At 43.6% G+C, this 70,806-nt stretch overlaps 2 protein-coding genes across 9 annotated transcripts; both read right to left on the bottom strand.

Moving 5' to 3' along the window:
• Positions 1-10,271: 10,271 nt before the first annotated feature.
• LOC122912245 (caspase-12-like) lies at positions 10,272-27,297 on the bottom strand. 3 transcript variants are annotated; one of them, XM_044257750.1, is made up of 13 exons: positions 27,133-27,297; positions 25,711-25,959; positions 24,420-24,479; positions 24,117-24,251; positions 22,340-22,588; positions 20,956-21,015; positions 17,165-17,256; positions 16,569-16,742; positions 15,269-15,503; positions 14,527-14,673; positions 11,442-11,551; positions 10,995-11,114; positions 10,272-10,441 (listed from the first exon to the last, which is right to left on the bottom strand). In XM_044257750.1, exons 1-12 carry the CDS (start codon positions 27,137-27,139, stop codon positions 11,016-11,018), a joined length of 1,617 nt encoding a protein of 538 aa, XP_044113685.1. In that variant the 5' UTR covers positions 27,140-27,297; the 3' UTR covers positions 10,272-10,441; positions 10,995-11,015. The 3 variants fall into 3 exon arrangements, with proteins under 3 accessions (XP_044113685.1, XP_044113687.1, XP_044113688.1); XM_044257752.1 differs by lacking the exon at positions 24,117-24,251; XM_044257753.1 differs by lacking the exons at positions 20,956-21,015; positions 22,340-22,588; positions 24,117-24,251.
• Positions 25,938-52,844, bottom strand: LOC122912246 (caspase-1-like). Of its 6 annotated transcripts, none has more exons than XM_044257756.1 (10): positions 52,765-52,844; positions 51,726-51,989; positions 49,394-49,453; positions 43,956-44,065; positions 42,938-43,111; positions 41,583-41,817; positions 40,629-40,772; positions 39,161-39,270; positions 37,570-37,673; positions 25,938-25,959 (listed from the first exon to the last, which is right to left on the bottom strand). In XM_044257756.1, exons 1-9 carry the CDS (start codon positions 52,769-52,771, stop codon positions 37,575-37,577), a joined length of 1,203 nt encoding a protein of 400 aa, XP_044113691.1. In that variant the 5' UTR covers positions 52,772-52,844; the 3' UTR covers positions 25,938-25,959; positions 37,570-37,574. The 6 variants fall into 6 exon arrangements, with proteins under 6 accessions (XP_044113691.1, XP_044113692.1, XP_044113690.1 ...); XM_044257757.1 differs by lacking the exon at positions 25,938-25,959 and adding an exon at positions 27,283-27,307; XM_044257755.1 differs by lacking the exon at positions 25,938-25,959 and adding an exon at positions 31,842-32,216.
• Between the last annotated feature and the right edge of the window lie 17,962 nt (positions 52,845-70,806).

Genomic DNA, 70,806 nt, shown 5'->3' with positions numbered 1-70,806 from the left:
ACTGAGGCCTTGTTTTTGTTGGGGGCTACCTTAGCCACAGTCATCAGGGACACTAACCATGAGGCTATCCCAGAGGTCACACAACAAAAAGGCTTTCAGACCAAATTAAAATGACCAAATAACATAGCTCATGGGATTAATAAAAATACTGAGCAAGAAGTGAGAATGAAAAGAGGTAAGTTAATACAGTAGATAGCACAAGAGAGGCAAAAGGGCCCCAGCCCCGAGTCCTGATGAGGACATCGTTCATAAGTCCTGCTCCGCTCTTGCTGCATCAGCCTTCACAAGGGATGTCTTGCTGATGAGGCCCCGACTCATGGTCAGAACAAGGGAGGGCTACAGAGGAGAATCTCTTCATCTAAGGACACACACCTACCCTCCCGAGAGTTGCAAGGAAGTGTACTTGATGCAGGAGAAGGTGCCAGTCGTCTTGTTGAACACCTTTGGGTCTTATTTTTGTTTTTCGAGTAGAGCGTGTGTAGGATCCCAATGGAGCCAAAGTGGGTATCAACCAACGGTGGCCAGTGTCAGTGTGAGAAAGTTCTTCTCTAAAGGTAGTGAGATCATGAAGGGGGTCTTCCCATCCCTTGGTATCTTTAAGCAGCCTATTTTTGTTCTGCCGTGTCTTCTATTTTTTTTTTCTATCTTTGGTGTATCTCACATAGTACTAATTTACTGTCTGTACTTACCTGATCCTATGAATTCTGTCCATGTCTCACCAGCTATGTCTTACTCATTATCTATAGTAAACCTCTCCTATGGTTTTCCCTATAACTTATATGGTTACTTTCTAGTCTATTACTGCCTGTGCTTAATACTTCTTATGAATTCCATCCATCCAGTTTGTTTTCCCGTCTTCTGTAGTAGAACTGAATATTCTCAACGGTACAGAAAATGCCATTACAGAATACCATTAGCTGAGCTGTCCAATTTGATTAGTGTCATAATCACAAAATCCATTCTTTCTATCCCCCACTCTTTCCTCTAACAGGAAAAAAAAAAGGAGAATTTCCATATTTTAGTAACATCAAGAGATGCTTGTGGTAGTTCAGGTGAAGGATGATGGCGTCTCGGCTTGGGCTGAAAGTACGGGGTGGTAAGAAATGGATGAGATTGAGAGGGACTCAACAGATCGAAGTGACCAAATTTGAGTGATGTTTGCAGCAGAGAAAGATATGAAGGGTAACTTCCCAGTTTCTGGATCTACACATGTATCATTTACTGAAAGTGTGGGAGAAGACTAGAAGAGGAGTAACTGAGAAGTGGGGTCAGGGGGATACCTTTTTAACAAATCAAAGTCTTGTGGCCTCCCTGCATCAAGAAAATCTTTGGCACCATTTTTCCAATGGCATTTGCTCACTTCCTGTCTCTGTGTCACATTTTGGCAATTCTTGTAATATTTCAAACTTTTCCATTATTTTTTTAAAGATTTTATTTATTTATTTGATAGAGAGAGAGAGAGAGCACAAGTAGGCAGAGAGGCAGGCAGAAAGGAAAGGAAGCAGGCTCCCTGCTGAGAAAGATAGGTCAAGATCTTGCTTTCATGGAGTTGACAGTGTAATGAAGGTGCAGACTTAGTACATATGAAAAATAAATAGTACAATTCAGGGAATGGACAAGAGAAAAGAGGTGAGGCAGGTGGGCCCCAGTGAATAATTACGAGAACTCATTTGGGGTGATATTTCAGTACATGCTTGAACAACAGAGAGGGGGAGGGTTGTGCCACACTCTAAAGCAAAAGCATCCCCTGGAAGGGCAGCAAGCCCATGGGGGCTGAGCAGAGATGGACGTGCCATGCCATAAAGCCAATCTGATGGGGGAGTAACAAACTGGGAGGACATGGTAGGAGGAGCTGTTCCGGACTCCTGCTGAAGCTGCCATATCACTCTGGGCCTTCGTGGAAGTGAGAATGAACTGGATATTATTTGCAATAGGAAGTCTTTAGGAGTTTTTAAATGGAGGAATGATAATCAAGCATAGCATCAGAAAAGCTCGATCCTAGAACCCTGGGATCATGACCTGAGCCAAAGGCAGAGGCTTTAACCCACTGAGCCACCCAGGCGCCCCTTCCATTATTATTTTTGTTACTGTGATTCATCATCAGTGACTATGACCCACTGAGGCCTCAGGCAGTGGTTAGCATTTTGTGGTAATAAAGTATTTTTTAATGAAACTATGCACATTTTTTTAGACATGATGTGACTGCACACTCGATAGACTGCAGTACGTAACTTCTGCCTGCACTAGGACAACAAAAAATTCATTTGATGTGCTTTTTTGCGATATTTGCTTTATTGCCAATGGTCTGGAACTGAACACACAATGTCTCTGAGGTCTGCCTGTAATGTGTGCAAATTCCGTATTGAAATTATGCTCCAAGGGAGAGGTTGATTTGGTAATTAGTTAAATATTACTGTGAAGCTTAGAAGACAAATCTGTCAAGTATATACAGTGAGAATATTTCTACATATAGATGATACTAAATACCATGAAATGGAATGATTTCATCTAGAAAAAGAATGTAGAAGGGAAGAGAAACTCAGTGAATCAATATTATAAGCCTATGTACATACATATTTATCATGTTCTCTATGCAGGTCAAATTTTTAATTTTATAATACATCCGTTTAGCTAAGCTAAAACTAGGTTTCTCAGAATTTTCTTCCATAAAAATTTTCAGGTTAGCTTCATGCACATGAGATATTTTTCATGAAATCTGGAAGATTTGGAAGCAGCAGTCACATGCTTTTTAAACACGGGAGGTCCGTGAAGGACATAAGCTGCCACTCACGTGCGTGGCTTGGGAAAATAGCCAGGCCCCACCTCCTCCAGGCCCAGCCGGAGTTTCTCCTTCAGCTTTTACAATTCTTGGGTCAGATGAATGTTTAGCTTTAGGTGTGAGTATCACGTGAGCTTCTGCAGTAGGACATGTCCATTTCTAAGTTGGAGGCTTGGACAGAGTCAGAGGCTGACAACTGTTGTCTTGGTTTCTCTCTGATCCTTGCAGGTTTCAGCTTGCCTTGTTCCCTTTACTCATGTCCATCTTCAGTGCCCAGTGGACTTCTGTCTCCAGCCATAAACAGAGACACGTCAACCTCGTATTGACGATTTTACCAACTTCCAGATGCTTCTTTGATTGATTGAGCCATGAGTGATACAGGTGAACAACCTTTCTCTATTATTTTGTTGTTGGGCTGCTGCGGATGGTGGTAATAGTACTGTAGCATCAAGAACAGAGGAGCAGAATGAACTTGACAAGCACAGAGGACAAAGCCAGACGTGGTACTGTTCTCTATGATGGCGGGGATGGAATTCTACAAACTCCAAATTACTCTGGTCAGCCTACTTCCTGTCAGGTTCTGCCATTAAGGAGCAAAGAAGGAGATCAGAAAACATGAGAAATAAAGGATGAGAGACTAACTTACTTGTGTCTCAATTCCTGTCAGCAGTGACCCTTCCCTTTAGAAGTGGTGGTTAGTTTCCAATCCAGGCTGATCCCATCACTTCTAGAGCCCTGCCTTGTCCCGCCTGCTGAGGAACTGGCACTCCCATGTCTAGGCTCTAAAACACCAATAGCTACTCCACCAAGCCCCTTCCATGGAGGGCTGCATCCTAATTTTGCAGCATTTAGGTTTTGATAACTCCAGCTCCTTCTTTTATTACCCCTCAGCTTTAGAACTGGCTGGTAGATGCTTCCTGCAGGTATCACCTTAGTGTTTCCTCTGTATTCCATCTTTTCCTTTTCAGTTGTTGAACACCAGATTATAAAATCTCTGTATTAAGTTTAATCTCTTCGTCTATATGGAGTGGTGTCCTTTGTCTTGTGTGGACTCTGTCCAATACATATTGCCTATCAACCCGTGTGAAAACATGTTGGAGGAGTACCCAATAGTTGGGAGAAAATTATCAAATACAATTTCTTTAAGGAGCGGGCATCTGAGCTGAATTTCCAATGAGGAAATATTTATAGAATGTTTTACCAAGTTCCTAGTACAAATAAAATTATTCAAGATGCATATTTTTTCTCCTGTTTGCACACATTGCCACTGTGACTGCTATTTTTGATTATTAATACTACTATTATGAGGGGTAATAAGGGATTGGACAGCTAAAAGGGTTCTGGAAATGGGGGATGTGGTCGTTCTGGGGCATGAGATGAGGACACAGAAGGGCACCTAGAACAAGTAGATGCACGGAGAGCGTGACATAGGGAAGGGCAAGTCGTTCAGTGCAGATGGGCTTCCAGATGGAAGAGGAAAAGTTGAAGGGAGTGAGGGCAGAACAGAGTGTGTGAATTGTGAGAACAGATTGGCATTTGGTTCTGAGAAGGACAGAGAGCTGGTAGACCGACGGCTGACATTCCATACAGAGCATTCTCTCCAGTTGAAGTCCAGTCATGTTTCTGAAGGAGACACACGTGGGTTTGGTTGACCAGGGAGGAGTCTGTGCATGATTTCTGATGCAGGTTAAGGTTGTTGGACGTGAACTGGTGAGAATGGGTTTGAAGAGAACAGAAGGGATTTGGAAATCAGGAAGTAGGATCGGCAGTGTTGGTGACTGATTTGGTATAAAAGGAGAACAATAAGAAGAAATTAACTTGTGGAGCAAGGTTTCTGGCAATGACAAGTGTGTGCGTGGAAGAGCCAGCCGTCAGAAAAATGCTTCTAGAAAGAGGAATAGAGCTGGACTAAGATTCTTAGTTCAGTTTAAAACCTGATGCATGTTTTGGTCCATTTGGGCTGCAAATTATCTTAGACTGGGTGGCTTGTCAAAGGCGGAAATGTACTGCTCACAGTTCCAGAGGCTGGAAGTCTGAGACCAGGGTGGCAGCACGGTCAGGTGAAGGCCCTCTCAGACATGTCCTTGAATTTTCATGTGGGGGCAGGGCCAGGGATCTCTCTGGAGCCTCTTTTATAGGCACTAATCCCATTCCTGATGGCCCAGCCCATCACCTTAAGTACCTCCCAGAGACCTTCTAATGCCATCTCCCAGGCAGTAAGATTTGAACATATGAATTGTGGAGACACAAGCATTCAGACACTACCTATGTGTTTTAGCTATCTGTATGAGCTAAGTTCTGTAGATGTAGCAGACATGCCTGTTGTGTTATATTCCTGAGAGTGACTATTACGTCAGGCAGAGAACAATCATACCAACACTGTTCAGGGAAGGAATGACGTTTGATTGTAAAGGAAAGAGTGTGTTATGAGTTTTTTGTACATAAATAAAAACGTTCCTAAATAAGAATCTAGAAAAAAAGAAATAAGTGGGTTTGATTGGAGGGGGGCCACAAAAAACAACTAATCACAGACTTAAAAAACACACACACACAAAAAACCCCTTAAGTTTTATATTGCCAAGAAAATAGTTTGTATTGCAAAGCCATTTGCAAAAAGGTGTATTTTTATCTCCAGAGCTCCAACATCATGTTTTATAGATGGATTTATTCATTCATCTAGTCAAAAAGTGAGTGCCTGCTCTGTCCAGGCCCTGCTCTCAAATTCTGTGAATCCCATAACGAAGAGAACAAAGTCGATGCCTTTGTGGTGCTCACATTCTCATGGGATGAGATGAACATACAAGTAGCAAATTATGTTGTGTGTCGTAAGCAATCAGTCCTGTGGAAAAATAATCAAGAAGGGTAAGGATGTAGGGAGTATCAAAAGCAGGTCAAGGCCGGCTGTTTGTTTAGAGCAGTGAGGTTGCTGATAAGGTGTTCATTTAGTGGGTGCCCCGAGAAGGGTAATAGCAAGTCAGGTCACCGTGGGGATGAGAAGGTTGGTTGGTTCAGACAAAGGGGTCAGCAAATTCTCAAGTACGGTCATGCCTTTCAGGTAAGAGAAACGGCCCTGATAGGATCTGAAGCCACAGCAGTGGCCCAGAGAGCAGCTCCTGTAAGTTTGTGACTACCCAACTCATAGCTGGTGGATGGAGATGAAGCTAACGGCTAACATTTAACTTGAATACAGTAGCCTATAAGCATGGGGAAGGATGCATAACCAAGTTAGAAAGCAAACAAACATTAGAGTAATTTGGATTTTGGCCTGATAAACGAACAAAACAGATGATGTATCATGATGGTGAAAATACAGGAAAAGGGCCCATATTACATTCAGCTCAAGGGGAGTGCACGTTGGGACAATTTTCCGAGCACTGGCCTACTTAGAAAATTTCAATTTTAATGCTTTGGGCCCCATCATTATAGTTCTGAGAGTTTATCCCAACAACATTATCAGGGAGAAACTTAAAGATATATTTATGAGGAAATTTTTATTATAAAACTGTGTAAGATAATGACAAGTATGGAAATCCCCTAACTTAGTAAAGTGCACTCTGGTACCTCAATTCAATAGGCTATTAGGCAGCCATCAAATATGGAAGCTGTCTCTGGTAGAGACCGTGGTGAGTCTCAATATCTGTTTTTTCTTCTTTTATGATCGAAACTCCATGTTCTTAGTTAGCCATCCTTTGGCCATGTGGAACAAACACTTAACTTCTCCGTTTCTGTGCCGCCCCGAGTTACTCTGTGGCTCCGTGATGGTTCTTGATTTTCAGAAAAGGAAGGGGCCTGAGTCTTCTGTGCCTTCCTCTTTCTTGCTAGCCGGAGGGCTGCACTCGGGGTGCCAGTAAGAGCTCCTGTAAGGTCTGTAAGACCTGTAAGGTCTCTGACCAAGACGGGATCTCTGAGATACAAGGTGCTCAATGAGGAGGACAGAGGGACAGACTGAGGACTCTCCCTGCCCTCCAGTCAGTCCTGGATGGCTTCCCCCTGCCCACACCCTACTGCCCCTCACTCCGCAACGGCTCTCGTTGTTTGCCTTACTCATCGGAATCCTCAGCAGTTATTTTGAAAAAAAGAAAAGTGCAGGTCATAGAGTATCATACATGGTTATGTTTCTAAACACATCTGTAAGATTGTGTATGTGGGGAGAGAGAGAGAGGCACCAGGATGGAGGAAAGAGAACATAAATCATTTCACAGAACACATGGTTTTTCACTTCCCTCTTTATAACTCTCAATTCTAAAGGGATATTGTTACATCATCGTATTGTTCTCAAGATTAAAACAAAGTAAAGCTTTTTTTTTTAGTGCTTGTATAAATCGGCCTTCATTTGCAGTTTGAATGTTAAAATAATGAATACACAGATGCAGATATATATTGGTAGTTTTTTAAAAAGATATTCAATTTCAATGTTGAATATTGATATATTCAACATGGTGAAATGTTGAATATATCAATATTCTGAGAGTTTTTTAAATATTACCTCGTAGGAATAAATTCACATGTGTCCTTTATATAAGTTTTTAGGTGAACTTAAAAGTGGCATAGATATTTAAAATTGTTAGATCTTCTTGTCGCACAGATCCTTTGAGTATGATATAATGTCCTTCCTCATCTCTTCTTATAGTCTTTGGCTTAAAATCTAATTGATCTGATGTAAGGATTGCCACCCCTGCTTTCTTCCGATGTCCATTAGTATGGTAAATTCTTTTCCACCCCCTCACTTTAAATCTGGAGGTGTCTTCGGGTCTGAAATGAGTTTCTTGGAGGCAACATATAGATGGTTTTTGTTTTTTTATCCATTCTGATACCCTGTGTCTTTTGATTGGGGCATTTAGCCCATTAACATTCAGGGTAACTATTGAGAGATATGAATTTAGTGCCATTGTATTGCCTGTAAGGTGACTGTTACTGTATATTGTCTCTGTTCCTTACTGATCTACCACATGTAGGCTCTCTCTTTGCTTAGAGGACCCCTTTCAATATTTCCTGTAGAGCTGGTTTGGTGTTTGCAAATTCTTTCAGTTTTTGTTTTTCCTTGAAGCTTTTTATCTCTCCTTCTATTTTCAGTGATAGCCTAGCTGGATATAGTATTCTTGGCTGCATGTTTTTCTTGTTTAGTGCTCTGAAAATATCATGCCAGCTCTTTCTGTCCTGCCAGGTCTCTGTGGATAAGTCTGCTGCAAATCTAATATTTTTACCATTGTATGTTACAGACTTCTTTTCCCGGGCTGCTTTCAGGATTTTCTCTTTGTCACTAAGACTTGTAAATTTTACTATAGGTGACGGGGTGTGGACCTATTCTTGTTGATTTTGAGGGGGGTTCTCTGCGCCTCCTGGATTTTGATGTTTGTTCCCTTTGCCATATTAGGGAAATTCTCTCCAATAATTCTCTCCAATATACCTTCTTCTCCCCTCTCTCTTTCTTCTTCTTCTGGAATCCCAATTATTCTAATGTTGTTTCGTCTTAGGGTGTCTCTTATCTCTCGAATTCTCCCCTTGTGGTCCAGTAGCTTTTTGTCTCTCTTTTGCTCAACTTCTTTATTCTCTGTCATTTGTTCTTCTATATCACTAATTCTTTCTTCTGCCTCATTTATCCTAGCAGTGAGAGCCTCCATTTTTGATTGCACCTCATTAATAGCTTTTTTGATTTCAACTTGGTTAGATTTTAGTTCTTTTATTTCTCCAGAAAGGGCTTTTATATCTCTGGAGAGGGTTTCTCTAATATCTTCCATGCCTTTCTCGAGCCTCACTAGAACCTTGAGAATCATCATTCTGAACTCTAGATCTGACATATTACCAATGTCTGTATTGATTAGGTCCCTAGCCTTCGGTACTGCCTCTTCTTCTTTTTTTTTTGTGGTGAATTTTTCCGCTTTGTCATTTTGTCCAGATAAGAGTATATGAAGGAGCAAGTAAAATACTAAAAGGGTGGCAAAGACCCCAGGAAAATTCTCTTTAACCAAATCAGAAGAGACCCCAAATCATGGCAGGGAGAAAGGGGATAAAAAGAGGTTCAGGGAAAAAAAAAAAAAGAAACAATTAGAAAAATAAAACGAATAAAGAAAAAATTTAAAAAAGAAATATATATATATATACACATTAGATAAGCTAGTTTAAAAACATTAAAAAAGAAAAGGGTAAAAGTTAAAAAAAATTTAGCAGAAGAAAAAAAATTTGAAAAAAAAATTAAATTAACTGCAAGACTAATGAATCATGGGGAGAAAGCCATGAGTTCAGTGCTTTGCTTTCTCCTCCTCTGGAATTCTGCTGCTCTCATTCATATTGAACCTGTACTCCTTGGTAGGTGAACTTGGTCCTGGCTGGATTTCTTCTTGATCTTCTGGGGAAGAGCCTGTTGTAGTGATTCTCAAGTGTCTTTGCCCCAGGCGGAATTTCACCACCCCTACCAGGGGCCAGGCTGAGTAATCCCCTCAGGTTCGCTTTCAGGAGCTTTTGTTCCCTGCACGCTTTCCGTAGAGTTCCGGAGGACCGGAATGAAAATGGCGGCCGCCCAGTCTCCCACCTGGAGGAGCCGAGAGCTGGGACCCCACTCCTCAGTGCACCCTCAGAGAACAGCGCCCAGTAACTCTCGTCTCCCTGGCCTGCAGCCGTGCTCCAACCTCACCCAGGCTGCGACTTCACTCCTCGGCTGTCTCTGCAGCCGTCTTTCCCTTTCTAATACCCGCAAGCTCTGCGACACTCAGACACCCCTGATCCTTCTGTGACCCTGCGGGATCTGGGGCCACGCTGACCCCGCATGGGCTTCACCCCGGTTTAGCCTCTGGAGCGATGTCCCTCAGCGGAACAGACTTTTAAAAGTCCTGATTTTGTGCTCCGTTGCTCCGCCGCTTGCCGGGAGCCGGCCCCTCCCCCCGGGGTCTATCTTCCCGTCGCTTTGGATTCACTTCTCCGCCGGTCCTACCTTTCTGAAAGTGGTTGATTTTCTGTTTCTAGAATTGCTGTTCTTCTTCTCTTCGATCTCCCGTTGGATTTGTAGGTATTTGCGATCTTTAGATAAGCTATCTAGCTGATCTCCTGTTACCTGATGTAGCCTCAGCCTGCTACTTCTCCGCCATCTTGACTCCTCCCCTCAGGTGAACTTATAAGATAACTTGAAAATAATAGATTTTTGACATTCTAGAGTTCACAAACTACAATGAACTACTTGTAGCTCATTACAAAATATTATTAAAAATATCCTATGGCCAAGTTAGACATAAGTCAAAATTAATGAGAACCCCGTCCGTAAATATAAATGTGGAGTTCCAGGTCAAATATCAGTAACATGACCTCAAATGGAGAATAAATGAATGATCCTCTATGACAAAGATGCCATCCCAAGAACATAATCATTGCTTAATATCAGGATACCTATTAATGTGATCATATTATTTATCCATTAACTATTCTTTTCTGTTTTTCTATACTTGAACTTTGTTGTGCAGTGAAAATGATTTACTTCTACAATAGAATGAGAAAATAAATATTATTTTCAAAAAATTTTATTAAGCACTAATTCAGCAACACTATGACCATGGTTTTCACATGGCATTGTTTCAGGGTGGGCAAGTGGGAATTTTGGTAGAAAAATATTCACATTCAAACATTAACCTTTTAAAGTAGTAGATTCACAGAAAACAGAATGGCTCGATTTTCCTGGAAAAATTATAAAGAAGAAAACATAAGTAAAGATGTTATTGGAGGTAAGACATAAATAGCACTAATCTCTACTATGAGGTGTGCCTTACAGAAGGGCCATCCCCCACCCCCTTAGGGAAGGATCTGCCAGGAGCCTCACGGTCTCAGAATGGACCCAGCAGCCATCAGCTGGCCCCGTGGACCAGGCGGGCCTTGTCAGAAACAGAGGAATGAGACTCAGCCCACCTGACTTCTTGGGGAGGAAGCCACAGGTCACCTGCCCACACGAGGCCAGCTGTTTTACGCATGCGTCGGAACTAAATATTTTCCACTCACTAGGTAGGTCCTTGAGAGACATGAAGACTGAAGGATTTTCTAGCTGGTTACCATTAGACTTACAATTTCTGGTAATTTCAAAAGAAATCAGAGTTTTACCAGGGCCATTAAGAAAATGCAGAGGTGACTGTGGCTAGTGGGTGGCTGCCCTCTGTCCCTGCTCTCTGCTCTCTCTAGATTATACTCACAGACTCTGAGCAGGGAGCACCCAAGTCCGCTTCTTGGAGATGTTTACCTGAGACACTTCAGATGGATTTTAATTCCCAGGAAAGAGGTAGAAATATCGCGTCATGGATAACCTCTCAATCGTGGGCATCTGGATCATTGCGTTGGGTTTCTCGAATGCATTTTGAACCTGAGGTAGTAAAGAAAATCTTCGGAGATCAAGGCTGTGGCCAGGTAATACACAGAAGAAATTCTGAGCTTTTCCTTGGCTATAGTACATACATGAACAAAATAGTATCATCAAAAGCATTTTCTGAATAAGCAAGACTCAGAGCCCATGAAACTCATGCTGGTTCCAAGCAACACTTCAAAAAAAACCTCCTCTTTAAGCGAACCTGGGGTACCAGAAGGCATGGGATGACAGCTTAAGAGTTTTCAGGATTCCCCCCAAAAAAGGTTTGAAAATGGTTGCACAGTTTTCCGGGACATAACAGTGAAAAGACAAGAAGACCCCTACCTTTCGGAAAATCTCCTCCAAATGGTGACAACAAGAGTACTCTCCCAAGTAGTGGATAAGTTGGGAAATGAAGACAGACCCCTTTGTGTTCAATCTCCAGGAAACGTTATCTGCAAAGGAAAAGCATTAAAATATTGGGAGATGGGGCCTTTGTGTAAGTGTGGAGGAGTCTTAGAGTCATAGCTATTGGACACAGTTTGATGCCGGTGCTTTGAAGGAGAGACAAGTCTGGATAGAGCTGGTCAGAGGAGACCCTCGAGAGGCCTCAGTCATGAACGCCCTGCACATTCCTAAGCACAGAGCTATCCCCCGCCACTGCAGGGAGAGGGGAAGAATGGAATTCCTTCCAGCACTTACTGTATAATCAGAAAAAGGAACCTAGATCTCGCTGTTCCTTGAGTCTGAACCCCTCATCCACACTGTTGGCTACTATAGTGCTCGCTTTAGCAGCACATGTTCTAAAATTGGAACAACAGGTTGTTGGGTACTGTAATAGTTTACCGGTACTTTTTCATCAGGAACATCTTTTGAGCACCTGCTTTTCGTTACCATTGCAGTGTGATCCAGCCTCTCCCATCATCAAAATGCCAGTCGTCTCCTGTTTGTCCCTTTACCTGCGGCTGTCTCCCTTCCCAGGCTTGCCCTCCTAGCCCACGCACTGTAAGCTGCTGTCTCCCTACCGCCTGCCCTAACTTCACGTGGGGCTCTCCTACGGCCAGCTGTGACCTCCAAGTCATTAAACCTCATGGTCACTTACTGCACCTCACCTTTACCTGATGCCTCATTCAAATCAGAAAGGCCCTAGCCCCCACAGATTCTTTCCGGGTAACTGACAACACATACTCTTCTCACTTCGCTTTCTTATCCTCCAGCCATACTTCCTGAGTCCACTCGGATACCTGGGCCTTCGTTCTCTGCAGTTCAGCCTCCGCTTTGGGATGTCTTAGTCTGTTCTCTGTTTCTGGGTCATTTTTCCCATTGTTAGAACATTGAAGATAATGCTTAGGCAAGCATCTCCCCAAATCCTGATGCCGATCTCTGTTCTGCAGAGTAGCTCTTGTAACTCTCTTCCTTTCCTCCTGAAGTATGCTGAAGGTATCTCACACTCTCTCGCAGGATTCCCCTTCCGTTGAAGGCACAGGATCATCTCTGGTGACCTCGGGTGGCCTGTGTCACCCCGTCTTATTCAGCTGCCATATCTACTAAACAGCAGGTCATACAAATTTTCCATCCTAATTATTTCTGGATCTAACAGCTATGTCTTCCCAAGCCTGGTGTAGTCATCTGTGGCTTGTGAGACCCTGGTCACATTCTAACCTGTCTCCCCATGTCGCCTCTCGCTATGCCATAACCCATTCCCCACAGAATCCCCAGAGTGGACATCTAAAGATGTCGGTCTCATCTTTTCATGAGGTATGTTTCACCAAAATTTCTGATTACTATTAGTATAAGGCAATATTAGTAATAAAGCATGTCAATGTTAAAGATCAAATTCTTCCCTAACATATGAGGCCTCAAATTATACGGCCCCTGCCTATCCCTCCAATCTCCCTCTTGGTACCGGCCCCTGGCTCAGGGCTTCAGACACTCTGGCCCTGTTTTCCAGACCCTCTCTTTCCCAGGATCCTGTGTCCACTGTCCTCTGACCACTGACACAATTCACTCCTTCATTTTTCAACACATTTTTCCTGAATGCACGCAGCACAGTTGTCAAGCATTATTTATTTGTAAGAGGCTGTGCATGGGTTTTCCACTCAGTTCATCTCGGCCCCTCTGCTCTGACTACACTCCGTAAGGCTCTTCAAGCCCGGCGGCTTCAGCTATGCACCATGTGCCCAGAGCCGGTCTGTCTCAGTGCATCGCTATGTGTACAGAAAGGAATGGAGGACTTACACGTAGGACACTCTCTGCCCTTAACTAAAATAGTCTCTTAGAGCGTGCATCAGGCTGCATATGCCTTTTTAACTTCCTTTAGTAACTACAAGTGGAGAGCTCCTCTTTCCAATAAAACTTTATTCAAACTCCAACAGGTAAGACAAAGTAGAACTGCTCTTGGTATGGAATGGGTGTTCCTGGCACAGCCTGTGTCCTGTTTCCCCAGACGAGACTCAGGGCATCCTCTTGGGCTAGCAGAATCTCAGGCCCTCCCTGGACCCACAAATCAGAACTCTATTGTAGTGATATTCTGGGCACATCCAGGTTTGTATTAGAACTGTGACTTGTGCGGGGCACCTGGGTGGCTTAGTCAATTAAATGTCTGCCTTCAGCTCAGGTCATGATCTCAGGCTCCTGGGATCGAGCCCCACATCGGGCTCCCTGCTCAGTGGCAAGTCTGCTTCTCCCTCTCCCTCTGCCTGCTGCCGCCCCTGCTTGTGTTCTCTCTATATATATCAAATAAAATAAAATACAAAATCCTTAAAAAGAATTGTGACTTATGTAAACTAGATTCTGGAAGTTGCTCATGTTCTGTAAATCACTCATAAAACAAAATCATAGATGACCATTAAATAGATTTCCCACAGGTTTGACCATGATTGACTCTGCGTATCTTCTCTTTCTATCTTCTGTTATGTCTTTCCTGCCAAAGGAGGATTTCCAGTCATTGGCTACATTATATGGAAGTCAGGCATTTGAATGTTAACTAATTTTTTAAGACTAGATTCAGATAACCAGCCAAGAGGTTCTAGAATATGTGAAGCAAGTGTTAAAATTGTTACTGATTGCCTTGTTTAATTGCTAGTAGATGATCAGCTGACCAAACCATGGGACTAACATACACTTCTGGGCCAGTGCTATATTCAGCAACAAGCAAACAAACAAAAACCAACTCTTCATTTATTTAAACTTCACTGGCTTAAGTTCAGATCCTCACCAAAGTCCAGTTTACTTTAAAAGTTTCCTCCAAATTCAAGACTTACAGCTTTCAAGTTATAAAAGTAATCTCAATGTTCTAAACTTCTTCTGTACATCAAACCTCTCGTTAGAGAAGAAACGCTCTGCTGTTAGTGATCAGGTTGGATCCTAGCCAAGCCTGGGACCTGGAAACTGCTAGGAGATGGAGAGACTGCCCTCTGAAGTCACTTACGTGGAGTTGAAGATTTGAAAGCGATGAAGTCCTTCTCTATGTGGGTCTTTTTTATGGCATCACTGGAGATGTAGCGCTCCAAGGGCTGGTAACATGTCCACGCAAGTGCTTCTCCCATGTCAGTCACCCAGACGGCCCCGTCACCTCCTGGGAGAGACACCTCTGTCTTACGAAAGAAGTTACACACACAGAGACGCACAGAATCTCTTCTACCATGCTACCCTTACTGCAGTACATTCCAGTATGGGATTTATTAAAAATGCAAGGGTGTTACTGCTAGAAAAACCACCTCACTGAATGCAGAACATACAGAGCCCACTTATATTTAGTATGACCCAAAGGAACAGGACCAGGACACTAGTTATTATTCTAGTGTGCTTCACACTTCTTAAAAATTATACAGGCTTAATTTTTTTTAAGATGACTTATTTATTTTTTTGAGAGAGCGAGCAAGTGTGTAAACACACAAAAAAGCAGCAGAGAGGGAGAAGCAGACTTTCTGCTGAGCAGAGAGCCAGATGTGGGGCTCGATCCCAGGACCCTGGAATCATGATCTGAGCTGAAGGCAGACCCTTAACGACTGAGCCACCCAGGCGCCCCCAGACTTCATTTCTTCCTTGACTGGACGTGAGTGCAGTTCTAAAATGTTGTCTGTGTCACTCGTCCCTGGGAACATGAAGGTGAGCTGCTAGGCAAATAGGAGGTTCACGGCCCCTCCCTGGGTGCCCCCACCCCTACTCACTGCCTCGGCAGGCCTGCGTGATGATGACCTTGGGCTTGTCCTTGAGACCGTGGCAGCTACGGTTGTTGAAAATCTGGAAGATGGTATCATCGGGAAGAATGTCCGGCTCTTCATCTCTGTGCTTCCTGCCACAGATCCCGTCCAGGGTGCCGTGGGACATGAACACCAGGAACGTGCTGTCCGAGAACTGGTGCTCCGGGCGGGTGGCGAAGTTCTTCAGCTCCGTTATAATTTCCTGAAAGAGTCTCTGGAGTTACTACCTAGAAACTCTCCATACACAGTGTGTGCTCAGAGAGTAGACAGAGGCATTAACGAATCAGATGGCATGGACAGAATGGAATTGTAAGAGAAATTTCATCCTGACATAAAAGCAGAAATTTAGACATATAGAAGGTAAAGGCTAGCAGGGAGTTTTGTTTTGTTTTTCAAGACTTATTTATTTATTTGAGAGAGGGAATGAGAGAGGGAATTGGGGGAGGAACAGAGGGAGAGAGACTCAAGCAATCTCCATGCTGAGCACGGAGCCCAACACGGGGCTTGGTCTCAGGATGCTGAGATCACGACCTGAGCCGAATCCAAGACTGCAATGCTCAAACCACTATGCCCCCCAGGCACCCCTAGAGAGATTTCCATCCAGTGTGTAGCCCACTGGTTTTCAGTGGAAACCTAGGCTGGGGGAGGTGCTGGGAGGTGGAGTATAAGGAAGGGCACGTGAGGTGGCAGGTCTCCTACCAGAAGGCTTTGCTTTCATCTGTATTAGATGTTGGGGTTCCCCCAAGTTTTCATTAAAAAAGAGTAATAGTAAGGGACTGGTTCTTACTGACATAAAGTAGAGATACTTAACAAATTCCTTCTGAGGTTTAAAATGGTCTAGCCAAAGTCACCCGTGGTATTTCTTCGGTAGAGCCGGGATCACAACGTTCTGTGTATGTGAGCATTCCCGGTTTTTTGCTGTTGTTGTTTGTTTGTTTGTTTGTTTGTTTGACTGCATACTTGGCTTTACATTTAGACACGTAATACTGAAATTGTAAAGGGCTCAGGGTTGTGTCTCACAAAGACTATCAAGTCATTGGTGCCTTCCTAATGGAGAGCGTTAGAAAGATCCAGCGTTTTTAGTGAAGTACTACTCTATAAATCTTTGCTAATGAAAGTGTGCATTGGAAGAGGCTGAAACCCAGGGGTGCCCATTCTGGAGAAGGAGAACTCCTGTAACATATACTATACTCTTCCAGCTGTGAGGGAAGAAGTCCAGGAAAGAAAGGGAAGGAAGGAAGTTTATCGCACTGTCCTAAGGCATTACCAGAGCTGTGAGATTTTCCTTTATGACCACTGAATATCCAAGGTTTTCAAGGAGGCCTTGCATCCCCAAAATGTCATTTTCAGAGCCTTCTCTCTCAGAAAGATGGTCAAATACTTTGTTACAAATGATGAGGGCCAGGCGGGTTCGGCCCTCCTTCTCCATCACTGGATATACCTGCAAATAACAGGCACAGGGTAAGTTCCATGTGGGCTGCCCACTTTCGCCTCTGAAGTCCACCCAAAGCAGACCATTAGGATTACAGAACGGATGCCTGAAGGACTTGGGGATGGAAATAGGTGTTCAGGAAGAAAGACATAGGACTCTAGACTGAAAACGTGTACCATAGCTGAGCATGCACTCTGGAGACCTGGATTTGGTCGTTCGTGGGGAGAAGTTTCAGGGATGTTGGAGGATGTGCTGAAACAGACAGGAAATTGGACGGAAGGGCCACTTACTTAGATTACATGATTAAATAACATTCTATGCCCTTTGGGCTAATCCAAAGGCGTCTGTATCAAGAGCTAAAATTGCCAGTGAGTTCCCAGTATGCGGTTTGAATGGACAGTCGTGTGTGTTTCTTTTTCAAAGCGTGTTACCTCCTGGACTCTCACAGTCTTCGGTTCTTGAGAATGCTTGCAGGGACAAATCTTCACCATGTCCATTGAGGAAGCTTGGATTTCCTGAATAACTGAGAGAAAAAAATAACTCTTGAGGGAGTAGCACCCCCCAGCCTTGCACATACAAATATCTTTTCACTGGACTCTCATTCTTGAAAACGCTTACTGCCATCCCTTCAAAAAGCTTAATATAACAGAAAACCATTTTGTATTTAAAAAGAAATGACAAAAACAAAAGTCTTGAGTGCTCCTTCCTTCTTTTTGCTTCTCACTGACCCTACCACCAGTTTCTGTTTTTGTCAGTGGCCATGATATGGGCTAATCTTTCATACCCAGCACATTAGACTCACTTGTGCGCAGTACCCAAGATTTGCAAGGAAGCCTCTTGTTCATCTGACCTGGTCAAGTCATTATTCAGATATCTGAACTCCACTCACAATATCCCTACTGTGTTATTACCACTAGTGAAATGTCTCCATTAATGGGGGAATGTGCATGTTCTAAAGCACTCTAAACAGTCCTGAGGGTCACAACGAGTGAACCTTGTAGGTACTGGTATGTATTTCCTGCATTGAGACCATCCAGAAAATGTCTAATTCCTTGCCCACTGAAAGCTGATGAATATTTCTTTGGCTTCCATATAGCTTACCTTGTGTTTTGATTATTTTATGTAAATGCCCCCAGAAGAATAATGATGATATTTAATCTTAATTATGTTTAGTGTATGGTAAGCTTAATTAGGACAGGAAAGGTGTATTTAAGTTTTGTTATATCCAGCATCTTGAAAGATTGATTGTCTGGCACAGATTAAAAGTTTATAACTGATTGTTAATGAATCATTACCTTCAAATACTTGAAAATAGCCACCAACGATCCACCCCACCCCCTGCCTTTTGTTTTTCCATAGGGAAACAAGCCTTCCTCTGTTCCTTCTACTATTTTTTTGTAAGAATGAGTTCACCTTTGAAGCAACCAGTCTGTTAATTTGCCTGTATCTCTCCCCATCTAGTGTCCTTCCCTTCCCAATAAAAAGAAGAAATACACTTCCTCCTGTCTAAGTGACTCTTCTTGTGCCCTGAGTTCCAATTCCTCTCTACTGCAAGAACTTGACTCAGGCCTTTATTCAGCTCTGTCCTAGCCCTGTCTCGCCCTGCCCCCTGGCAAATCCCACGCTTTCACACCCTGCTCTCTCAGACACCTCCACTCCAAGCCCTTCCCCTCTAGCTGTTGCTCTGGGGCTGGGCTCCACAGCTCAGCACAATTCCTTAAAGGCGATGTTCCACAGCCTGTTTCCATTTTCCCAATCTCATTTTGTTCTTATATGCAACACACACTGGCTGTCACTGTCACCCTCAGATCCTTGGGATCAAGGTTCCCACTGACCATTTGCTGCTATTTCAGCATTTAACCTGGCAGAACACATCTTCTCCCTTCAGCACCTCTCCATGCTTCTGCGATGCTGTGTGTTGTGGCTGCTCTTCCTCAAGCTGCTGGCTCTCAGCTCTGTCGCTGCACAGCGAAAAGTTAGGCCTTTCTACATTGGACCCTCTGTTATCCTCTGTGAGCACCAGTGCCCAGGTGGCCTCTTCAAGACATCATCTTACCTACTGTCTGCATGCTCCTGAATCCCCAGAGCTAGTCCCAAGCCTGGTTCTTCTGTGAACAACTCAGTTGAATCCACCTGTGTATTTTCAGTGTCTACCCCTGGGATGTACTACACGCGTCAAAGTGGACATGTGCGGGGAGAGACCCCTAATGTTTGTCCGTGCCTGGACATCTGGTTCTCCTGAGTTTTCCCTCAACTACAAGTTTTCTTCTACATCACTTAATTAAAACCTTCACCTAGCTACCAGCCAAAACCAAGATTCATCCTGATTCCTCTTCTTCCTACATTAGCCAACACTCTACCCATCCATAGTTTTTTTGACTCTAGCTCCAAAAGATGTCAGATATCACCATTTGTCTTCTTCTGCATTGGTACAACCCCAACCTAAGTTAATATCTCTCAGCTGAAATATTTGAATACCTTTGGCTTTTCTGATGCTATGCTTGCTTATCATTCCTCCATTTAAAAACTCCTAAAGACTTTCTATTGCAAAAAATATCCAGTTCATTCTCACTTCCACGAAGGCCCAGAGTGATATGGCAGCTTCAGCAGGAGTCCGGAACAGCTCCGCCTACCATGTCCTCCCAGTTTGCTACTCCCCCATCAGATTGGCCTTATGGCATGGCACGTCCATCTCTGCTCAGCCCCCATGGGCTTGCTGCCCTTCCAGGGGATGCTTTTGCTTTAGAGTGTGGCACAACCCTCCCCCTCTCTGTTGTTCAAGCATGTACTGAAATATCACCCCAAATGAGTTCTCATAATTATTCACTGGGGCCCACCTGCCTCACCTCTTTTCTCTTGTCCATTCCCTGAATTGTACTATTTATTTTTCATATGTACAAAGTCTGCACCTTCATTACACTGTCAACTCCATGAAAGCAAGATCTTGACCTATCTTGCTTACTGCTAGAAACAGTGATTAGAATGGTAGACAGTAGGTGTTCAGTTGATACGTGTGTATAATGGATACAACAGCGACTAAAGATTACAAGGTGTTCGTGCCTTTGGAAGCTTGTCCCGGACTTCTGAAAATATGGTGCTCACAACTCAACACTCCAGTAGCCCCTTTCTAGACACTGCAGTTCCTTGGTGGGGTGCAGTAACTCATCCATTTCTCTAGTGATCACACAGTATATACATCTAGTCCTGTTGTGTGTTTCTTTTTTGTTGTTTTTTTAAAGATTTTATTTATTTGACAGAGAGATCGCAAGGAGGCAGAGGCAGGCAGAGAGAGAGAGTGGGGGAAGCAGGTTCCCCGCTGAGCAGAGAGCTCAATGTGGGGCTCGACCCCAGGACCCTGAGATCATGACCTGAGCCGAAGGCAGAGGCTTAACCCACTGAGCCACCCAGGGGCCCCTTGTTGTGTGTTTCTAAACGTGCTTTTCTTAAACAAATCCTTGTCCTGTTCGTACAGTTGTTACTTGCTTATCTGTTTGATGTCTTGTGAATCTTTTAAAGATGTTATTAATCTCACTGAAAACTATGAGTCTCAGAAAGGTTGGGTCATTCACAGCAGAGACCATGGTTAGTCAGTGGCCGTGTTGGGCTCAGAGTCGAGATTGCCTGGGTTTTATTCCAGTTCTCTTACCACTATAGCATACGGCTTCCCCATCTGCCTTAGCTCACAGAATGTCACCAAGCATCCATGACCTTGCCTGTCACAGGCAGAAGCCATGTGTGTGGCCTCCAGCCTTCTGCCTAATTTCATGATCTTCACTTGCACTTCCAGATTGTTAGAGGATGAACGAGTGGGGATATGAACGCCGACCTTACTTTGTCTCGGGTGGCACAGAAGGAAGAAATCACCCAGAATTTCTGAACCCATCTCTGGTCTCTCCACTGTGACTTAGGGCCCCTATTACTTAGGGCCTTACCCTGAGGGACGCATGAGGGTTTGCATGAGCCACTGGGTTTGGTGGCACCTGCCAAAGGGAGAGCCAATGCCTGGGACGGCCCAGCATTTTCTTCTCCACTTTCTTCACCATTATTTTAGATTCTGAAGTGGAATGAACAAAAAGTTAAGGATCAATGCTGAATGCTGAAAGTTATTTCTAGAGATGGAAAGTGAGTAAAAACACAGCTTCCTATGTCTTGACTATAGTGCCTTCTGACAGCCCTAGATGTCCGAGTTTTCATTGGTGATCTGAGATTTGATGGCACTTACCTGTCAAAGAAGATGACTCACTGCTCTCAGATTCCTCATCCTCATTTTCAGCATGAGATTCTGAAAGAATAGGAAAAGGACATTTGTTAACAGAACTGGGTTTCTAGAATCTACACACATGGAACTCCCTCTCACTCACAAGAAACTGATGATGTTTGGCCTGGGGTGACCCTATGAAGCATGGAAATCTGGTTCATTGTCTGAGCTCCACATTTGTCTTAGAGGACTGTGACTTTGTGCCAGGTGAAGGAGGAAGCAGAGTTTCTGTAACACAGTGAAGAGCTCATTATGTCCCTGCTTACATAATTCAAGGAATAATCAAATTCTTTAATCAAGGCTTTTCTGCAGTAGCATTTTTCATTCTGAGGAAAGAATGTACACACGTCTATAAACTTAGGTAGTCTTTCAGCAACCACAAAATGATCCCAAAAGGATGTCCTCAGTAGTGGGAACACTCGCATGTATATATTGTCCTCTAGAGTAGGAGTCAGGAAACTCCAACCTAGAGACCAAGGTCAGCTCAACAGCAGTTTTTGTTAATAAAGCTTTATCGGAACACATCCACAGCCATTTTGTACTTAGTATGTATTGCTAAGTTTATGTCACGGCATCAGATTTGAGTCACTGTGACAGAGAACGTTTGAGCCGAAAAACATAAAATAGTGACTCCCCTGACTCTTCAAAGAGAGAGTGAGCCAACCCGTGCTTCCTAGAGAAGGACACACTCATGTTCCACTAATGCTCCTCAAATTCCCTAGGTACTCCTTTCACAAAGACAGTCTAGGTTCTCAGAGATTCATGCCTTGGGCCAAGCCCCAGCTAAGCAGAAGACGGTGGATTGCTGTGTGGGGGTTTTTTGTGTTTTTTTTTTTCTATTGAGCATTTTATAGGTGGGAATAACTCTGGAGTCTAGAGTGTGGCCAGAGTAGCAGAGATTAGCTAAGGGCTGTCCCTGAATTTACTAGAGCTCCAGACCATTCATGCATTTCACAAGTAATTACTGAGCACCTGTAATGTGTCAGGTGCCATTTCCATGAGTTGGGGCTCTCTTGATAAACAAAGCACACAAAGTTCCATGCTTCATGGGCTTTACGTTTTAGCAAGGGGACATATAATACAGTGAACAGGAAATGTTATGGGATGATTGAAGGTGACAGTTGCTGAGGGAAATAGATGTGTCAGAGTATAAAGTGATTTTGGATGCTGGCACATGGACTGGGCCGGGGTTTACAGGACCTTTTGCCATCTTTTATAAGGTCATCAGGCAAAGAAACTACTAGAGATGTGGATAGTTCTCCATTTGCAAATAGAAATAAGAAGACAGAGACTGCATAAGAGAGCAGATAAAGAAGAAGTTAGTAGTCGTTTGGCTCAAGATACTCACTTATACTCAGCAGTCTCCTGGAATTGAAGAAATGGTCCTTAAGTACTTTGCCTACCATTTGAGTTTTCTCAGTAAAATCACTAACCAGGTTTTCAGTCTTATTCACGATGACATTTACTGTGTTTCCTATTGTTTGTAACTCTTGCTTATCTATCACCTTCTTTTCCTTCAAGTCCTCCAAGACGCCACCAAGCACGGTGCTGGCAATCACCTTTATCTCGTTAACTGGGTCTCTTGGTGGTCTCTTCTCTGTGAGAACAATAGGATTTTAGGAATTGACAGGATGTTAGATCTCTGATTTAGGCCCAGGGTTCTCAAATTTAACAAGGGAGAAAGTATCTGAGAGCATGGTGAACAGAGCTTCCTGCATGCTATTCCTAGAAATTTGATTTAATAGGTCAGAGTAGAGTGCATTATTTGTATTTCTAATTATGCTTTTGTTGACTCTACCTCCAGAGGAAGTCCAGGTGTCACAAATTATCATCCTCCCCATTGGTACAACCCCTGCTTCAAGCTATTATCTCTTAACTGAAATATTTGGCCTTTCTGATGCCATGCTTGCTTATCATTTCTCCATTTAAAAACTCCTAAAGACTTCCTATTGCAAATAATATCCAGTTCATTCTCACTTCCACGAAGGCCCAGAGTGGTATGGCAGCTTCAGCAGGAATCCGGAACAGCTCCTCCTACCATGTCCTCCCAGTTTGCTACTCCCCCATCAGATTGGCTTTATGGCATGGCACGTCCATCTCTGCTCAGCCCCCATGGGCTTGCTGCCCTTCCAGGGGATGCTTTTGCTTTAGAGTGTGGCACAACCCTCCCCCTCTCTGTTGTTCAAGCATGTACTGAAATATCACCCCAAATGAGTTCTTATAATTATTCACTGGGGCCCACCTGCCTCACCTCTTTTCTCTTGTCCATTCCCTGAACTGTACTATTTATTTTTCATATGTACTAAGCGTGCACCTTCACTACACTGTCAACTCCATGAAAGCAAGATCTTGACCTATCTTGCTTACTGCTAGAAACAGTGATTAGAATGGTAGACAGTAGGTGTTCAGTTGATATGTGTGTATAATGGATACAACAGTGACTAAAGATTACAAGGTGTTCGTGCTTTTGGAAGCTTGTCCCGGACTTCTTGAAAATATGGTGCACACGACTCAACACCAGTAGCCCCTTTCTAGACACTGCAGTTCCTTGGTGGGGTGCAGTAACTCATCCATTTCTCTAGTGATCGCACAGTATGTGCGTCTAGTCCTGTTGTGTGTTTCTTAACGTGCTTTTCTTAACCAAATCCTTGTCCTGTTCGTACAGTTGTTACTTGCTTATCTGTTTGATGTCTTGTGAATCTTTTAAAGATGTTATTAATCTCATTGAAAACTATGAGTCTCAGAAAGGTTGGGTCATTCACAGCAGAGACCATGGTTAGTCAGTGGCCGTGTTGGGCTCAGAGTTGAGATTGCCTGGGTTTTATTCCAGTTCTCTTACCACTATAGCATACAGCTTCCCCGTCTGCCTTAGCTCACAGAATGTCACCAAGCATCCATGACCTTGCCTGTCACAGGCAGAAGCCATGTGTGTGGCCTCCAGCCTTCTGCCTAATTTCATGATCTTCACTTGCACTTCCAGATTGTTAGAGGATGAACGAGTGGGGATATGAACGCCGACCTTACTTTGTCTCGGGTGGCACAGAAGGAAGAAATCACCCAGAATTTCTGAACCCATCTCTGGTCTCTCCACTGTGACTTAGGGCCCCTATTACTTAGGGCCTTACCCTGAGTGACGCATGAGGGTTTACATGAGCCACTGGGTTTGGTGGCACCTGCCAAAGGGAGAGCCAATGCCTGGGACGGCCAGGCATTTTCTTCTTCTCCACTTTCACTTTCGCTTTCACTTTCATCTTCAGATTCTGAAGTGGAATGAACAAAAAGTTAAGGATCAATGCTGAATGCTGAAAGTTATTTCTAGAGATGGAAAGTGAGTAAAAACACAGCTTCCTATGTCTTGACTATAGTGCCTTCTGACAGCCCTAGATGTCCGAGTTTTCATTGGTGATCTGAGATTTGATGGCACTTACCTGTCAAAGAAGATGACTCACTGCTCTCAGATTCCTCATCCTCATTTTCAGCATGAGATTCTGAAAGAATAGGAAAAGGACATTTGTTAACAGAACTGGGTTTCTAGAATCTACACACATGGAACTCCCTCTCACTCACAAGAAACTGATGATGTTTGGCCTGGGGTGACCCTATGAAGCATGGAAATCTGGTTCATTGTCTGAGCTCCACATTTGTCTTAGAGGACTGTGACTTTGTGCCAGGTGAAGGAGGAAGCAGAGTTTCTGTAACACAGTGAAGAGCTCATTATGTCCCTGCTTACATAATTCAAGGAATAATCAAATTCTTTAATCAAGGCTTTTCTGCAGTAGCATTTTTCATTCTGAGGAAAGAATGTACACACGTCTATAAACTTAGGTAGTCTTTCAGCAACCACAAAATGATCCCAAAAGGATGTCCTCAGTAGTGGGAACACTCGCATGTATATATTGTCCTCTAGAGTAGGAGTCAGGAAACTCCAACCTAGAGACCAAGGTCAGCTCAACAGCAGTTTTTGTTAATAAAGCTTTATCGGAACACATCCACAGCCATTTTGTACTTAGTATGTATTGCTAAGTTTATGTCACGGCATCAGATTTGAGTCACTGTGACAGAGAACGTTTGAGCCGAAAAACATAAAATAGTGACTCCCCTGACTCTTCAAAGAGAGAGTGAGCCAACCCGTGCTTCCTAGAGAAGGACACACTCATGTTCCACTAATGCTCCTCAAATTCCCTAGGTACTCCTTTCACAAAGACAGTCTAGGTTCTCAGAGATTCATGCCTTGGGCCAAGCCCCAGCTAAGCAGAAGACGGTGGATTGCTGTGTGGGGGTTTTTTGTGTTTTTTTTTTTCTATTGAGCATTTTATAGGTGGGAATAACTCTGGAGTCTAGAGTGTGGCCAGAGTAGCAGAGATTAGCTAAGGGCTGTCCCTGAATTTACTAGAGCTCCAGACCATTCATGCATTTCACAAGTAATTACTGAGCACCTGTAATGTGTCAGGTGCCATTTCCATGAGTTGGGGCTCTCTTGATAAACAAAGCACACAAAGTTCCATGCTTCATGGGCTTTACGTTTTAGCAAGGGGACATATAATACAGTGAACAGGAAATGTTAAGGGGTGATTGAAGTTGACAGTTGCTGAGGGAAGGCAAAGAAAGTACTGGAGATGCAGACAATTTGTTTTCTACTTGCAAATAGAAATAAAACAGATATTGCATAGGAGGGCAGATAAAGAATAAGTTAGGAGTCCTTTGGCCCAAGATACTCACTCAAACTCAGCAGGCTTTTGGAATTGACGAGACGGTCCATAAATACTTGACCTACCACTTGAGTTTTCTCAGAGAGATCATCAACCAGGTTTTCAGTCTTATTCACAATGAAGTTCACTTTTTTCCCTATTGTTTGTAAGTCACGTTTATCTAATACCTTCTTTTCCTTCAAGTCTTCCAAGAAGCCACCAAGCATGGTGCTGGCAACCATCTTTATTTCTTTAACTGGGTCTTGTGGCGATCTCTTCTCTGTGAGGACAATACGATTTTAGGAATTGCAGGATGTTAGGTCTCTGATTTAGGTGCGTGGTTCTCAAATTTAACAAAGAAGGGAGTATCTGAGAGGGAGACGAACAGAGCTTCCTGCACCCTATTCCCAGAAATCTGATTTGATAGGACAGGGTGGAGCACATCAATCTTTATTTCCACCCGTGTCTTAGGTGATATTAAAGTTACTGTTCTGAGGATCACACACAGAGAAGCACCGATCTTCCCCAAACCTGTGCTTTCTACTGGTAGAGAAAGTGAGCCTCGGGGAAGGAAAGCAACTTAAACAACTTCATTAAGTTGCTCCATTAGTGATGGCTGCCTCATTTCAGCTTGGTATCACCTGTGATTGCTTCCCTTCCTGTCACTTTTATCAATCTCTCTTTTAAAAACACACTGTAGCTAGTATGTGTAGATGTAAAGCGTGGAAGTATTATCATCTGTGGCAAAATGCACGTTTGTTTCCCTGGCCAGGGCTGGCAGGGCGGGTCTGTATTCTGAGATTGAGAGCACACATTGTGGCTGGCTTGCTCACTGCTGGAAACAAGAGGTCATACAGAGAGCGGAAATAGGGAGGAAGTGAAATACACTCTCGTCAGCTGAATAGCCCTTCACTCTGATGAGAACACTAAAGAAATGGTTAGAAACCTCAGGGGACACCTCAGTGGCCCAGTGGGTTAAAGCCTCTGCCTTCGGCTTGGGTCATGATGCCAGGGTCCTGGGATTGGGACCGCTCATTGGGCTCTCTGCTCAGACCCTCTCTCTCTGTCTGCCTGCCTCTCTGTCTACTTGTGGTGGTCTCTGTCTGTCAAAAATATAAATAAAATCTTAAAAAAAAAAAAAGAAAGAAATCTCAGTCAATATGAATTCAAAGAAAAGACTAAAATCTTAGGAATGTTCTGAGAATGTAGATCCAGAATTTTTACACTTCCTTCCCCCCCCCCACAAAAGCCGTAGCTTCTCTGCTAATATGCTTTGTCTGATAGCACACTTGCTTGCTGTGCCCCAAGCTCCCCATCCCTCACATTCCCAGAGTAAAACAGCCCTGTCTCATGAGAGCCCCCTTCGGGGCTCCATCTCCTGTCCTGCCCTCCTTCCTGAGCTGTCACTCCCCCAAAACACAGACATAAATGACAGAAAACCGGAGACACTCACCAGCCATTGCTGTTCTGTCTCTCTGGGCAGGAAAGTAGTGAAAATGAAAGCAGCCTTCTCCCTTTGCTCTCAGTGTTCTGGCATGCTGGTATTGCCTAAATGGGAAACTACAGCCTTTCAAGTTCTCTGGTCTGTGTGGAGATAGAATTTGACTTTTCCGATACGTATCTTACTTCTACTAGAAAACAGGAAGCAAACATGTCTTTTCTCTTTATTCTCACACAGTTTCTCTGTTCTGTTTTGCAGTCTATTTTGAAGTCAAATGGACCCTCTGTGCCACCCCATAGCCACGAAATGGCAGAGAGGCCTCACCACAGACACCCACTCAGCCCCTGAAGTAAGGTGTGAGTTTGCAAGACTTAAGGGGACCAGGAAACTGACTGGAGCCCGACACATAGTGCTATTTCTGATACCATTTTTAAAAACGGAGGTATGTGATCTCTTCTCTCTTTCCTGATCTGTGTACTGGTCAGCACTGGGAAAACGTGTATATTTTAGTATACTGACTCTTTTACTCAAGATTAGTTTTTTAAACAATAGATGTTTGCTATAAAAATTAAATAATGCACATTTTATGAAATGTAGTAAGATCATCAGCCTTCTTTAATCTCATGCCACAAATTAACCACAATTATATGCTTAGCTTACATTGGTAAGAATTCTTATCCTGTGCTTTTAAAAAGCACTCAGTATAGTACTGATTTATTGATGGCTGCTATCACGAGTATCTTTGTTTCCTTTGGTCTGACTATAAACTCAACTCTGACTTGGTTTTGCCATTGTGATGCAGTAAGTGGACCCTGTGAAGCTCTTTGCCAGGCCAGTAGACATGTAACCCATTTCTTCCTCTTGGACACATGACTGCCCACATGAACAAGACTGGGGTAGCTTGCTAGAGACATCACATGGAGATGCCTACCCCGTGTGCAGATGATCTCAGGCACTTGGATAACCCCAGAGACAAGAAGAACCACAGAACTGATAATCAACTTGTGAACAATAGTAAAGGCCCATTGTTTTAAGTCACTGTGTTTTGGGGCAGTTTCTCACCAATAGAGAAACACATACTTATCAATAACTTTTTTCCCATGTCATCAACAGTTGGCTTTTTATAATTTCCCAATGTATGAAAGACATTTGTAAGAATCAAAGTACCTTAGGAACTATTTCATTTTTTTAATGACCATATAGTATTAACAGTGTTCATAGATTATAAGTTTTAAATGTTCTATCAAAGTAATATATGCAGCAGGCATCTAATTCAGTTGTACAGAAAAGTGCATAATAGAAAACATATTCTCCAGTACAACTCTCCCATCTTCAGTCCCATATTCTACATGTAATTTCCCTAAATTATTCATTTTTGTTTTCTTATGCTGATTTTCAGATCTTTCAATAACACGCATATTTTATCCCTCTGTTTTTTGATAGACCAAATACAACAATGTTCTTGACTACCTCTTATGAAAAATAAGATGTAGTTAACTTACCCTGCCCTACTCCCCATGCGGCATAATATTTCATGATATAATGATTTTTAATTCTTTTCTTGATTAATTTTTAAATATCAAATACTATATTTAAAAATTACAAAATACACAAATAAGGAAATAATCCTGAAAGCAGCAAAAGAAAAAAAAAAAAAACCCTTAACCTACAAGAGAAGACAAATAAGGTTGACAGCAGGTCTATCCACAAAAACTTGGCAGGCCAAAAGAAAGTGGCATGATGTATTCAATGTACTGAATGGGAAAATACGCAGCCAAGAATACTCAATCAGCAAGGCTATCATTCAGAATAGGAGGAGAATAAAGATTTTCCCAGACAAGCAAAAGCTAAAAAAGTTCATGACCACTTAAACACCCTGCAAGAAATATTAAAGGGGACTCTTTGAGTGGGAAAAAACAAAAGCAACAAAGACTAGAAAGAATAAGAGAAAACCTCCAGAAACACCTAATTTGTAGGTAATACAATGGCACTAAATTCTATCAGTAATCACTCTGAATGGGGATACCTGGGTTCAGTAGGCTAAGTATCTGACTCTTGGTTTTGACTCAGGTCATGATCACAGGGTCGTGGGATTGAGCCCTTTCTTGAGCTCTGTGATCAGTGCAGAGTCTACTTGAGATTCTCCCTCTCCCTCTACTCCTCCCCCCATCAAATAAATAATTAAATCTTAAAAAAATAATCACTCTGAAAGTAATGGACTAAATGTTCCACGCCAAAGACATAGGGTATCTGAATGGATGAAAGAAAGAAAAAAAAAGACAGAAAGAAAGAAAAGCAAAGCAAGGCAAGACCCATCTATACGCTGCTTATAAGAGACTCATTTTAGACCTAAAGTCACCTGCAGATTGAAAGTGAGGGACATCATGGATGTCAAAAGGAAGCTAAAGTAGCCATATAAATATAACAGACAAACTAGATTTTAAACCAAAGACTCTAATAAGAAATGAAGAAGGGCACTATGTCATCATTAAGGAGTCTATCCTACAGGAAAATCTGACAGTTGTAATATATAAGTCAGTTAATAGTAAATATAAAGGAACTCATTGATAATAATACAATAATAGTAGGGGACTCTAATACCCCCACTTACAGCATTAGACAGATCATCTAAGCAGAAAATCAACAAGGAAATGACACCTTGGACCATGTATCTCCATGGTGATGACCACAACAATGAATGACACACTGGACCATGTGGACTTAACCAATGCATACAGAACATTCATCCTAAAGTGACAGAATAACCATTCTTCTCAAGTGCACATGGAACATTTTCCAGAATAGATCACATACTATGTCACAAATCAGGCCTCAATGAGTACAAAAAAATTGAGATCATACCATGCATACTTTCAGAGCACGATGCTATGAAACTTGAAGTCAACCACAAGAAAGGTTTTTGAACGATCTCCAGTGCATGGAGGATAAAGAACATTTTACTAAAGAATGAATGGGTTAACCAGTAAATTAAAGAAGAAATTTAAAAAAATACATGGAAGCAAATGAAATGAAAACACAACAGACAGTTTAAAACTTTAGAGGTGCAGGAAAGGCTGTCAGAAGAGGGAAAGGTATAGCAATATAGGCCTTCCTCAAGAAACAAGAAGAGTCTCAAATACACAACTTAACCGAAGATGTCAACATCACTCTGAAGTACTTCTAATTGGTCAGAGCGGTGACTGAGGATTAAACATTCAAATTGACAATGTGGAAGACACTGGTTACATTAACAAGAACTGTTTTTGATTCAAAGTTAGAGACAAAAGAGGGACTGGAAGTGATTTGAGAGAGAATAAAGGGAGTTTGGGGAGCTTTGAGGAGTTATGGGGAAGAGAGGGATGTGTGTGTGTGTGTGTGTGTGTGTGTGTGTGTGTTGTTTAATGGGCTCATTATAATGTGTTTTGTGGCTATAGCAATGACATCATTCAGTGGGAAAATGATGTAGGACAGCAATGGGACTATTATTGAACAATGTCGGTCGGCAAGCATGAAGGAGTCAAGTGGGAAGGGATGCCTTAGCCTTAGAATTATAGGAGAGAAAAGCAGGCATATGTGACCAGGTAATAACAAAGTGGTAGATCTTGAGGCTAGAAATATTCTTCTCTGAATGGACAGTTACTGAGGGATCAGCCTCCAAAAGGTGGAAATACATCCCAACACAGTACTTATCCAGAGATAATTCACATAGCCATAATAGTATAAATGCTTTTCATTGTTTCTTAGCATTTAGAGTTATTGTATGAAAAAAGCACAGAACACTTGGTTATGGATGCAGAAGTCAGTGAAAATCTTAGGACGTTAGACACTGGAAAACAAAAATATGGGTTAAAAACAGTCCAATTTTAGATGAAGGGAATTGTATGGGTGTAACTATTATCAGCTCATATACAGAGAATTGCATACAGAAAATTAAGCTATTCAGCAACATTTACAAGAAGAAATGAGGGTTTATTTATTTATTTATTTTTCATTTCATATTATTTATTTTTCATTTCAAGTTTTTATTTAAATTCTAGTTAGTTAACATATGTTGTAGAATTGGTTTCAGGAGTAGAATTTAGTGGTCCATCACTTACACACACCACCCAGGGCTCTTCATAACCCGTGCCCTCCTTAATGTCCATCTCCCATCTAGCCTACCCCCTCCATTACAGGTCCCTGCAGTCAAGCATCTCTTATGGTTTCCTTCCCTCTGTCTTTTCCCCCTTTCCCTGTGTTCACCTGTTTGTTTCTCAAATTCCACATATGGTGAAATCACATGGTATTTGTCTTTCTCTGACTGACTGATTTCATTTAGCATAATAAATTCTAGTTCCATCCATGTTATTGCAAATGATATTTCATTACTTTTATGGCTGAATAACATTCCATTGTACATATATATACCACATCTTTATCCATTCCTCAGTCAACATTTGGGCTCTTTCCATAGTTTGGCTATTGTTGATAACATTACCATAATCATTGGGGTGTGTACGCTTTTGAATCTGTATTTCTGTATCCTTTGGGTACATACTTAGTAGTGCCATTGCTGGGTTGCAGGGTAGTTCTGGGGTTTTTTTACTGTTGTTATTGTTGTTTGAGAGGAAGCATGCAGTGGGGAACGGTGAGGGGCAGAGGGACAGAGAATCCTAAGCAGGCTCCACACCCAGGGCAGAGCCAGATGCGGGGCTTGATCTGATGACCCTGAGATCATGACATCAACCAAAATGAAGAGTCAGACTCTAAACTGACCCAGGTGTCCCCTATTTTTACCTTTTTGAGAACCCTTTATACTGCCTACCAGAGTAATTATACCATGTTGCATCCCCTGAAAAGTGTAAGCGTTGTATTATTATTGGGGGGAGCGGGAGGGCGGTGTTAAGTTTGATAATTTCTTCACAGATTTTAGATACTAACCTGTTCTCAGATATGTCCTTGCAGATATCTTCACCCATCCCACACGCTGCCTTTTAGTTTTGTTCATTGTTCCCTATCACTGTGTGTCTTGATGGAGTCCAGTGGTTTGTTTCGCTTTGTTTCCCTTGACGGAGCTTTACATCATGTCCTGATTTGTAGTTAGGCAGTGTCCATCCCTTCAACACAAAATTGTTTTCTTAACTCTTCTTAATGTTGTATTTTCTAAACAAGGTATACAAATAAACTATCCAGGGCACCTGGGTGGCTCAGTTGGGTTAAGCCTCTGCCTTCAGCTCAGGTCATGATCCCAGTGCCCTGAGATCGAGTCCCACATTGGGCTCTCTGCTCGTCAGGGAGCCTGCTTCCCCCTCTTTCTCTCTGCCTGCCTCTCTGCCTACTTGTGATCTCTCTCTGTCAAATAAATAAATAAAATCTTAAAAAAAATAAACTATCCAGTTTGAGAAAATTTCCTGTTAGGTTTTCTTTGTTATTCTGTTGGGTTTATAGATTAATTTGGGTAGGAAATTGAAATCTTTACATTTGTCTTCTAATCAGTGTTGGGGATATCCTTCATAGTAGTTTAATCTTTACATGTCACTTGGTGATTTTTAAAAAATATTTTCCATGCATACCTTGCAAGTATTTGTTTACAGTTACCTTCAAATATCTCATGATGTAAATTGCTATTTGCAAGAAGAGCCTTTAAAAAGCAAACACTTCCTATCATCTTTTAAATATGAGAATGCTGTTTTATTTTGTATATTGATCTGAATTCTTATAAATCCAGGGAATATATTATTAATTTGAAGAGATTTTTAGTGAATAAAATCATATTTTTCAAGAACAATGATGATTTTATTTTTGTGTTCCATACTTTTACTTTTGGCTTTCTTGGCTTGGAACTCTAGTGCAAAACTGAATAGAAATATTTTTTACTTGTATCTTATTCAAAGGTAATCCTCAAATATTTCTGCAGAAGGAGACTATAGATTTTCACACATTGTTTTTCCTGTACTTCTATTTTGTTGGTTGGCTTCTTATTAAATATATGCATTAGATTAAGGAACTGCTTTTCTTCTTGTTTTTCTAAGGTTTTAATTATTCTTTATCATAAATGAATTCTCAGTACTATTAAATGCATTTATAAACTTCTTAAAATTATTGCATCTACTTTTTAAATTTTATTTTGAGGAAAGCTGTCCTAAATATGTCTCTTATTAAACTGTAACCACATCCTTAGAGTAAATTCTATTATCATCAAATACTAATTAATAAATATTAGTAGTATTTCAGATATGGCTAGATTTGTTTTGCTAACATGTTTTTTAGAATCTTTACATGAGTGTTTATGAGAAATCAGCCAATATTTTTCTAACTTCTCCTCCTCTTCTAACATTTTGTTTCAGTTTTGTATAAGGCCTATAAGAGATTTTAAGAAACATACTTCTCTTTTTCATGTGGAACTGTTTATTGAAAGTAGAGTGAATCAGCTTCTTAGAAGTTCTGTAAGACATGTCTTTACAACCATTTGGGTCTACTCATCATTTTTGCAGATGAATATGACAAAGAAAAATTCATTTATTTAATGTTTATGGGTCAATTTAGCTTTTTATTTTATCATATATTAAGTTTATTAATTTACCTTTTCTAGAAAGTTTTCCGTATATTTCCTCTGTGTTATGTGTGATATTCTCTGATAATTATTTTTAAAGATTTTATTTATTTATTTGACAGAGAGAGATCGCAAGTAGGCAGAGAGACAGGCAGAGTGGGAGAGAGAAGGAGGCTCCCTGCTGAGCAGAGAGCCCGGTGCGGGTCTCGATCCCAGGACCCTGAGATCCTGACCTGAGCCAAAGGCAGAGGCTTAACCCACTGAGCCACCTAGGCATCCTTTCTCTAATTTTTTTTTTCTGTATTTATGTCTATCTGTATTCATCATACCTTTTTATCTTGAATATTGCCTCTGTGCTAATTCTTTTCTTTCACATTCAGTCTTGGCTATCTGTAATTTCATTAGCCCTTTAAAGGGCCAGTGTTTGCTTCAGTGACCTGCTCAGTCCTTTGTTTCGTTACAATTTCATTCATGCATTCTTTTGAATCCGTATGATTTGCTTACTTCTATTTATGTATTGGTTTAGTATTTTTCTGATTTCTTAAGTTGAATGCTTAGTTTGTATGTTTTTCTTCCTGGTTTTTGTATGTGCCTATATGTACACATAGTTCTATGTTTGGAATCTGTGTGCGTATCGTGTGTATTTTCATTCTGTGCTATATACAGATGTGAGGCAGTCTTTCTGTTATTGGGTTTCTAGTATTACCACTCGGTAGTCAAAGACTGAGGCATCTGTGAAACATATTTTTGAATCTTTGTGATGTGACTTACATGTCTACATGAGCAGGCCAAGTCCAGAAATAAAGCCGGCATGAATTTTTGTAGTATTAGTTAATCCTTGCAATTCAAAATTCAGTTAACCCCTACAGTTCAGAAACCCTACAATTTTAGTCTGTCCTTGCATTGGAGAGACAACACAGCACAATGGTTAATAACTCAGATTTCAGAGTAAGTCCAGAGCTTTCACTTGCTAACTGTGTGACCTTGGACAGGTCATTTAAGCTCTAAATTATCTGTAAAACGAGGATGTTGATAGTAATTACAGGGCTGTTGTAAGGCTTAAATTAGTTACTTATACACAAAAATCCCTTTTAATAATCAAAATCTTTACAATAATCTTGACATTCAATTAACTTATATAAATTTTAACTATGATGTTTCTATTTGACATCTAGAGCATCCTTTTTTTTTTTTTTAATTTAGTTCAGCTCTGTGCTAAAATGTCTATCCAGCATTCTCTGTGGACATGGTAGAAGTGGTGTATCTCCTTACATAGTAGTTCTAGTGGCCACGTAGCCAAAATTCCTCTACCAACATTCATCCTTCCAGAAGAGTGGACATTACTCCTTCCACTGCTAACACTCCCTTGCATTTTCTGTGATATTTCTAATTGTATTTGTGTGTTTATACAAATACACTGAATTTACACCATCTTGGACAAAAGCCCAACTTATTTTAGATGACAGTCAGGGGCTTGCTAAAGGATAAGATTTTCCTGAAATGTAGAAAGTGCAGAAGTCTGGGGAAAAAGTACTTAAGAAAAACAGGAGAGCAGGAAGAAAGATACATGGGATTAATTTGAACTCACACTTTACTGAAGGAAAAAAAAAAAAAGCTCCACCTATAATGTTGGCCAAGTAATAAATTAGAAAACTTCTTCTAGATCATTCTGTAGGTCCAGGGTCTAATAAGTATATAAGTGAGGAGCTGACCAATTTATAGTTCTTGTCTCTGGACAGGTACTGCCTCCCGTCACCCTATTGCTAAGGTCAAGTCATGGCTGGTTCTGTTCCTCCAGGAAGTGCACACACCCCGTGAGTCATAAAGCTGGAAAATCCAGCTTACGTCTTCCACCTGATTTCCATTCAGCCACCATTTTAATGGAAATCCTATTCTCTGCTAGAGGATGTAAAAGACAGTTCATTTGTTTTCTTTTTTATTGTAATACAAAACGTCACATGAGCATGCTTTGGTCAAGGTACTTTTCGAAGTTGGTCAAGACTGGCTGCGCTGCCTGGGATGGCCTGAAGGAGAGAAAAAGAGCAGAATCAAGACAGCAATCCCGGAAAGACCTCTGTCTGTCTCTTCTCGTGGCTCCATTCCCATCCTCTTCTGGGTGGCTCTTGCCACTTCCTTTGGCTTATAGTTGTGACTATTGTTGTCTACTCACCCGAAAGTACTCCAGGTGATCTTTGCGAAATCTCTGTTACTAGATTATATCATTTCTTTTTTTTTTCTTTTTTAAAGATTTTATTTATTTGATAGAGAGATCACAAGGAGGCAGACAGGCAGGCAGAGAGAGAGGGGGGAGGCAGGCTCTCCGCTGAGCAGAAAGCCCGATGCAGGGCTTGATCCTAGGACCCTGAGATCATGACCTGAGCCGAAGGCAGAGGCTTAACCCACTGAGCCACCCAGGCCCCTGATTATGTCATTTCCGTATGTAAGAGCACTTGAAACATCCTCTCTGTCTCACTCGGGATAAAACATTTGAAACCTTTACCACATGACCACCAAGGTCCACATGAACAGGCTTCCCACCACTTTTCTGAATTTGTCTCTCTCATTTCCGCTGATCTCATTCTCCCCCAGGTTGCTGCCTCTTGGCACTTCTTTAGACATGTGAGGCCCGTTTCTGCCTCAGGGTGTTTTACTTGCTGTTTCCTGAGGTGGGACACTTTTCCCCCAACAGGTACCCCAAGGTCCCCCCACCACCACCGCAACCTGTCCATTCCTTGTTCTGACTATACCATTTTATCACTTGAAGGAAATTCTGCCTAAATCATCTATCTGTAACCCACCAGCATCCTCCCTCTGGCGCTCTTTAACCTCCTCCATTTCTCTTAGCTCTTCTCCCTGTCAACGCAGGATCTGTTTCCTGTGTGGTTAGGGTCTGTCTCCCCTCGCTCGAGCGCACGTCTCAGAGCAAGGACTCCACTTGCTTTGTTGCCTGGTATATTGCCAGCATCTGGATCAGAACCTGGAACGTAGTCCGTGCCGGATATATACGAGTCCCGTAAACAAGCCAGTTCCTCCATGTAGTTCTCTTGCACCCATTAGGCCTTAGCAGCTGTTACACTGAAGTATCTGGGCAACTGCGCCGGGACCGTGTCAGAAACCAAGGGCGGGAGATGGCAGGGGCACATCCTGAACCACTGAGATCAACCTCACGATAAAACAGAATTTAAGTGATGTTTCTGAGAGGCAGACTCATAATTGCTTATAATGATATAAAGCAGCTGTGAGTGAAATAATTTGGGGTCTAACCTTGATGTACCCATTCTAAAATATTTTGACCAAAAATAATAATAACAACAATACTACTACGTGTGGCGGTGGGTGCTCAGGGGGTTCATGCGGAGCATGTGCACTTGTGAGAGCACCGTCGAGAGTGAGATCCACTCCGTGGGAGTGGTACGGAACCGGTCTGCCTCCACACGGGGTAGCTTTTGTACCATCTGGCAGCGGTCGCTCAGAGCGTCAACGTGACATGTGTGCACTCAGAGGACCAAAGTCCTGCTCTCTCCCTGCTCCTGTGTTTCCCGTGTTCTCAGGATCTGAGGCAATGTGTGGAAACTCGGTATGTGGGAGGGGTGGGCAAGGGAGGGAATGAGAGAGATGAATGCAAGTCAGTGGAAACATGAGGACATTTCTATTTTAATAATTGCTACGCCGTGTCCTGCACAGTTCATTACTTCCTGACTTGGTTTCGCTCAACTCACCAACAGCTCGATTGTGGAGGTGGAGGTAGGATTCAGATGCACAGAAGTAGAGTAAAAAACAGCAACTAACCACCAAACTACATCAACCAGGAACACTAATGGGACCAACTAAGCTGTCAGCCGCCACTTGGTCATTGGACCTCACCACCAATAGGACTTTCCCATTTACTGCACCTGCCAACAGCTCTCGGCACTTACCGTTTTCAGTTGCCAGGGAAGAGATAGAAAGGTCTTGTCAGAGAACTTCGTTCAATGGTGGGCATCTGGGCTTTGACATCTGGTTTTTCAAATGATTGTTGTACCTAAAAACAAAAAGAGAGGCTAGATGATGCCTCTTACGAATTCTCAGGAAAAATTTTTCACCATGAGCCAGAAAATTCTGGGAATTCAGGGTGCTCCTAGGGTTGATGCGGCCAGCCCCATGGACACTCAGACTCTTTGCCAGTGCTGCCCTACCTCTTAAAAGTGATACCTGGTATCAGAATATGTCCTTTTTCTCAAACACTTTATGCCTAATCCAAGCCCTTTCAAACTCTATTTCCTGTTTTCTCTTTGTGATCTGACAATTAGTTTTCCCCTGGGGTTGCTTCATGAGAACTGGATCTTGAGTATTCTCTACTTTCTATGTCTACCAGGGTTAACTCCTCAATTTAGTGAGACTCAAATCCCAGGATTTTGTTCTTAAGTCCAGAACACTGAGTAACTTTCACATCCCTGCCACCAGGCTGACTTGAAGTCTTTTGCCACAGGCTGATCAATGAGATCCTGCTGAACCTAGATCGATTATTATTTCTAGTCTTTCCTGGAAATGCCCTTCTGAGTGCAATGTCCAAATCCTACTCATCCAAAGGACTTAACTTGCTAAGTTCCTATTTAGAGACCCCAACTCATGTCATGCTGCTGACTTCTCCAATTTACTCGTGGTATTGCCTTCTTTTTCCAGAAGAGTGTAACTGTTCTCTATGTTTTTGATTGAAAACACAACCACAGTTTCCCATGCTCTTAATAGCAATCCCTTGTTCCTTAAAAAAGGGGAGAACATCTATTTATTTATCCAAGCATTTTTTCATTCAATGGATATTAATTCCTATGTGCCTGAATGTCTCATTTAGCAAATTCCCGCTTTCGTAAATTCACATTTGAGTGAGTAAATACAGATTTTTTAAAAAAATGAACCTATAAATACATATACTAAGTGCGTGGAGGGAAGAGCCACGGAGGAAAGTAAACAGGGAAAGGGGGCCACTAAGGAGTGTCCATAGCTGGGAAAGCAGTATCAGGTCCCCCTTCTGGACACCCATTCACATGTCCTCAGACTTTTCTTTACAGATCTCATCACAATCCATAAACACACATTTGTTTGTTGGCCTACTTGTTCAGTGACCATATGTCTCACAAGCGATATACCTGCCACAGAATCTTAAGGTCACACGTGTCTCCTTCACCCCTTTGTCACCAGGAGAGAGCACACAAATATGCTAGCCAGTTCATATTTATTTAATAAAGTAAACAATGAAAATTAATGCAAATACCTCCCACTCTTTGAAACTTAATAACTTATACCCCATGACATACAAACTTATATTTTATATTATTTCTTTTATATTTTGATCTCTTGCTATAGTGCACTGACGTTTTTCTTTTTCTTTTTTCTCCATCAGGTTTTAAACACCTAGCTGACAGGAACCACGTCCTATTCCACTTGTGTTTGCCTGACCAGTTCCGACATTGTCACCTGGCAAAGGCTTCCTGAACAGACAAATGACTAGAAGAGGAAAGACAAACTTACCTTCTGAAATACTTCTATTAGGTGATTACACCAAGAGTATTTTTGGAAGCATGTGATGAGTTGTGCAATGAAGAGAGATCCCTTTGTGACGTGTCTCCAGGATACGTTATCTATGAAGAGAGGAGGTGGTAAGCCTTGGGCTGGGGCCTTCACTCTTACTTCGCTTACAGTTTTTCTAAAGCATAGCTTGGTAGTTATCTCGGTGTGTTTAGGAGAAGCAGCTATAACCCTACGTTAACTCATTTTCTACAGACAGGAAGCAAATAGACAAAAAGCTAGCAGAGGTTGAACTAGCAGGGCAGCCCATCAGAACTGCAAAAGATGACCCAGTAATCCTATCATATTGTTAGGACTGACTGACTTATAACTCTGTTCATCCACTTGGCTTCCAAAAGAGGTCTGAGAGATCATTGGAATTATCCCAGTTTACAGAGGAAAAGCTAGAAGCTCAGAATGATTCAAGACTATCACCACATTTACACAGGTGGCCATTTACAGACTAATTACCGTGCTGTCTTTCATAGCGTCATCAACAAAATAGGTGAACAGACCGAAAAGAAACTTTTGGAGGGGGATGGATACATTCATGGCATGGATTGTGGGGATAGCTTCACAGATATATTCTTATCTCCAAGCTCATGAAGTCCTAGCAGATGTCAGTCATATTTCTATAAAGTGGTTTAAAAAGACTGAAAACAAAAATTTGCAACTTAGAAACACCCAAATGTAAGGTTTCTTCAGATGATTACATAGAGGTCAAGAACTAAACACAGCTTTACTGTTAGTAATCAAATATGCCCCAAGGTATCATTTTCTACTTGTTTTAAAGGGGGCATCTATGGGGCGCCTGGGTAGCTCAGTGGGTTAAAGCCTCTGCCTTCGGCTCAGGTCATGACCCCAGGGTCTTGGGATCGAGCCCCGCATCGGGCTCTCTGCTCAGCGGGGAGCCTGCTTCCCCCTCTCTCTCTCTGCCTGCCTCTCTGCCTACTTGTGATCTCTGTCTGTTAAATAAATAAATCTTTAAGGAAAAAAAAAGGGGGGGGTCATCCACACTGGGCTGGGGTGTGTGATGGAAGGCTTGCATGATCCTCTGAGAAAGGGCAGCCAGTCCCAGGATCCAGAAAAACTCTTCTCAAACTGTTAAGTGGATTTAGTAGAAAAAGGAATCAGTCATTTGTTTTAAGGTGGTATATGGGAAAGGAGGTTTCTTGCATTAGGTTGTTTTAATGTTTGATGTACCTTTGACTCGAAAGCACAACCCTTATAATAAAAGTACGATCTTAGAAAGTAAAGGGAAAAAACAGAATCTTCATCTCCATAGAACAGATGAGACAAGATTTAAACAATATCGACAACACATAAAATTTGCCTCGGATCATTGCTGTGCGGAGCCTGTTTTGATTTTCTAGAATCGTTCAGGGGTCCCCTCAGGCCCACAAATCCCCGTGTGCCCTGGAAAGACACATACGTGGGGTTGAGGAGCAGAAAGCAACGAAGTCCTTTTCCACGTGGACCCGGTGGATGGCGTCACTCTCCAGGAGCAGAGGTTGATGGGAAAAGCTGCCGGCGGAGGCCGCTTTCGAGTCACTGACCCACACTTCCCCAAGATTTTCTGTGGAGACATCACATTTCTGCACACTGTGTGCCTCTCAGGATGACTAGAGCAATTGCCCACAACTTTGTTGCTAAGCAGTTATTCCAACCAGTTAGACACACGCACACACATGCACGCACGCACACACACACACACACACAGCGCTCTGCCCTTCTCTAGGGTCCTTCAGCAATGTGTCAGTTAGCGCTGACAGTATCGCAAAACTGGAAGGGCCCGTTTGTGAGGAAGACAACAGAAGTTAAAGCCTTATTTGCCTAATTTCAGAGAGCATGGTTACATTTTTTAAGCTAAGTTATGTTTGTTTCCTTTTCCCCCAAAACTGCTCCACAAAGCAAAAGGACAGTTGGAAGTCAGGAGAAAAGTTTTTTGGTTTTTGGGTTTTTGTTGCTATTGTTGTTGTTCCCGCACCTTCCTACTCTTTTCCCTTCCAATATGCCTGAGGAAAAAAGACGCCACTAGTACATCCTATGCTCACTTTCAAAGGAAATTCTTCTCAGCCAGAGATTGTCAAAATGTAAAACGTTAACAAGGAAAGACCTCATTAAGATCATTTTGTTCCAGGATTTGAATATTTGTGTTTAACTTCTATTTAGGAATGCTAGTGGTCTTCTTGAGTTGAACAGAAATGTGTCCACTGATGGGACAGATGCTCCTGATGCTAGCCCCCTGGGGCAAGTTTCCTGCTAATTCAGTCTAGTTTGTTTGCCCCGAATGGGGTCTAAGATCGTCTCCTCTAGAAGCAAAGCACACATCACTGTTCTCCGCAGACACCGGCATGACCTCTGGGGTTTCCCTCTTAGAACTCACCACCTCTGCAGGCCTGGATGATGATGACCTTGGGTTTGTCCCTGAGGTTGAGGCAGTTGATGTTGTTGAAGATCTGGAAGATGGTGTCATAAGGCAGCACATCCTGATTTTCCGGGCTGAACGCCGTCCCGCAGATTCCGCTCAGGATGCCGTGAGACATGAGCACAAGGAACGTGCTGTCTGAGGACTTGTGCTCTGGGCGGGAGGCGAAGGCCCGCAGCTCTGACTCCATACCCTGGAAAAAACCACCAGATCTTACTTTGCTAGGAGAAGCGTTTCAGTTGGTCTCACCTCCTGCTTATCACAAGCAGCAGCGTAAGAATCGTCCAGAACGCCCCACTCACTACGCCTTCAGGCACTGCTTGCTCCAGGATGGGTTTTCTTTCTATAATGGAGCAGTGGGTATAACTTTCCAGTCCTGAGGGCGATACATAAACTGTCCTCTTCATACATTTTATGGTCACTTTTTGTCACCTACATACTTTTTCCTTTCCGTCTCTCAGTACTCGATAGAAGCCTTGTGTCATAAATGCGTCCTCCCAGTTCCCTTGTAAAACCATTCCCACTGTGCTTAGAATAAAATCAAACCTCTGATGTACAAGTACTCCTCTCTCACTGTGCCTTGCCTCCCCCAGGTTCCAGCTGCCCTGGTGTTTCTGTACGCCTCCTGTGTGGCTTCCCCTCAGATCCAGAACACAGGTCATCCCCCGCTATCCAAGGTGTGTGGTTCCCAGACTCATGGATCCGCTTCCGTACTAACTCCCCGAAGAGCCCATCTAACATCAGGTTTGCTGGGATCCCCACTCACTAGCTTGCTGCCATGTTTCCTTGTTCTTTTTTCTCTTTACTTACTTTTAACTTTCTTTTCACTCTTCCAGAGACGTACCAAATCTGTGACACGTTCTGTTTTGCTTACGGTACGATCATCCCACACCAAGCAAGCCCAGAACACTGGAGCTGGGAGCTGCCCGTCTCGTTCACAGACCTGTGCCCAGTGCCAGGAAGAGCCCCTGGGACCCAGCTGGGACTCAGCACGTAATGGTGAGTACACCGCGATGACACTGACGTCACACTTGGATTTCCTGGGATGGGACGGACTCCTAATCATCCCGCTTTGGAACTGAGGATTGTCTAGATACACATACATGCCAGCCACTTTGCCCAGTTATGGAACTGAGGATATTAGAGCTCAAGAAAGACATAAATTTCTCCCTGTTTCTTACTTCCATGTCTTCAACACACAAACACACACACACATAAGGATGTCAAGGTGTTTGCCTAACATGCTGAAGCTAACATGTTCGTAGTAGGATGTGCATTGAATATACACTTAGGGGCGGGTGAGGGGCCCCGACCTGAGCAGTGAGTTTCTGTTTCACGTCCACACTGTAGCCGAGGCCTTCCAATAGATTCTTCATCCCTGCAATGTCCGTTTCGGCCCCATTCCTGGGCGGAAGATGATCGAACTCTATATTGCATATGATGAGAGCCAGCCGAGTACGATCGTTTCTCTCCTTTATTGGGTAGATCTGCAGGAAACAGACATACGGTGAGTTTGACTTACCTCAGGCTCCTTTGAAACCCTCATCTGCTGGTCACTGTTACTGCGCTAAGGGCTCCTTGAGCCGCCCAGTCCTCTACCCTATACCAGAAGACCCTGCTCTCCTATCTCTTTGTAATGGATTGAGTTGGCAGTAGTAAGAAGTGCAGACGGGAGCTAAGTTATCTTTTAAGAGCCCACAGCAGGACCCAGTAAAGAGCTGGGGTGGTTCCTTAAGAATCTTCAGGAGACTAGAATACTTCCTACCCTCTCCTCCTCCTCTCTTCTCCACCTAGTCAAGTCTGTCTTCACATCCAAGATTCAGATACAATTCTGTAGAAGCCAGGAGACGCTTGCCACTGGCTCCAGCTAGAAATGAATACATGAGTGGTCTTTCTTCCTTGGTAACATTATTATTTTGGTACTTTTTTTTTTTCTTAAAAACACATCAACATACAATGCTATGCAGACTTTAACTATATTTTAGAAAATGCTTCATGTCTAGGCTTTTCAACTAGAATGCAAACAACCATTACTCAGCCATATTCTCTCATAAATACTTCGCATTGGTAACGACAGCTAAAGTTGTCCTAAATCACAAATAGATTCGAGAACAAATAAATGAACAAGATGAGACATCTGCATTCTGTCGTGGGGTTGAAAGAGAATTGGAATCTGTGTGAGGTGCACACGATTTCCTCCTTGCTCAGAGCATCTAAGGATAAGATTGCCACTGTCCTCATTCCCAACTCTGCCATCAGTGTTTTAGGAAATCGTGTGGTGGAAACAGTTGTTTCTCTCTTATTCTCAATGTCGTGGACCCAGCACAGCACCTCTGCAGCCTTTTTTTTAGAGAGTTTCACGAATTCTTCATGAGGACAAAGCTTGAGCGTATTGGGAGGTTCTTCTGGTTCATGTGGCCCAGGCACGGTGTCCTCAGAAGCTGCAGGATATAGCATGAATCATCAATTAGGATATCTGCCTTTGGGACCCAATTTTCACTTAAGAATACTGACAGAGGAGGGAGATGATGGGAAGATCTTTCAGTGCGTAGGGGTTATAATTATGTCCAACTTCTAGTGTAAGGAGGTGTATTTTGAGTAGGAAAGAACAGGATGATTTAGTGGAGGAAGCAGATCCCCCTGAAAATGCAAGTGTAGGTTTCTGATAATTCTGAGGAAAATACTTTCATAATTTGGGATCAGATTTAGCCTTTCTATATTCAGAAAAAACAGTTTGCTTTTTCCAGTGGTTTTACTCTGGGGTTCTCATTTGTCCATGTGGACCTTCTATGGTCTCTGAGCAAGAACCGCCTGAGTTAAGATTTACTGGAGTGCTGTCCCTTAGAAATGAGACTGAGCCACATGTGCCATTCAAAATTTTGTCATGTCCATGGTCAGAAACGAAAAAGAAACCAGTGAAATTAATTAATAGGGTAATTAATTAATAGGATGCAAAATCACATCCTCTCAGTATGGGTTACTTGGTCATGGCTCCGGCCCGGAGTCACCGGGGGTGGCTGGCAGCTCTGCTGTCCAAGAGAGTTCCTGAGTCCACTCCCACCTCACGTGGCACAGACAGACACCCACGCACGCGTGGAGCGGAATCTCCAACTGTGTGCACTTATGACCTTCGTGGAGGAGACAGGCCTCGGTGGCTCCTCACCCAGCTGCGAGGTCAGTGACTTAAAGGAGAGACTCTAGTAACCAACCCTACGTTCCAGGGTTGACCAGATGGTTGTCTGTCAGGGACCCTAACATACTCTGGGTGTCCTTGCCCCCAACATGTGAACCAACCAGCACAGTTTTCAACCTGTGTTTTCCAATGTGAGAAAATCCCTCCTACCATGTGGAGAAGTTTGTCTCTGACTCATCCTGACCTAATTCCTAGAGAAATGTAGGACTGTCAGACCCTGCGTGGCCTCCCTTAACTGAGACTGTGCAAGAAGCCGGGAAAGTCCTGAGCCCGCCCTTGGAGGAATGAGAAAGAGCTCTTCATAGACAGAACTGAGCAGTTTGCCAAGAGCTAATGTAACAAGGGGTTTGTCCATTAAAGGAATAAATTTTCATGCTCAGTGACACAAGCCAACCAAGAAGTCTTTTACTTAAACGACAAAAGCAATGTTATCTTGTATAAAATTTTCAGTTTTCATATTTTACACTTTGTTTTATTTCATTCATTTGTTTCCATTAGTTTTTAAATCACATTCTTGTGATAAATGTCTTTCTACACTGAATGATAAAAATCCAGCCTCTGTAGATGTAGCAGATCGTAAGTTCTTAAGGAAGCTAGATGTTCTGAACATTTCTTAAACAGACACATGTGCACTCCCTTTTGTATTCCAGAAGACTCCACCAGTGCGAGGTCGTCCAGGGTCCTGGGCTAGTCTCTGGTCAGAGGGTACGTTTTCCCAGCAGAAGTCACCTCTGTTTCCAGGATTGGTGAACATCCTAATTAATAAGCATCAGTTCCTAATGACCATGTTGTATCTGGGTACACATACTGTGTTTGCAGATAAAATTGGGGATTAGATAGGATTTCTATCTCACATTTAGTAGTAAAGTTAACATGAAAATGAGTCCCTCTGTTACAACATAATAAGAGCTATAGTGCAGCCTGCTGCCAAAAGGGGGTTCCATTCGCCTGGAGGCACACAAAAAGAAATGAGAAAATTCGGAGTTCAGATAAAAATTTTAACTTTCTTCTCAATTACTTAATGAAATGCTCAAGAAACCCCTTAAAGTGATACAAAAAGGAAGAAACTGATGCAACGTAAGACAAAGCCATCTCTCTTGGCCAGTTGGTGTCCAAATATCTATTCCTCAGACTAACAGTGCCTTTTGCATCGTATGTACATATATGAGTTTGTTAAATGAAATGACTCAGAATGATATCCATGTCTAGGAGGCCCAGCCAAGGTCAGTAGCCCAGCTCACCCAGCTCCCCGGGCTTCGGGTGCCACCTCAGACTCTGCCGATAGCCTGAACTTTTCAGTTTGGTGTTCATGGTGATTCCTGGGGGCCTCAGATTATTCGAAGCTCCTATGACTTCAGTTTCAATTCCCATTTGCTGAGTGATCTCTGATTTTTTTTTTTTCAAAATTGTCTCCATTCCATCCCCGATTTAAGAGGAAATGATAAACCTGCATAAGGACCAGCTCATGTATTAATGAGAACAGAGCCGAGGTCATCATATTGGAGCTCTGTCCGACCAGCACGTGTGTCCTGGTGGACAGAGCACCCCTTCCCCATGAGGGACTCGTTGAAAAAGCGTATTTGGTATAGTGAGATAGCTAGAGTTTTCTATTGCCTTTAGTTTATTATTATTTATTATTATAGTTATTATTATTGATCAATTCTGAGATTTCGGGGCTAGGGTTTGAGCTTAACCTCCGTAGCAGATCAAGTCTGCCGCTAGTGAACTTGGCTTAGAGGCTATTTAGGTTCTAGTAATATTTATAATTCAATCTAGGTCAGAAGTCTTCAAGAGTTTTAATAGATTGGGCACTTGACAACTGTTCTCCTGATCATGTTTTTGTGACACACGGGAATGAGTAAGCACTAGAAAGATCTAAACATTAGAAGTGAAGTAATACTTGTGAGAACTAATATTTCCTGGGTGCCTGTCGTTATGTTTCTTGTTCATCCTGTGTTTCTTCCCGGCCTCCCGTGTGGTCTGCACTCTGCCGAGAGCTACTCTTCCCTTGTGAAGAAAACACTTGTGCTCTAGACAGAGAGACTTGCTGGATTATCATCCTGTCCACCGAGATAGAAAGGGTTAGAAGCAGAACAGATCTGATGGGGGGAATCAAGGGTTTAACTCTGTAGACGTTAGTTTGTGAAGTCAGTGGAGTCTTTGGCTGGAAACGCTGGTTGTGCAGCTAGAGCTAAGTGTGTCTGGAGCTCAGAGGAGAGTTCTGGATGAGGACTACTGTCTTCAGAGTTGTCCGCTGTGCCTGCCATGATGTCCCCCGCCTGTGAAAAAGTTACCAGAATTGTCACTACGTCACAGATGCTGAGACTGATACCAAGTGAGATGAAGAAGCTGGAATGAAATCATGGAGTGTCTACAGGGGCAGAATCTGGGTTCACGTGCAGATATCCTTTAGTCCCCAGAGTCCACAATCAGCTCCTCTATAAGTAACGGAAGCACAGGGACCTAACTTCCTAGCTAACTGGGAAGTGGGTCCCCTCTCACAAAAGGCAGGGTGGCCTCTCAGAGGATGATGACCAGTTTAGTAAAAATTTTATGTTAGTAATGGAAAGATGGCAGGATTATAGGACCCTGGAGGGGCCTTGGAGTTAAGTAGAATCTGGAAAATTTGAGACACCCATCATTAAGTGATTTCAGTTTACCTTTTACACTGGTGGAATGTTTGTCCGTATTAATGAAAGTTTGGACAAGGGCTAGACCTGCCTCCTGCCATTTCTGTCGCACAGAGTTCAGAAAGACCCGAGGCTTGTCTTCAGGTTTAGCATATAAAATTGTTTTTTTTTTCTGCTTCCTCCAATTTCAGAACATCTTTTTCCATCAAGTCATGCAAAACACCAGTAATGAGTTCTTTGCCCACAGTTTCCAAAATCTTAAATGGGTTTTTGTTGTGTTTGTCTTCTGTCAGAAATACAAACACTCTTTCAAATATAGGCACAGCTTAAAGAGTTTTGCCCTGTCTCTAGAAAGTTCTGCATGATGGGAAATACCCCTGCAAAGGCCTTCTAACTGTTTCGCCATCTGCTCCATGAAGTACATTTTCTTTCATTATAACCATTGAGTTCTCTGGACCCATCAAATTCACACTGGGCCATGTTTTAATGATTCATCCCCACTGAAGATTTCTGGGAGGAGCTTCTCATCTTTCTTCTGTGACACTGGGCCTAATACTAACTTCCTGGCCACCTATTGCTTTCATATTTCTCTTTCTCATGGTGATGATGATCTTTTTGTAATATATGCTCCAAGGAAAGGCCATGTTATTGCCTAAAACTATACATTTTTTCCACTAGATGCTAGGATCTTTTCTTTCTTTTATACTGAATCTCCTTGGTAAAAGTACAACGTCTTTGAATCCTTATCTTTGTACCCACATCTCATTGCCACATCTTTGTGCTTAAAATACTTATAAACACATATATGCTTGCTGAATTTATAAATTAATGAATAAATGAATGAATGTGTCTAGAGTTCTAATATTTTAAGATCTTATCTCAATAACAATTCTTAATTAAATCATCTGATGACTAATCTTTCAGTAAGGTAGATTAACTTAACACCAGGTTAACTTACTACTGTTTGGGATCATATTAGCTGATATGGTTGTGTGTAGTGTCATTTCCATCCCCAAATTTTTGACTAGCTTTAATCTGATGGTAGAAATCCTTAAATACTTATTCTTTGTTCTTCATGTATTTTTATGGGATCAGTAAAAGCAGGAACCTTGTTTGTCTTATTCATTCCTCTATAAACAGTCCATAGAGCAAGATCTATAACACAGTTGATGTATGTCAGATGTTTTTCTCATGGCCTAGCCCACTAGCAATTTTGATGAAATTATGCAGTGAAATAGTATTTTAACAAACATTTATTGCATGCACACTGAGTCAACTACAGTGATGGGATCTTACCTACAAATAAATCAGATATGTCTAATTTCCTCATAAAGTTTAAAGTCCAGTGCAAGAAAAGGATAGATTTAATGCTTTAATGACAAGACAAACATAGTAAGAGTTACAGCTGAAGAACCATAGGCCACTGTGAGAACTGGGATTCTGAAATATAGTAGCGGAAATCAAAGTGGAGGGCGGAATCTGGAGTTGAGAGAGGAATCTGTAAGCTTGGCCACTGCTGGGATGTTGGAAGTAAAGAAGAAGAAACCCCACGCTATTTCAGGTTTCTGGTCTGAATAGCTGGATGATAGTGGTACCATTAACTAGGACAGGGGAAACGGAAGGGGAAGCAAGGCAGGGGAAGGATGACAAGCTCAGCTCCCGCAGGGAACCATGAGTGCCTGTGTTCAGTAGGCACTAGAAGAGTCAAGTGTGGGGTTCCAGCGGGTTGTCAGGTTTGGTATATGTTTAGATTTGGGCGTATGAACGTGGTAGTAAACTACAGGGATGGCTTCTACTAAAGTAGGGATTAAGAAGAGAGAAAGGCCTGGGATCAATCCATGAGAGTAACCCGTCACCCTCTCACCCTGGGGTTATCCCATGAACCTAGAATTAATATCAGGAAAGATGAGGTTCAGAAAATGTTCTTGCTTGGAAAATACCATTACCTGGTGCAGGAAGAGGTGCTGCTTCAGAGTCTGTGTTAAGCTGACTTCCAGATGGCGGACCTGAGGAAAGATTCAGAACATAGAAATGGTGACTTATCGTCTCTGGAGAATCTTGCCTGATGTGTTGGACCCTCCCTAGTGAACCCACCTTCTGCAGGCCTGCCTCCTAGAACCACACCAGTCACTGAGATGCCAGAACTTTCCCCCGGATGCAGAACAAAGGAGTATCTGCAAGTGACTCTCCATTTCTGCTTTCTAAGAAGAAGGGGTATTGAGACAGCATCCGAGGGAGAATCAGGATGGCTCCTGGGGTGACCACTGCTGCCTAACAGCGGTGTGCCATGTTGAGGGTCTAACTCAGAGCTGGCCTGGACTTGGGAGAGAAAACGAAAAAGAACAGGGACGTGCCCATGGACACTCAGCTTTGCAAAGACTTATCGCAGCAGAAAATGAGGATGAGGTGACCGTTGGCCGACCCTCAGTTGGTGAAGTTTGTTTCCCAAGTGTCACTGAACAGGAAGGTGGTCAAGCCAGGATACTCATGCGAACCGTCTTCATAATCATCTGTGGGCTTCTGATCAGTATGCTACTTCTCCCGCCCACCAAGGTCACCGTCTGGGGACGCACGTGCCGGGATCCCTGACCATCACCTCCGTAATCTGCATCCATCCTACTAGGTAGCAGAAGCCATAGCTGGAGGAAGAAAACAGTGGGAAGCTGCAATTACAGTGTTTGGAGGCATAAAATCACCAAACCTGTTCATCGATCCTCTTGGGTCACTTTTATGATTGTCGATTTTAAGGACAAGAATTGAATTTAAATTTGTTGAAGGTCTTATGAGAATCTCAGTATGACAGCACCCACCCGAGAAGCTTACTCCAGAAACTTTCAGAATTGGCATAAGCTAGCACATGATAAATGCCCCCCGATCTTCATTTTTTAGTACTTATGGAAGACAGGATTTCCATAGACAAAATATGATCCATTTCCCTCCTCTGAATGGAGGGGAGTCGAAGTGTCAAGGCGAAGGCAGCACACTACAGTTTCTCCCATCCTTCCCCTCGAGACTGGCAGAGTCAATTAAGCATCAGTGAATGCCAGAACATTCTCTGGAGGAGGCCTTCTTACAGCAATAGGAAGTAGGTCTTCTTAAATCAAGAACTTTCTTTTAGAAAGATCTCTCCCATTAAAGTGCATCCAAATATTCTATCTCATTGTCACAGCCTGTGGACGTACAACAGTTGGTGGATGGATGAGGGAGAGATGAAGCCGTGTCGAACCTGACCAGGGAGGCATCATGTGATGACTGGAGAGGTGGACCCTGGGCTGCAGTGTCCCGGTGGGTTGGACAAGCGCCTCCAGGACTGTGCAGGGAGAGGAACGGGGGCAGGGTGAGCTCTCCGGCTGTTGTGAAAGTATTCTAGACCCTGACCATTATTCACTGGTTGTCTTTAATTTGGGAGGATTTGTTAAATGAACAAGTTACTGAAAGAAACATGAGAAACTCATCATCCATCCATGGATGTTTGCTATGTCACCTGGAAGGCAGAGCCCTCAACCAATCCCCAGGAAAAAGGGCTTCTCGTTTTCAAAGAACATCGCTTTCTAAATGGCATTAGCCAGTGCCGAAGAGACCAGGGGCTGGACTCCACTGGAGTGTGGAGGGACTAAGTGACCACAGAAGGGGCCGTTCCCCTGGTCTCGGGCTCTTAGAAGGACTGGAGGTCAGAGGCTGGGCCTCACAGAATGTTCTGCAGCCCAGAGCCACGCTAGTGGACACTCCTGCTCAGAGGAATATGTGAAGAGGTACCTGGAAGGAAGCATCCCCTTAAAACCCTTACTTTTCTGTAGACCCTGAATTTATTCCCAGGACTCCACCATCCCTCAAGTATATTTTGTTGCTCCTGGAGAGCCAGATTTCGGAGAGATGTTAGAAAAAGTATCCGAGTCTTTATGTGAGATGACTAGGAAAGTTCCCAGGTAGCCCCAGACTTTAACGAGAGAGAGAGAGACAGAGAGAGACAGAGAGACTGAGTCGGTGCTTCGCCAGGGTGACTGGAGAATTGAGTACAAAGCTTCTCAGACCGGCTCATGAAGTCCCACAAAGGAGCTGCGGCGCACTCAGAATGGGAGGAGAGCTTCAGTCAGAAGAAGGCTGCTGAAGTCAAAGGACCGGGAGCAAAAAGGGAGCAGAACGCTTGCGTTCCAGCCACTGATACAGAAACGGGGCCCTGCAGCCAGGAAACGGGAAGTTGTCTGCAAACTAACCTGAGCGAGAAAGAAATCAAATGTTGGGCACAAGGACACGGGCCCTCTGTGCCCTGCCCCTTACCTGAGAGCTCCAGCTTCTCTGCGAGGAAAGAATCCTCTGCGCAAATAAAAGCAATAAGAATCTGGCAGGCCTGTGGCCCTTTCCGAATGATGGAGTCGATCAGAGCCCGGGCCTTGTCCATCGTGGTAGCGTTTTCGCATCTCACTCTCTCCATCTCCTCCTGGTTTAGCACTTTTTTGTCTAAGAGCTCATCCAGCAAGCTGCTGAGGGTCCCGGGGCTCACTGAGCTGACAAACAGCCTCCGTCTGTCCTTCAGGATCTTGTCTACACGAAGCACAAGGATTCCTCAAGTCATGAAAACAGTCTCATTCCCCTCACGCCAGCTCCAAGGAGTAGCCTGCTTCAGGTTCGATGGAAAGATGTCCCTCCCCACCAAGCCCTGAAGACCCCCGTGTCTCTCACTGCCCCCTCAGCACTGACCCTGGTCATTCACTGAGCAGTCTGAGGACAGAGGTCCTCTCCGGCCACTCACAGCTGAAAACCTGAACTGGCCCCCACGTGCCCCAACTGCCTCAACTCCACACAGGAAAATAATGAAGTTAGGGGCGCCTGGGGGGCTCAGTCATTAAGCATCTGCCTTCTGCTCAGGTCAGGATCCTGGGATCGAGCCCCGCATGGGTCTCCCTGCTCAGCGGAAAGCCTGCTTCTCCCTCTCCCACTTCCCCTGCTTGTGTTCCCTCTCTCGCTCTGTCTCTCTTTGTCTAAGAAATAATTAAAATCTTAAAAAAAAAAAAGGTAAGTGATGTCCTATTTCCTTTCCTGGGCCACTTCTATACCCTCTATCACCCCAGAGCCTTTGACATTTAGCTAGGAACACAGAGCAGACCCAGGATACCAGTGGAGCCCCCCGGTTCCCTCCTGGTCCTGGCCTTGCCTTTCTTCAGGCTGTAGGGAGTCTCCAGGCCCTCCTTTTGCCCTCCCGCCTGCCCCCCAGCGGCCCCCACCCTCTGTTGTGCCCACTGGAACAGTCCCAGAGACCTAAAGACCAGCAGGGCCCCTGTTCCCCCAGACAGGCCCTTTCAGGCAGCGGGACACTCACCAGCCATGGCTTTCCTCTCCCAGCCTCAATGTGCGGCTGAAACCGAAAGCTTACCCCGTTCCCTTTGAGCAGGGTGTGTGCGGCTCGTTGAGAAATACCCAGGGCTCCCGCACAGACATCCTGTTTGGTTTCCCGCCCTCCTCCGCCCCCACGAAAAACAGTTCCCAGAAACTCAGCCTGCATGGACATGGAGGAGAGTATCTTTCGGGGAATTTCTTTCCCGGCACTCCGATGAGGTCAGAGAAGCGGGGAGCGGGACTGGGAGAAGAACTGAAAAGTAACTTGGAGTTGGACTCACAGTGCTGTCTCTCCCTTGCCTTTGGGAGGAGGATGTGTGATCTGACAGTCACTCCTCCTTTGGCAGCTTAGTCTATGCAGGCTGTTAGCCCGAAATACCATAGAGGGATGCTTCTGAAGGACAGGGATTGATTTCTCAGGGCTCTGGAGGCTGGAAGTGCGCGCTCAGGGGCCAGCCAGGCCAGCGGGGCTGTGTGTGCGCCACGCTCTGGGTCACAGGCTGCTGCCGCCACGCTCCGGGTCACAGGCTGCTGAACGTTCGCCCACCCCGTCTTCACTTTGCAGAAAAGGCAAAGGGTCTGTCTGGAGCCTCTCTTGTTAGGGCTCTGCCTTCAGGACCTCATGGGCTTCCAAAGACCCCAGCTCCTCCTACCATCACCTTGGGCCTCAGGTTTGCGGCACATGGATTCTGGGGGGCAGCTCAGACTTCCGTTCTGAAGCGTTTGGAGAAGCTGGACGCCTGTGTCCTGTGCCCCAGCCTGCAGATATGCGCAACATTCCTGCAGAGCCCTGTTGCTTTTAGGAGTGGAAGCTGTTGGCACCAGAATTAGAGTTTTCTTTCCTATTGCCCTCCCATGGCCGATGGCTCTGTTTTTAGGGACACCACAGAGACCACACTTCAGGCTCTGGACTCGGAACATCTGAGAGAGCAGTTTAAATATCCATTCCCTCTATTGCCTTATTATCGTGAAAGAATAAGTACCCAGAGTTATTAAAATATCTTCTGTGTGTATGTGTGTGGGTGTTTGTCTGTGTGCACATGTGTGAAATATGAAAATTAAATATTCATAGCGGTGGTACTGTTGTTCTAAAACTCTTGTATAATTAAAAACAAACTTGCCTTTTGACGTGAGTCACTAGCTTAGCTCGTGCTTTCCAGGCCAAGTGTTGGGTTTCTATTAATTAGAATAAAATTCACTGTGCAGATTCTAATCTGAGCTTTTACTCAGCGCACTTTGATTTTACTTTACTTCTTATCACACGCACTTTGGGGTGCAGGGAAGGTTCCAGGAAAGGAAGCAGGAATGGCAGGTTCTTTGCTTCCCTGTCACTTTTTTTTTTAATTAAAAAAAAAAAAAAGACAGTTTTCTTTTTCTTCTTTTTCTTTTTTTTTTTTTTAAAAAAAGATTGTATTTATATTTATTTGACAGGGAGCGAGATAGTGAGAGAGGGAACACAAGCAGGGGCAATGGGAGCGGGAGAAGCAGGCTTCCTGCTAAGCAGAGAGCCCAATGTGGGACTCGATCCCAGGACCCTGGGATCATGACCTGAGCCGAAGGCAGATGCTTAACGACTGAGACATCCAGGCGCCCCTTCCCTGCCACTTTTATATGTATTTATTTCTGAAATGCCTTGAAGATTTCACATGAGGGTTTCTGCCCTAGCTGGTGATACACACCATAGAGAGGAAGCCCGGCAGGATGACATCCTGCCCTGAAGATATGGAAATGAAAGCATGGGTCCCTGAAGCCAAGCAGAGAGCCACTCCGTAGCAAGGACCATGTGCAGAAGAACCAATACCTTAGGACTCCAGTTCTATGACGTTCTAGAGTAGGAAAACCTTACATTCCGTGTTGGGGATCCCATCACTAACTGCCCAAGGAGGAGGCAAGGGAAACTGAGCATCCGGGGCAGGAGGGCACCCTACGAGGGGACGGAAATGTTCTGCACCCCGACGACATTATAGTTAGAACACATGTTCGTCAATAATCACCTTGTACCATTAAGAGGGATACATTCTGTTTTAGGTAAATTATGATCAGGTAAATTATGATTTAGGTAAATGATCACATTGAATTTTAAACACTAAAATCAGGGCTTATAAAGATAGCCTGCATCGGAACTGATTTTCTTCCCTTTTTTCTGGTTGCGCTCAAGCCACCACAAATGATCAAAGCAGTAAAAGGAAGAGCATCCGTTAGTGACCAAACCAGAGCCGCCCACAGGTAGATGGGGGTGTAAACAGAGATAAGTTATAGAGATGATCAGTGTATCTACTAAGATACATACCTAGCTAATAGCCTTACATGGAGACGCTCACCCTAAAAGAAATTAGCGTTGTGTCTGATTGTTAATGGTGTTTAAATGGAACGTAACAGTCAGCAATCCTCACGTCACAATGGCCTAGGGTAGCCTAGGGTGCAACACTACCATTTCTGATAGTAGCCCTTGTGGGAAGCTTGCACGTAGAGGGCAGAGGAACCCTAGGCTTGTATCCCCGCCCTGACATTTTCAACACTTAGAAAGCCACTTCCCTCCCAGTTATCTGCCATGTATTCCTCTTCATATCTTCAGAGCCGCTGGGACTTGATGACTAATGCATCTTAGAGCTCTCACTGAATGTAAAATACTGGTTTTTTCCTAAGCCTAAAGTCTCTCCTCTTCTGCATCCTATGATTATGGACATTGAGACCCAACAGCCCTGGGGTTAACTTGCATTCTTTAGCTGTAGATCTTGGGAAGTTACTCACCATCATGAGCTTCTGTTTTCTACCTGTATGAGGAGGGGGAGCTCGTAATCATTCCTACTTTCCAGGATAGAGTGGCATGAATACACCTCAGGGCCCAGTGCTTCCCATCCCTCAGTAGCCCTGAGCTATATCCCGAAACGAAGGGCATGTCAAAATACACTTCTTTGTAAAATGCTTCCAATTTTTTTTTTTTTTTTTAATCTCATGGCCTTGGCAACTGTGTGCAGTAAGTAGACAGGATCCATAAGCATGGATTCCATTTTATGAATGAGAAGACAGAGGTAAGCTGTGGGTTTGGGGACTCCATGAATGCAGGCCATGGAACTTGAGTGAGAAGACAGGTCCCCCCCTTTCAGTCCCTGCTCAGGGGGCCGTGGAGGGTGCCCAGCCACTGCTCTGGGCAGTGGGAGGACCATCTCCACACTTACTGCTGGGAAATGGAAGATAATTTGAGGAGATGAAGTGTCAGCCTCGAGAAGGACTAGAATGACACCAAATGAGAATGTAGATAAAGTGCTGTGAGCTGTCAGGAGAGAGACGATTATAATTGGCCTGGAACAAGTAGGGACACCCGCAGAGCCTGCCAGGACATTCCTGCAGCCCCAGGGGGAAGATTTGGGGATTGTTAATAGAGGAGGCAGAAAGGCAGAAGATGATGAATGTGAGGTATTTCTGTGTTCTAGGTACTGAAATAGGTTCTTTCCCCCACTCAGAAATGCTGGAAAATTATTATTAGTAGCTCAGTTTTAAAGATCAAAACACTCAGGCCCAGGGTGGACAAGAGTCTTTCTCAGGAGCCAAGCGCATGAGTACATGGTGTCATTGATCGCTTTACTCTGAAGTCTCTGATCTATCGCGATCTGTCTGTCATCTGTCATCTACAAAAGGTAGAAAACAACCCAACCAGGAGAATCATAGAAACAAAATGCTGAGGCCAGAATCCTAGGAAGGAGGGAAAAACAAAGTTGCTTGAATCAAAGGGTGCTGGGATCAAGGGAGGTGCATTTTGAGAGGTAGATTAGGTCTAGAGTGGGATGATTTACAACCAGGCAGCCTCAGTGAGGAATTCAAAATGGAAACAAAAGTGACAGGCAATGGGGAGCCAACGTGGGTTCTTGAGTGGAAAAGTTGTAAGAGCATGCCTCCCAAGTAGCTATCTGACATGGAGTCTTTAACAAAAACGGGGTCCTGGGATACCTACCCACACACCTTATCTGGTTGCACTTCTTAGAGACTATGTTGTTCTTGTAAAGTTTCGCAGGCGAGGTAGACATAACACCAGGCAAGATGGGCACAAGGCAAGATTTATTAAAGGCACTCTCCGGTGAAGTTTCAGGGCTCAGGAGAAGGGGAGCCAGGAAAGTTGTGCCGGGAGGAGGTGGGCACTCTCAGGCGAGGTTCCTCAACTCTGGAAAGGGGAGTGGGGGAAGTAGCACTGGGAGGGAGTTGGTGGGGGTCTTTTATCAGGCCAAGGTAGGGCATGGGCTCACGTCCATATTTGGTGATCGGAAGGTATGGGGTGAGGGTGGTTCGTGATGGGCAGTTCCCAATTTGGAAGCTGCTGGGAGGAGAGTTTCAGTCTCCTGACGGTGACATGGAGGCTGCAGTGAGGGTGGCGGGAAAGTCTGCCATCTTGGAGGGGGTTGGCGGGAAGATCCGCCATTTTGTAGCCCCTGTCTCCCAGCCGGCCCATCAGTTTTGTTTTGCTTTTTTTACAAACTGAGGGTTTGTGGTGACTCTGCACTGGGCAAGTCTGCAGGCGCCATTTTCCCCACAGCATTTGCTCTCTTTGTCTCTCTGTCACATTTTGGTAATTCTCACAATGTTTGAAACTTCTCCATCATTACTGTGTTTGTTACGGCAATCTGAGTGATTTCTGAGGTTGCTATTATGATTGTTTCAGGATTCCGCAAAGCGTGCTCCTAGAAGACCACAAACTTAATCCGTAAATGCTGTGTGTGTTTCCACTGCTCCAACAGCCAGCTCTGCCCCCAGCTCTCTCCTTCTCCCCCAACCTCCCTACTCCGTGAGACCCAGTAGTATTGAAATCAGCCCAGTGCAAAACCCTCAGTGACCTCTGACAGCCCAAGTGACAGGAGAAGTCACACTTCTTTCACTTTTCAACCAAAAGCTAGAGATGATTAAGCTCAGAGAGGAAGTTACGTCAAACGCCAAGATAGGCTGAAAACTAGGCTTCTTGACCACACAGCCCAGTTGTGAACTGTTAAAAAGAAAAACACAGGCCCAACATGGTATCATTTAGGACAAGTCAGCAACCTGGGGCTTCACCCCTAACCTAATTGCAGTTTCAGCCTTCCCCAGAAATGTTGCCTTGCCAGGTCAGCCAAGAATTTTCTGCTTGAGTGATGTGATCTGTCACATGAGCCCCCTTCTTCCCCCACCAACAAAGGAAGTGCAGGTCTCATCCACCTAAGACCTCCTGGCCCTTCCCCCAGGGGAAGGTGACCTTGCCTAGAAAAATCCTCTTTTTTCTTTTGCTCAAAACTTCCTTGCCCCACCATCCTTCCTATAAAAACCTTCCATTTTGTACACCTCCTCAGACTTCCTTTCCACTTGCCAGATGGGATACTGTCTGCCTCATAAATTGCTTAATAAAGGTAATTAAGCCTTCAGATTCACTCAGTTGAACTTTTGTTCTTTAACAGATTTGGTGGCAGCATTGAGATCCGAAGCAAACCTCTGTCAGCACCTGGGGACAAAGAGAAACAAAGACATGTCACCTTGCAAACAAGTTTGAGTTGTCTTTTTCTGCCATTTCTGAGGTCTGTTGGTGAGTGCCTCGTGGTCTGAGCTCTAGTCTTTTTGTGTTCGAGCTCCAGATCTAGTCAGCTTTGCCGCCCAGGGTTCACAGACCCCTCCAGAATAGCAGGAGGCTCTTAGCAGAAGGCCAGCCCTTTGCTCTGTGTTCAGCCCACAGCTGTGTGGAGGAGCCCCTTCTGCAGTTGTCTTTGGCAGCCTCCTTGAACTGGGTTTCCTGGCTTAGTCCCGTCCCCAGGCGTAGTCTGTGCCCCCTATTACCTGAAGTGTGCTGATTTAGCCCACACTGAGAATTCCTCATGGTCACCAGAGGACTGGACTGGGTCAGAGGTAAGAACTTGTCTGGGTCTGGGACTGGACTGGGTTTGATTTCAGCTGGACTGGGGATGGTGCAAGGCCTCTGGGATTGTTTTCAGTAAAAGCCACTTGCTGCTAAAGGGAATGTTGGAAGCCAAAAATAAAGCCACAAACACTGATGGACATGGGTCAGCATTTAAAGGCTGGTACTGCACTTACCATGTTAAGAATCCTGTAACAGGGTAAGTTGGTCATGGTGATGAAGTTCTAGAACCTAGGTGGTTCGGTGGGCTGAGGTCCGGAGCCAATGACCAAGAAAGAATTCTTGAGACATCTTTGGTGCAAAATGATGGTTTATTAAAGCACGGGGACAGGACCCCTGGGCAGGAAGAGCTGCTGCCCCAGATTGTGAGGGATGGCAGGTTCTGTACCCCGTGGTTGGGGAAGGTGAGGGAAAGGGAGGTTTCAATGGAACTTTCGTATGTTAAAGAGGGCCTACAAGGTGCCAAAATATCAGAGGCCTTGTCCTTGTGGCTTGATCAGTGTTGTCTTTAGGCCAGCCATTAACATCAAGATAGTTGGGAGATTCTTGGTGGGATGTCGTAATCCTGCTCTCCATCGTCTTTGTTAGTGAGATTTAGGTTCAGAAGAGATTTAACTATATTTACATCCCCTTCTACCTCAGCCTCCTCCAGTTTTGTTTATGGTGGGGAGGGAGACATTAGGGCTTGAGGAACTGAGTTATTTGCCTCTGGGAATTTGTGCTATTGATAAGGTAACCTCCCTGTTTGTAGATCTCTAGGACATTTGTAAAGCAAGGGAGACTCCTGTCCTGCAGGACAGCGATCTCTGCAAGTTAGCTATTTGTTTATCGTCCAGGCAGTCAGGGGTGCCTGAGGAATGCCACACACACTACAGACGGGGAGTGGATGGAGAGGGGGGTGCAAGGTGTCAGCCCTTGCTCTGTCTTCAGCCAGCCTCCTGCTCCCTCATCAATGGGACTGGTTAGACTGGCACCAGGTTACCTGCCATTCGAGAACATTTCATGCAATGAGGTCCACTGTAAAGCACCCCCGAGTCCCCAGCCCTGTGGCATGTCCCTTTTAGGTATTCCTTTGGCTCAGAGAAACCCAAAGGCCTAGTGAGAATATATGGGAAGTTTTATAATCTCCAGCACACCTGCTCATTTTAGATAGTTGCCACTATCTAGCAAGATGGAAAAATTTAACCAAAGGTAACCTGGAATTATAATGGCCCAATTGTGGGGAACATTCTCATTAAATAAGATCATTTAAGAAGTGACAGTGAAAGGAAACAAACAAACAATGGGACACTTATTTTAATCAGCGCGTAGAAGGCTCCAAAAGGTTTCAAGATTATGAAATACGTTTGTTAAAAGATTTCTTGCAAAAGGCTACTGAAAATCTCCAAAGAGCAAAGCTGCCTGAAACCAAAGACGTTAAGACAGTTTTACAAAATCGGTCCTTTCAGGAGCAGAGGTGCGGCTCCCGGAACAATTTAAAGCCCACTAATTTTTTTTTTATTTTAACCAATTCCAAAACCTCCCCGTTTAATCTAAGGAGGCTCCCAAGCCTGGTAAAAACTCTGCCCTTTACTGCGTGCTCCTCCTTCTAGGAGGGGCTGGTGTTTTCCTTCTGTGCCTTTGAAATGCTAATTAGTTAGAAAAAATAAAATGAAAAGTTTGCAGGCAATTGGCCCTTCCAACAAAAAGAAATGTAAATGATCTCTCTGGTCTTTGGGACCCTTATCAAGGCCATCTCTTTAAAATGCAAATTTGAAGGCTGTAATTCTTATCAAGAAAACAAAAGGGGGAAAGGTCTTTTGGAACCAGCCAAGTCAAGGACAAATGCTTATCCTATGTCTTCTCCATAAACACTAGTAGAAAAGGCATTAACTCTCTAGGCAGATAATCCTAACTTTTTCTATCTACTGGTAAAACAGATTGAGATTCAACTTTGTAAGGAGTGAGTTTTGTTCATGGCAGTGATTTTAAAACGGAAGCCAGGAGGTCTATGTCCATGTGTTCCTATAAGTACGTGTTGGAGAAGTGTGGCGTTGGTAAACCAGATGGCTTTGCCAATATTTTGTAAAAGTTCTTTCTTTCGTGGTCTGTAAGCAAACAGGCACTTATATAAATCATTATTCATAAAAACGCTAAGAGGTGTCACAGAAAATAACCCAAATGTTTTCCAAGGTCACATTTCCTGGTGATGTGATTTTGGAATACAGGTGAGGCTTGGTGGGGTGAGGTCCAGAGCCAATGGCCAAGAATTCTTGAGACATCTTTGGTGCCAAATTGTGGTTTAATAAAACAGGGGGACAGGACCTGGGGGCAGAAGGAGCTGGGGCCCAGGGGACGTGAGGGGTGGCTGATTTTATACTATGGGGTTGGGGGAGGGAGGGAAAAGGGAGGTTGCAAAAGGATTTTCATATTTTAAAGGAGACACACAGGATACCTGCTGCCTTGCCGTGGTCAAATTAAGTTTTACCGCTCCAGTAAGGATCACAGTAGGGTTGTTGGGAGTTTCCTTTAGAGACAGTGCACTCTGCACACTTCCAGTATCTATCAATGGGCTGCCAGTTATAAGGACATTTCATTGTATGTACATTTCCTTCTGGAAGCTAAGGTATTGATGGAAATGCTTTGTTTTTGTAAATTGCTAGGACATCCGTAAATGAGGGAGATTCCTGTCTTGCGGGATTATGGTCTCTCTAAGTTAACTGTTTTTCCTTTCCTTAGCTTTAGGGCAGGCAGGAGTGCCTAAGGAATGTCACCTATATCCCATGGGGGTGGGGGAGGGGCTTCAGCTTCTGCTTTGTCCTTGGCTTGCCTTCCTTTCCCTTATCTCTGGGCTAATCTTAGGTAAACTCAAGTTAGTTTCTCTTTGTCAGTTTAATTAAATTAGTCGTGTCTTTAGAGTTATCAACATTGAATACAATGGAGTTAAACAAATTAAATGATGTATTGGAATTACCTGAATTTCCTGGTTATGTTCATGTTACCTGTTGTAATTTACCAGCAAAAATACTGCAGTGGTAGCTGATTTTGTCCGATGTCTCATGACGCTTTCATGGGTAATCTCAATGTGCTTCTGGGAGCAAATGAGTTCGGTGGGAGTGAAGTCAGAGTGTACAGATAAACTGTCAGCAACAATTACATTTTAGGGTACGTGTCCTCAAAAATAAATTTCCAAAACTTTTGGTAACTCGAAACTGTAGAGTCTTGCTAATAAGTTAAATCAAAGATGGATATTTATCGAACATTTAGGTCATTTCCAAATAAGATAAAATAATGAAACCGTAGTTACCGTACTAAAGAGGAAAAGCATAGGGCAAAACCTGAGTGCAACAGTGACAGCTGTAGAGGGTTGTGGGACAGGATTCTTTTTAATGTGTGGTCAAGCGCTCTAAGATTAAAATGAATTAAAATCAGAGGTAGTTAGTGCAAAATTAGAACTTGGTTTTCTAAGTGAAAGGGAGCAGAAGGCTCCGTGAAGCTGATCCCTTCAGACCTCCTCCTGCGTGGGGTCTATGTGACCGTCTTCCAGGGGGCACCAACCTGAACTTAACAATGGCAGTGCCTCCAGTGTCCTGTAGGTCCTTTTTAGCATATGAAAGTTCTTTTGAAACCTCCCTTTTCCTTACTTTCCCCCAACTCCGGAGTTTGTATTCAGCCACTCCTTAAGCCCCCCGTGCAGCAGCTCTTTCTGCCTGTGTGTCCTGTTTCCAGTTTGATAAACCGCCCTTCTGCACCAAGGACATCTCAAGAATTCTTCCTTGGCCGTGGGCTCTGGACCTCACCCCACCAAACCTCACCTATATTCCAAACCACATCATGAGAGGACAAAGTTTTCTTGGACTGTTGGTCTGGTTTTGATAAGAGATTGTAAAAGGGTTTTTTTTTGTTTGTTTGCTTTCCTTTTAAGTGATATGCACAATGTCTGAGTTTTGTCAAAATAATTCACGAGGTACTTGATTCTTTAAGAAAGCTGAACTCTGTTAAGAAAAGCTAAGGTTTTATATTTTTGTTTGCTTTTTCAGCTTTTAACTTTCTGTGTTTGCAAAATCTTTAACTGTCACTGTCCTTAAGTTGATAATTCGGTGTTTCATTTGACCAAGTGCTGTTCGTTTTGTTTGTTTGCTTTTTTTGGCTTTTTACTTTTTGGTATTTTTGACAAACTTACCAAAATCAAATTCTAAGTGAAGTCTTTTTGACCTGGAAATAGCTTTGGGATTTTTTCCAGAGTGTCTTTGGGACATTTCAAAGAATTTGTTCAACTAATCCGGCTTATTAGATGTGTTAAAATACATGGGAAGTATTGAGTATTGACAAGTAAGAACCGATTCTAGGTCCTCCTTATGTTGTATTTGCACAGGTCTATAAGTGTTCCAGAAATTCTGTAAAATACCTAGAAAGCGGCTATGTCCTGCTATAACGTTATCACTTGTAATTGTTCCCTTACCTTCTGAATTGCCATCATCAGAATTGAGGCTCACAGTAAGAGGACTGAACCCCGGTATTAGGGGAGTCCCCGCTGACTCTCGTGGAGAGTTCATGAAGATTGTGGCACAGGGGCATGAAGTTCATGCTGCTTACTGCAGTACTGGGTTGCTGCAAAAAGCAACCCCCCGAAGACAGAATTGGGCCAACCTGATGTTCTTGTGGCATGACAATAGTCTGCTCCTGGGGCAGAGAAGTAGATTGGTAGACAATGCCTGTAAATTAAACAGACAGGGCTCTGGGAAACCCAGGATGGCCCCCTGATTGTCCCTGGCTTTTTGGTGAATCTCATTTTGGGGGTGGGGGGTGGAGGGGGCTTGCAGTCCTTCACCTTAAATATATAGTGCATTTAAGATGACTCAAATTATGAACTGATGAGGAGACTTCTACAAAATGTCAGAAACTGACAACCAGCCATGTCTGACCTGTTAGGTCTTTCATTTTGGAAAAACTACTTTTGTTCCCAGAGATTCAGACCTTCTCCCTCTGGACCCCTTGAATATCTCCAGCTAGACTACATCTGCCTGCCACTCAGTATGAGTTATCAATATGTTCCTCACCCATCTGTGTTTTCTGGGTGGACTGGAGATTTCCCTGCTTCGAGGCTGATGGGCTTATGTGGCAGAGAAACTATTAGAAAATGTGTCTCCTGCTTGGGGGTTGTTCTCCGTGATCTCCGTTGACCAGAACACCCACTTCACAGGGCAGATATATGAAGGTAATGAAAACCCCTGTCTGCTTCTTAGAATTACCATGATACCAATCACTTCAATCATCAGACAAGGTTGAGAAAACTGATGGGATCCTCCAACTTTAAATTTCTAAACTTGCCTAAACTACTGGACTTCCTTGGTCTAAGGCATTGCCTCTGGTCTTGTGGACTGTTCATAGCTTGCACTTGGGGAGAAACATAAACTCACTCCGCCTGAGATGGGTGCCTGCAGACCAGTGTCTAATGGATACAACTTCCCGCTGGTCCCTGTTGTCTCCAGTGCCTCACACTCAAGCCTTCATCAGCAGGTTCAAGCACATGATCTTCCCCAAACTGGAACACTGGAGGAGAAGCAGCAAGAGTGACCGATTTCTATGGCCGTGAATATCACGGAGGTTAAGCAAAAGTTGGATGATCTATGGGTGCCACACGGAAGGAACAACAAACATTTCAAGAATTTCAGAGCAGTCACTGAAAGTGGTTCTCATCCCTTAGGTTTTTTTTTTTTTTTTTTTTTTCTTTTTTTTTTTTTCCCCAATTTATTTATTTTCAGAAAAACAGTATTCATTATTTTTTCACCACACCCAGTGCTCCATGCAAGCTGTGCCCTCTATAATACCCACCACCTGGTACCCCAACCTCCCACCCCCCCGCCACTTCAAACCCCTCAGACTGTTTTTCAGAGTCCATAGTCTCTCATGGTTCACCTCCCCTTCCAATTTACCCAAATTCCCTACTCCTCTCTAACGCCCCTTGTCCTCCATGCTATTGGTTATGCTCCACAAATGAGTGAAACCATATGATAATTGACTCTCTCTGCTTGACTGATTTCACTCAGCATAATCTCTTCCAGTCCCGTCCATGTTGCTACAAAAGTTGGATATTCGTCCTTTCTGATGGAGGCATAATACTCCATAGTGTATATGGACCACATCTTCCTTATCCATTCATCCGTTGAAGGGCATCTTGGTTCTTTCCATAGTTTGGCGACTGTGGCCATTGCTGCTATAAACATTGGGGTACAGATGGCCCTTCTTTTCACGACATCTGTATCTTTGGGGTAAATACCCAGGAGTGCAATTGCAGGGTCGTAGGGAAGCTCTATTTTTAATTTCTTGAGGAATCTCCACACTGTTCTCCAAAGAGGCTGCACCAACTTGCATTCCCACCAACAGTGTAAGAGGGTTCCCCTTTCTCCACATCCTCTCCAACACATGTTGTTTCCTGTTTTGTTAATTTTGGCCATTCTAACTGGTGTAAGGTGATATCTCAATGTGGTTTTAATTTGAATCTCCCTGAGGGCTAATGATGATGAGCATTTTTTCATGTGTCTGATAGCCATTTGTATTTCTTGATTGGAGAAGTGTCTGTTCATATCTTCTGCCCATTTTTTGATGTGTTTGTCTGTTTCGTGTGGGTTGAGTTTGAGGAGTTCATTATAGATCCTGGATATCAACCTTTTGTCTGTACTGTCATTTGCAAATATCTTCTCCCATTCCGTGGGTTGCCTCTTTGTTTTTTTGACTGTTTCCTTTGCTGTGCAGAAGCTTTTGATTTTGATGAAGTCCCAGAAGTCTATTTTGGCTTTTGTTTCCTTTGCCTTTGGAGACGTATCTTGAAAGAAGTTGCTGTGGCTGATATCGAAGAGATTACTGCCTATGTTCTCCTCTAAGATTCTGATAGATTCCTGTCTCACGTTGAGGTCTTTTATCCATTTTGAGTTGATCTTTGTGTACGGTGTAAGAGAATGGTCGAGTTTCATTCTTCTACATATAGCTGTCCAGCTTTCCCAGCACCATTTATTGAAGAGACTGTCTTTTTTCCACTGTATATTTTTTCCTGTTTTGTCGAAGATTAATTGACCATAGAGTTGAGGGTCCATATCAGGGCTCTCTACTCTGTTCCACTGGTCTATGTGTCTGTTTTTATGCCAGTACCATGCTGTCTTGGTGATCACAGCTTTGTAATAAAGCTTGAAATCAGGTAAGGTGATGCCGCCAGCTTTATTTTTGTTTTTCAACGTTTCCTTAGCGATTCGGGGTCTCTTCTGATTCCATACAAATTTTTGGATTATTTGCTCCAGCTCTTTGAAGAATGCCGGTGGAATTTTGATCGGAATGGCATTAAAAGTATAGATTGCTCTAGGCAGTATAGACATTTTAACGATGTTTATTCTTCCGATCCAAGAGCATGGAATGGTCTTCCATCTTTTTGTGTCTTCTTCAATTTCTTTCATGAGTGTTCTATAGTTCCTCAAGTATAGATCCTTTACCTCTTTAGTTAGGTTTATTCCCAGGTATCTTATGGTTCTTGGTGCTATAGTAAATGGAATCGATTCTCTAATTTCCCTTTCTGTATTTTCCTTGTTAGTGTATAAGAAAGCCACTGATTTCTGCACATTGACTTTGTATCCTGCCACGCTGCTGAATTGTTGTATGAGTTCTAGTAGTTTGGGGGTGGAGTCTTTTGGGTTTTCCATATAAAGAATCATGTCATCTGCGAAGAGAGAGAGTTTGACTTCTTCATTACCAATTTGGATACCTTTTATTTCTCTCTGTTGTCTGATTGCTGTTGCTAGGACTTCTAATACTATGTTGAACAAGAGTGGTGAAAGTGGGCATCCTTGTCTTGTTCCTGATCTCAACGGGAAGGCTGCAAGCTTTTTCCCATTGAGGATGATATTTGCTGTGGGTCTTTCATAGATAGATTTGATGAGGTTCAGGAATGTTCCCTCTATCCCTATACTTTGAAGCGTTTTAATCAGGAACGGATGTTGGATTTTGTCAAATGCTTTTTCTGCATCAATTGAGAGGACCATGTGGTTCTTCTCTCTTCTCATATTAATTTGTTGTATCACATTGATTGATTTACGAATGTTGAACCATCCTTGTAGCCCAGGGATGAATCCCACCTGATCATGGTGGATAATCTTTTTAATGTGTTGTTGGATCCTGTTGGCTAGGATCTTGTTGAGAATCTTAGCATCCATATTCATCAGTGATATTGGTCTGAAATTCTCCTTTTTGGTATGGTCCTTGCCTGGTTTGGGGATCAGGGTAATGCTGGCTTCATAGAAAGAGTCTGGAAGTTTTCCTTCTGCTTCAATTTTTTGAAACAGCTTCAGGAGAATAGGTGTTATTTCTTCTTGGAAGGTTTGGTAGAATTCCCCAGGGAATCCGTCAGGTCCTGGGCTCTTGTTTTTTGGTAGATTTTTGATCACTGCTTCAATCTCGTTATTAGATATCGGTCTATTCAGGTTGTCGATTTCTTCCTGGTTCAATTTTGGTAGTTTATATTTTTCCAGGAATGCATCCATTTCATCTAGGTTGCTAAGCTTATTGGCATATAACTGTTCGTAGTAACTTCTGATGATTGTTTCTACTTCCTTGGTGTTAGTTGTGATCTCTCCCCTTTCATTCATAATTTTATGAATTTGGGATTTCTCTCTTTTCTTTTGGATTAGTGTAGCCAGTGGCTTATCGATCTTATTGATTCTTTCAAAAAACCAGCTTCTAGTTTCATTGATACGTTCTACTGTATCTCTGGTTTCTCCCTCATTGATCTCAGCTCTAATCTTGATGATTTCCCTTCTTATGTGTGGAGTTGGTTTGATTTGTTGTTGATCCTCCAGTTCTTTAAGGTGTAAAGACAGCTGGTGTGTTCTGGATTTTTCAATTTTTTTGAGCAAGGCTTGGATGGCTATATATTTTCCCCTTAGGACTGCCTTTGCTGTATCCCATAGGTTTTGGACCGAAGTGTCTTCATTCTCATTGGTTTCCATGAATTGTTTCAGTTCTTCTTTGATCTCCTGGTTGATCCAAGCATTCTTAAGCAAGGTGGTCTTTAGCTTCCAGGTGTTTGAGTTCCTTCGGAACTTTTCCTTGTGATTGAGCTCCAGTTTCAAAGCATTGTGATCTGAGAATATGCAGGGAATAATCTCAGTCTTTTGGTATCGGCTGAGTCCTGATTTGTGACCCAGTATGTGGTCTATTCTGGAGAAGGTTCCGTGTGCACTTGAGAAGAATGAGTATTCTGCTGTTTTAGGGTGGAATGTTCTGTATATATCTATGAGGTCCATCTGGTCCAATGTGTCATTCAATGCTCTTGTTTCTTTATTGATTTTCTGCTTCGATGATCTGTCTAATTCTGAAAGAGGCGTGTTAAGATCACCTACGATTAGTGTATTCATATCAATATGACTCTTTATCTTGATTAACAGTTTTCTTAAGTAATTGGCTGCTCCCATATTGGGAGCATAGATATTTACAATTGTTAGATCATCTTGGTGGATAGTCCCTTTAAGGATTATGTAGTGTCCTTCTGTATCTCTGACTACAGTCTTTAGTTTGAAGTCTAATTTATCTGATATGAGAATCACTACCCCAGCCTTCTTTTGAGTCCCATTGGCATGAAAGATGCTTCTCCACCCCTTCACTTTCAGTCTGCGTGTATCTTTAGGTTCAAAATGGGTCTCTTGTAGACAGCATATGGATGGGTCCTGTCGTTTTATCCAATCTGCAACCCTGTGCCGTTTTATGGGTGCATTTAGGCCATTCACATTGAGAGTGATTATTGATAGATACGTTTTTATTGACATCGAGTTACCTTTGAAGTCTTTCTTCCTGTAGACTGTCTCTATATTTCTGTTCAATGCTATTCTTGGGATTTTTCCTCTTTTATAGAACCCCCCTTAATATTTCCTGCAGTATCGGCTTGGTGGTTGCATAGTCTTTTAAGTCTTGCCGGTCTTGGAAACTCTTTATCTCTCCATCCATTTTGAATGTCAGTCTTGCTGGATAAAGTATTCTTGGCTGCATGTTCTTCTCATTTAGTGCCCTGAATATATCTTGCCAGCCTCTTCTGGCTTGCCAGGTCTCTGTGGACAGGTCTGACGTTATTCTGATGGGCTTCCCTCTGTAAGTAAGGAGCCTCTTTGCCCTGGCGGCTTTCAAGAGATTATACCTACAATTATAATTTCTCAATTTGACTATCAGGTGTCGTGATGTTTTTTTGGAGTGTATAATCTTGGGTGGAGACCGTTCAGCCTCTAGTACATGAACGCTGGTTTCATTCGCGAGATTCGGAAAGTTTTCATGAAGGACTTGTTCCACGACATCTTCTAGACTTCTTTCTTTCTCCTCCCCTTCGGGAATTCCAATAATTCTGACGTTGGAACGCTTCATGGCATCACTTATTTCCCTAATTCTGCTTTCGTGGGATCTAAGCTGTTTGTTCCAGGCTTCCTCCTGATCCTTTCTCTCTATCTGTTTGTCTTCCAGATCACTAATTCTATCTTCTGTCTCAGTTACCCTAGCTTTGAGAGAGTTTAGATTGGATTGGAACTCATTGAGAGCATTGTGGACCTCCTCCCTGGTAGCTTTAAGCTCCGCCCTAACATTGTGAACATCCTGTCTGGTCGCTTTCAGTTCGGCTCTAATCAATTCTGTTTGGTCATCCATGGCTTTCTCCAACCTAGCTATTGCCTGGATAATTGTTAGCCTGAATTCTCTTTCCGACATATTGTCTATGTTGATAGCCGTTAGCTCTGTTGCAGAAGGTCCATCCTCTGTATTTTTCTTCTGTTGGGCATTCCTCCTCCTAGTCATTTTGGTGGGAGAAGACTGAACAGATGTAGCTGGATGTATCAACTCTGGTGCAGTCAAGGTGCACCCTGGAGCACTTCCTGATCTCCGTCTCAGAAGCCTCAGTCTGGGTGCAGAAGCTGAATAAATTCCCCCTTGGACGCTGGCAGTGCAGGTTCCAAGTTGGAGACCCTGGGGGCGCAGGATCTCTTGCTCGTCCCCAAAGCCAAGGCAGTCGCGGCTGTCTGGGAGCTCCTGACCGCCAGAGAGGTTCCAAGCAGCGATCGCACACTGAGATTTTGCCGCTGGCCGGGGCTGGGAGTGCCCGGCTTGCGCGCACCTCTTTTCAGAGGCGGCTGTGGGTCGGGCGCGCGTCTGGGGCACTGAGAACGGGGCGCTGGTCCGTAAGCCGCAGGCTGGGCTTTTGCGCGTCTCTGTCCGGGGAAGAGTTTCGCGGGCGCGCGGCTTAGACTTTGAAACAATGGCCCGGGTCAAGAAGCGCCCCAGGGCCTTAGAAACCCAGGAGAGCTGGAGCGACGTGCACGCGCATCTCAAGCTTTGTGGTAGGGCTAGCGCGCGTTCTGCAGACCGGCTCCCATCCCCTCACAGGAGCCGGAACCCCGCGCTCTGGGGCACGCTGGCGGCTTAGGGACCAGGAGCCGGTTTCTCCGCCGCACTCTCTCTGTCTCCGCGCCGGGGAGGCCGTCTGGGACCGGGGACTCAAGCCCCTGTCCCTAGCCGCCCCCGCGATCCTTTGCTCTTTTGGAGTGCTTTCAACCAGTCTCCGAGTTAATGCTGGTCCCCAGACGCAGGGCGCTCTCGCTCGTATCGGGGTATGACTTTCCCACCGGTCGCCTCTGGTGGCTCCCTCCCCCTTTTATCTTCCGATATCAGTCCGCTGTTCCCATTCCGCTTTACCTGCTCACTGGCGTCTTCTGCCCCTGTAGAGGTCCAGACGTGTATAATTCTGATCTCAGGCTGATTTCATGGGTGATCAGAGTTCTTTGGTAGGTAATCAGCTCACTTTGGGGTACCAGCTGAAAAGACGCCTCTTCCTAGTACCCCGCCATCTTGTCCCCCCCATCCCTTAGGTTTTTATCACATCTCTTAAGTAAACGGAGAGTCTGACCAAAAGAGGGGGAATTGTTACAAAGAAAACCACCAGCCTACCGTGGCATTACTTAGGACAAGTCGCCAAACCGGTTTAATGCCTAACTCAATTGCATTTCCAGCCACCCCCAGAAATGTGCTGGTAACTGTCAGTCAGGAATATTCTGATCAACATCAATGAGGTCATCTGTCATGGGGTCACTCTCCATCCTCCAGAGGAAGTTGAGGTAATCTACCTAATAAAACTATCTGGCCTTCTCCCTGAGGGAAGGG

Source organism: Neovison vison, chromosome 7, assembly GCF_020171115.1.
Source record: "Neovison vison isolate M4711 chromosome 7, ASM_NN_V1, whole genome shotgun sequence".
Taxonomy (NCBI): Eukaryota; Metazoa; Chordata; class Mammalia; order Carnivora; family Mustelidae; genus Neogale; species Neogale vison.
The sequence above is the reverse complement of the archived record's forward strand: the minus strand, read 5'-3'. Positions and strand labels throughout refer to the sequence as shown.

What these genes read in the sequence shown, in the direction of transcription:
- LOC122912246 (XM_044257756.1), bottom strand. An exon ending in AGCACCTCTTCCTGCACCAG is followed by an intron (nt 44,066 to 49,393) that starts GTAATGGTATTT and finishes TATATCCTGCAG; the next exon opens with CTTCTGAGGACACCGTGCCT. An exon ending in TTTCTGCTCCTCAACCCCAC is followed by an intron (nt 39,271 to 40,628) that starts GTATGTGTCTTT and finishes CTCTCTTCATAG; the next exon opens with ATAACGTATCCTGGAGACAC.
- LOC122912245 (XM_044257750.1), bottom strand. An exon ending in TGAGTCATCTTCTTTGACAG is followed by an intron (nt 24,252 to 24,419) that starts GTAAGTGCCATC and finishes ATTCCACTTCAG; the next exon opens with AATCTGAAGATGAAAGTGAA. An exon ending in AGACTGTGAGAGTCCAGGAG is followed by an intron (nt 16,743 to 17,164) that starts GTAACACGCTTT and finishes TGTTATTTGCAG; the next exon opens with GTATATCCAGTGATGGAGAA.